The 70464-nt window shown below is 47.8% G+C and overlaps 2 protein-coding genes across 6 annotated transcripts; both read right to left on the bottom strand.

Moving 5' to 3' along the window:
• Positions 1-5363: 5363 nt before the first annotated feature.
• Cthrc1 (collagen triple helix repeat containing 1) lies at positions 5364-13986 on the bottom strand. Of its 2 annotated transcripts, none has more exons than XM_021262754.2 (4): positions 13743-13986; positions 10508-10735; positions 8186-8402; positions 5364-5951 (listed from the first exon to the last, which is right to left on the bottom strand). In XM_021262754.2, the coding sequence occupies exons 1-4, from the start codon at positions 13890-13892 to the stop codon at positions 5947-5949; spliced, it is 600 nt and encodes a 199-aa protein (XP_021118413.1). In that variant the 5' UTR covers positions 13893-13986; the 3' UTR covers positions 5364-5946. The 2 variants fall into 2 exon arrangements, with proteins under 2 accessions (XP_021118413.1, XP_004850303.1); XM_004850246.3 differs by having other exon boundaries at positions 5364-5895; positions 13743-13983.
• A 28919-nt stretch (positions 13987-42905) lies between these two features.
• Fzd6 (frizzled class receptor 6) lies at positions 42906-69715 on the bottom strand. 4 transcript variants are annotated; one of them, XM_021262752.2, is made up of 7 exons: positions 69606-69715; positions 68591-68851; positions 52447-52643; positions 48717-49731; positions 46694-46842; positions 45833-46243; positions 42906-44543 (listed from the first exon to the last, which is right to left on the bottom strand). In XM_021262752.2, exons 2-7 carry the CDS (start codon positions 68765-68767, stop codon positions 44348-44350), a joined length of 2145 nt encoding a protein of 714 aa, XP_021118411.1. In that variant the 5' UTR covers positions 68768-68851; positions 69606-69715; the 3' UTR covers positions 42906-44347. The 4 variants fall into 4 exon arrangements, with proteins under 4 accessions (XP_021118411.1, XP_087046886.1, XP_021118412.1 ...); XM_087190760.1 differs by having other exon boundaries at positions 48717-49431; XM_021262753.2 differs by having other exon boundaries at positions 68591-68876; positions 69606-69691.
• Positions 69716-70464: the final 749 nt, after the last annotated feature.

Raw genomic sequence — 70464 nt, 5'->3', positions numbered from 1 at the left:
TAACTTCTGCAATTACAGTTATAGTTAGAAGGGCTTTTCTACTCCTCCCAAGTCACTGCGATATATAGCTAAGGCTGAGAACCACTAGATTAGGAGACGCAATTATAAATGCCAGGAAGGCTAGAAGTGCCACTGCAGAATGGCAAAGAGCAGCAAGATGAAGTCAGATAAGATGGATCCATATTGAATTTGAGAGTGAGTGGTGTCTTCTCTTACAGGTTGGGGGCAGTAGTAAAGAAAGCAACTAGTAGGGGTTACTCAGGGCGGGGGTGACAGACTGACTTCATGGATAAGGTCATTCATCCAACAAATGCCAGAAGCCTGTGAATCAGCTGTTTCCAGTGGTGTATTTGGTAAACATTTTAACACTCAGGTCTTGCAGGGTGAGAGGGTAGAGAAGCCCTGCTTTTATAGTATTTGTGATTTGAGATTTCCATGGTGTAATGCCCCCCATGGTCTGTTTCAAGCCACCAGTGGGGTGCTCTAAATGTGAAGGTGGGAAGAGAGGTCCCCAACTGCCTTCCATCCATCCAGCTGCTGTGACTCACCCTGCTTGTCCGTCGTAAACCTCACAACATTGATACAGGGTTTGATATTGTTACCCACCCTCTCATGAAACTACATCACTGACTCAATGATCCTTTACTTTATCTACTACACGTCTATAATCTGAAATTTTCTTCTCTCTCGTATTTGTCTCTCTCCTTACTTTGTTTTTTGTTGGTGGTAGGGTTTTTGTTGTTGTTGTTTTGTTTTTGCAATATCATGTCTCTTCTCATGGCTTTATGACTTTTATGCTAAAAACTGCCAAAAATTCATGTTGATTCCCAGACACTCCTTTGAACTCCAGACTTTCATTTCCAGGTGTTATTGGGCAGCTCTGATAGATGTCCCATCGATAATGCACTCAACGTGCTCAAAGCCACAAAATTCCCTTCTGACTTCCCTTCTTGTTTCTCCCAGTGTCTCAAGACTGAAACCTTGACTGGAAGTCCCATTTGACCCCTCTATTCCCCTGCTGGGGATCTTCCCCAAAAGAATGAAAAGAATCATACCACAGTGATATATGTGCACCCATGTTCATAGCAGCACAGTTTGTAATAGCTAAAACTTTGAAGCAGCCCAATTGCCCATCAAATGGAGACTGGATAAAGAAAATGTGGGTTTTTAAAAAATGGAGTACTATTCAGCCATAAAATGAGAAATTAGAGACATTTATAGCTAAATGGATGCACATTGAGGCGATACTCTTAAGTGAAATAAATAGGACACATGCATAAATACCGAATAGTTTCTCCAGTGTGAGAAACTGAAAGTGTAAATAAGGACTAAAAGGTATAATAGATAATGTGAAATAGGAAGAAAAGGGGCAAAGGGGAAGGGGAAGTGGGAGGGGTCGGGGAAAGCAAAGAAGGGAATGGATTAATATGAGAAAATGAAAAGAAAAACTTTGTGAATAGGGAGGGCAGGGGAATGGGGAAAAAAATAACCAAAAGAGATTATGTAAAGGTGTAGATTTCCAATGATGAATGTAATTATATTTTATATCTAAAATGTACCAATAAAATTAATTTTAAGAAAAGAAATAATGTGGCTAAATTGACTATGGCTACAAAGTGTGTGTTTTATTTTGAATCTAAAGTTTGAGGAGTTTATGAGCTTACCAGGAGATTCTAAGGAATATGTGGGTTAATGGGTCTAGGATGGAAAAATAAAAAGATTGAAACCTTGAAGTAATATTGATTCTCTGGTAGTTCATTTCCCTGAATCCAGTTGGAAGTCCTTCCTCAAATCTCTCTCTCTCATTCCTGGGGTCATCACTTAAGCCATACCATTGCAGTAGTTGCCGTGTGTGTGTGTGTATGTGTGTGTGTGTGTGTGTGTGTGTGTGTGATACATATACCATAAATGAGCTACTTTGCCATTGAAAGTATATAATTCAGTGGCAGTGCATTTTCAGTGTTGGGCAATTATCATCTTTACATAGTTCTAAAACATTTCCATCACAACAAAAGGGAATCTTCTATATACTGAGAAATCGTTCCCCTTTCCTCTGGTCTGCTACAGCATGTAGCCTTTTGTGTTTGGCTTCTTCCACTTGGGATAATGCTTTAAGTTTATCGTATACGCATCTATCAGCTCTTCATTCTTTTTGCTACTGAATGATATTCCTTTGTTTCTATACACCATGTTTTGTTTATCCATTTTTCCAACTGATGAACATACGAATTGTTTCAACCTCCTGGCTATTGTGAATAGTGCTATGAATATTTGTGTTCAAGTTTTTTTGTTTATACCTGTTTTCAGTTCTTTTTGTCAGTTCTTATCTAGGAAGAGAAACGCTAGGCCATATGGTAATTCTACAAGCTCTATATATTTCCGTAATGGAGGTACCATTTTATATTCCCACTAGCAATTTATCAGAGTTCTAGTTTCTCCACATCCTTCCCAACACTTAGCTTCCATTTTTTCCCTATAGCCATCCTAGTGGGTATAAGAGTATTTCAGTATAGTTTTAACTTGCATTTCCCTAATGATGAACGATACTGTGCATCTTTTTAAGACACCTAGCTGTCTTTCTGTTGTCTTGCAATATATATTTTGAAGAAACTGTCTTTCCAATTTCCCAGTGTCTACATTTTGCTGATTATACATCTGTTATATCAATAAACATGTTCTTTTATCCTCTGTATTTCCTACAAACTAATAGTTATACCTGGAGGTTAAATCAGATTCAAGCTTGATTGTTTCTTGGGAAAACTACCTCTTGGGTAGTGTTGTGTAATTTTACTAAGAGGTACTTAGTCAGTTCTTTCTGTTTTGGGAATGTTATCAGTCATTGATGAACATTGCTAGATCCCTCGATTCATAAGGGGTTGAAAAGATGATGTTCTAATGTTGTCACTCTTCATTCATTAGACACAGTAAGTACCTGACTTACAGACATTCAAGCTGTGAACTTCCACAACTTTCACGAACAGACCTCGAATTACAAATGGTCGTAGATTTGAACAAATCTAGGAAATAGCTGCACATTGTCACAGTTGTGCTGCTGTGTGCACACAGAACAGTGCATTAGTGTACAGTAGGACAGTGCTCAGAGCCCAGGGTGTCTGGAGGCATGAGGAAAAACAGTGGTGATGTGGAGGGGACTGCTAGGAAGTGCAAAGCGATAACCATGGAAGCAAACATGAAAAGTTTATAGTTATTGTAGTTCTTCAATATAACTGTAAAAATATTTAAATTTACATTCTTTTTGTGTGTGTGTTTGATTTTTTATGCTTTACACTGTATATCTGAGTCAAAGGTATATAAGACTTAGGGCCTGGGATCTAGCTCAGCAGCACAGTGCCTGCCTGGTAAGTGCAAGGCCCTGAGTTTGATTCCAGGTACAAAAAAAAAAAAGTATATAAGGCTCACTTTGTCAGATTCACAAATGATTCCAACATCCAAACATTCTCCCAGAATGTAACTTGTTTGTAAGTCAGGGGCTTACGGTATTAATGATATTACTATAAGATGCATGATACTGTGTATATATCCTTTTATGAAGAGAAATTCCAAGCCAGGTGTGGTGGTGCACACCTGCAATCCCAGCACTTGGGAGACTGAAGCAGGAGGATCGCTGTGAGTTTGAGGCCAGCCTGGACTACATAGCAAGACCTTGTCTCACACAGATATAGATGGATAGATAGATTTTTCCTTTTTTATTAATAAATGTTATTTTATCCCATTCCCCCCTCAAGCCCCCACCCCCCGTGTACAAAAGCTGTTTCCAGTTTTTCCTTCTACTTTCATTTTTTTTCTTGTCCCTTCCTTCCTCTCTCCTTCCTTCCTCCCTTGTTCCCCTTCCCATCTGAACATTTTCTTCCCATTTCCCAACATCTGTTATACAGACAGACAGACAGACAGAAATTTTCTCTTCATCAACAATTTGGTTACCTAGAGATACAGTTTATATAAAGAAGGCAGAATAAATATTGGTTCTATTTACCAATTTTGAGTGTAAGTTGCTTTGCTGGCATTCTATAAGTTGACCAGTGGGCTTTATTTTGATATGTTAGGAACTCGTGGATTTGAACATATGTATATGTCTCAAGCCATCACAGTTACCTTTATTGATGTTTCAGTCATCTCATCTTTGCCAGTGGAGCCAATTCAACTGGCCCCTCAGCACCTTTTGTGTTATCTTCCATGGTCACCTCATTTTCCAGAATAACAAGGTGTGCCAGGCTCCTATTATATATTTCCTGCCCCAGAGCTAAAATCACTGTTAGAGTTTGGATCTAAATGTCCCCTAAAGGACATGTGTTTGGTCACTTGGCTTTTGGAAGGTGACCGGATCGTGGGTCCTGTGGATTAATAGATTAATTCATCAGTGGGTTAATCTGTTGATGGGTTCATAATCTGGTGGCATTACTGAGAGGTAATGGAAACTTAGGCAGGGGCCTACTTCAAGGAATTGGGTCCTGGGTGCCTGTGTGACCTTGGGGGCTGTGACTTGACACCAGCCTCTACCTCTCTGGCTCCTGTCTGCCATGAGACAGCTTTCTCTGCTCCCCACCATGCTATTCTGCTGACCACAGGCAAGCCCAAGAGCAAGAGCCAAGTGACCATGAACTGAACCCTCTGAAACAGCCCAGATAAACCTTTCCTCAGTTACCTCATTTCTCGGGTCTTTTCTCACAGCCACAAAAAGCTGACTAACACACTCACACATGTGTCAGGGGTCCTTAGCTCCTCTGGTAGGAAATGGTGTGCAGAGATCACAACCTGCGCTGCACAGGCTGGTCATTGCTCTGTAAACAAAGCCAGGCAACTTTCTCATTGTTTTCCAGCTGTGTTCAAGACAAAGCCCTTCATGAGCCCATGCTGGATCCCAGAATCCACTTACGTTCATCAGTCTACACCTGTCCAGCCTGCAGGAATTCTTTCAGATCACCGTGGTCAGAGTGACTGTACCACCTTCTTCAGCACTTTTGTTTATATGTATGTCTGATTCTTTATACTAAATAAGCAATTTGAGGTCCAACTCCACGTCTTTTGTACTCTTTGTTAAATTCTTAAAGTGCTCATGTGTTTCCTGAGACCTAAACACCTTTTTTCTTTGTATCCCTCAAGATACAGAACCACACTATACATGTACTAAAAATTCATATATCAATTGTTGAAGGAATAAACACAAAGTTAGATTTATACTCAACCTTTCAGATATCAAGTGCTAGCAACTCCAATTTTAATGGCAAGTAGGTTAAAGATATTAAAGTTGGGGTCCGGGGATTTAGCTCAGTGGTTCCAACACCTGCCTCACAAATGCAAGGTCCTGAGTTTGATCCCTGGTACCAAAAAAAAAGATTTTAAAGTTGTTTGAAATATGTTTTATTTAACAGATGCAAAATAATTCTAAACATAACTTGTACAAAGACTGGTAACTTTTAGATTTTTAAAACAGCTACACGAAGAGAACAGGAAAAACTAAGCACCACATGGAATTCCAAACTCTAGGTTCAGGGAACAAGAACATGAAGAAGGTCTGCTAGTTGACTAAAATCCTGAAGCCAGTTTTGGCTGAAGTGAAATGGATAACACCAGATTTAAAAGCAGTGTGCAATCACACTTTGGTCTGTAAACATGGCTAGCTTTGTTTTTCATTTAGATGCGTATGTAAAATAATTTTTAAAATACCATTTAGAGGAACCATTTGAAGGTATAATTAAAGCAGGAGGTAGAGAATGACGAAGACTGAAAGGGTTTATTTGGGGAGTTCTTCGATAATGATGCGAGACACTGAATTCCACCCCGTGGAAGCATCTCCTTTGGGGTAATCGGAGCAGGTCCCAACCCAGATGGCGACATCCACGAGGCCAGCGCTGATCCCTTCGCAGAGTCCTTCCACTGCAAGACACAGCACAGCCTCGTCTTTCTTCAGCAAGAGGGCAGAGCCATTCACTCTGCACTAACCAGAAAGCTAGATGACAAATCCGTTCACTGTAAAGCTAATTAAAAATTCTAATACATGATAAAGGTCCCATCATAAAGTTTTTTCTCAGTTGGTACATAAATATTTTTAAAGGTGCTGACATCTTTTCAAAGATGCTGCTCTATGATGTGAGCTGAACAGGTGGTTTTCCTACAGGTTTCAACCATAAAGCTGTAATTTGTTTAGTTACAGAGATAGCCTAAAACCAAAAGGCAGTTTATCTGACTAAACAAAAAAACCCTACACTTTAAAAAGCCAAGACTTCCCAACTTTACAAGAGGCCTGACCCAAGAGACGCAAGGCTTTTTGTGGAAGGCTCTTCCCACCACTTATCTGTATCCTTGATGCTATTCACGCAGAAGAAAGGGCCATCATAAATTACCAGAAAGAACTTCTAGCATAATCATCATACCAGCTCTTCAGTCTGGGAATCCCATTTTACATACGATTTCCTCCTAGTAAAAAAATCAAACACCCTGCTTCACTTCTGTTGTGATGCTTCCTAACTGTGCATCTTTTCACAACCCCCTCAATTTTCACGTACTAACGTGCAGCCTGCGTTCCATCTCACCAAGGGTCTTCACCCATACCTAAAACTCACGGTCACTACACCAGGCTGAAAGACGTGTCGCCTGTGGTGTCCGTGAGGGGGAAGGAACTGGGTGGAAGGCTCTTTAGGAAAATGAATCCCGGCACAGCGGCAGTGCAGTGACTGGCTTGACTTCCTGTTTCTTGGAGTTCGGGGCCTCCCAGCTGAGGTGCAGGGATGGAGTTCTGAAGCATTATGCTTCCGAAAACTGTCACATCGGTAAGTCTAGGGCTTCCCGTCAGGAGCGGGGAGCTGGCTGTGGCTCAGGCCTCTTACAGTGTTGGGAGAACTAGGCAGTGGGCATGCGACCTGGTATTCTCGGTACCCAGCCTGGTGAACGTGCCCAGCAGTGCTCATGTTTTCCCAAAGCCTTGCCATTCACAGCCTGGAAACTTGCATTCACCACCCTACAGCCTCTCGTGTCAGAAAAGCTTGGGTCCAGCATCCGCCCCCCATGTGGAGAGCAAACGGTCGCCCCATGAGCACTAACAAACCGAGTCACGTTTGTTGAAGGAGGGCGCCTTAACAGTTTGCAGTGCTAAGACAGCGCAGCAGCTTGCTAAGCATCTAAAATATGTAGGATTTAGAGTTCTCAATGCAAGTGACAGATGACATTCAACGATTTGTCAAACGTGGGCACAGCCAAGGTGCTGTCTTCCTCTGACGTGACAACTGTCGACACCCGCGTCCTCTCCCTCAAGAGTCTCAGTGTGCAAGGGAACGCGATTATGGAGCCACCAAGTCACCCGAAGTGGAAACTGTTACTAACTGCAGATCACTTGGGACATTCCAGCCACTTGATCGTATCAAATGTGTTTCTGCACTGCTTGGGGAATGCTTTGTTAGTTTATAAAAGATATGCATGTATATGCCACAGCCCTCGGACCTAAGGGCTCACGTTACCGTAAGATATTAACCACCTTTAAAGATGCTATCACAGAAAGTAGTTGTTTGAATCAACTAGTGGCTAATGGTAATGATATCTGATACACTGTATCTAGATCTTTCTTATTTTAGAGGCTGCGTCTGAGAAGACAAGCGCTTCTTCCTCTCCGGCTCATTCTCACGAAGAAGCTTTTTCATCTGATCACAAAGAGCCCTGCTTTACACTAAGGAGGGGCGGGGTGGAAAGTCCTATTGCCCGGGCTCCACCCACATTCTGGAGTCGGACTTCCAGGACACGCTGCCCATCCGCAGGCTTTCTTCCAAGCTCCCCGGGGAGCCCAGCTGAGAATGAGCATGAATAGCCACTGATTTTCAACCCTGGCCACATCAGAATCACCACAGGATCTTTTACGAAATATGTGGGCGAGATCGCTGGGCGTGGCAGCACGCGCCTGTAGTCCCAGCACTCAGAGGTTGATGCGGGAGCAGTGCGATGGGTTTGAGGCCGGCCTGGGCTAAGTCATGAGTTCAAGACCAGGCTGGACTGCACAGCAAGACCCTGCCTCCGAGGCAAACGAACAGATGCCCTTGGGGATTGGGCCAGCGGCTAGAGATGGCGCCCAGGCATCCGCACATTTCTGTTAGATCCCCAGGTAACTCTGAGGCGCAGCCCAGGTGGCGACCCCACCCGCCGGCGAGGCCCAAGCGCCTCAGCCTCACTGCGTACCTACCGGAGGAGGTGCGGTGGATGTTAATTGTCGAGTTCAGCTCCGGGCTTCCCTGATCCAGGTAAACGATGGCTTCGATGGGGAGCGGCCCCGCGCACTCGGCCCCGTTGAAGGTGAAATACCAGCGCTGGCAGCAGGCGCCCCTGCACTTGAGCCGCAGCGAGCCGCTGAACAGGACGCGCAGCGCGCTGCGGGCGCGCGTCTTGGCGAAGGTGCACTCCTGCGGACAGAGGCGCGCTGGGCGGGCGGCCGTAGCCGGCCTCCCGCGTCCTCGCTCTCCCACCAGACGGTGAGCACCAAAGCGTGGCTCTCCTAGATTTTTTTTTGCCCCATTTAGTGCTTCTCATTTTACCAAAACCACCCAGGCGCCAGGACAAAAAGCCCGGCGTCTCGCGCGTTTACCCGGTAAACGCTCCTTTCTGAGCGCGAGCGAGCAGCACCAGGAGGGGAAGGCGAGCAGGCGTTAGCCTTCGCCGCCCCCATGAGGTAATCTTTCTTTTTTTGTTGTTACCGGGGATCGAACTCCGGTCCTTGCGCTTCCGAGGCAGGCGGCGGAACCACTGAGCTAAATCCCCGGCAATCTTAAGATCTAAATAAATGTTTTCTCTCTCTCCAATTGGTCTTTGCAGCATCTGTCTTGTCTGTGGTCTTTTGTTAGACCACTTTTACTTGCAGAAGGTTCTGGTACCCCTTCTGACCACTGCTGAAAGGGGCCTGAAGACATAGTAGTGATTTATAATCCATAGGGTTGCATACAGAGAGAACTCAGCAACTTTTGATACTATGTATCAATAACTATAAATAAGCAACCAATCTATCAATGTCACGTGTTTAATAATCAGGCAATATTGCCAGGCATGGTGGTGCATGCCTGTAATCCCAGCACTTGGGAGGCTGAGGCAGCAGGGTCACCACGAGTCAAAGGCCAGCCTGGGCTACATAGTGAGTTCAGAGCTAGCCTGAACTACAAAGGGAGACCCTGCCTAAAAAAAAAAATAAATAAATAATAATAATAATAACAATAATCAGGCAATATTTTGACAAAATGCTTTCTAAGAAATCACACATGAATGGGGAAAAGGTCATTGTCACCAAAACTGTGGGAGCCAGATGGAAATTCAGTTACCCAAAGCCAAGACAGTCTCGGCTCCTTTTACAGAGAACAGAGCAGAAGAGCTGAGCTGAGGAGCAAGAATAATGCACAGACTGCATCTAAAAACCCGAGTTTCATGAAAATAAAATCCCTTCCACTTCCACTATTACAGTGGTAGTGGTCACTAAAGCAGGAAGTACTAAGCTACAGAAGCGGACCGGCCATGGAACTGGTCCCTGAAAGAAGAGACAGGCTCACAAACTGTACCAGCGGCTCAGGTCCGCCCACCCCGCTGGTCTCGCTGACTATTTTTAAAGCAAACGCCAAGGTGACTGCATCGGGAATCAATCACATCGGCAGACTCGCTGTTCTGAGTAACTCTTCCGGGCCACCAAGTGTCGCAGAGTAATTCAGTCAGCGCAAACCTCCGGCTGGGTCCCTTAGGCTCTCCTTGCTTCGGCAACTTTAAGCGGAGGGTACCGGTCAGAGGAAGGATGAGCCCTACAGACTCCCATCTGCAGGTAGCTCCTATCACGCGAGGTTCTTGGAAATTTCTTCCACCTTTAGGTCTGAAGTCACAGCAGAGCTTCCTAGACCAACCTGAGTTTAAATTCACCTTTGGACAAGATTAGCAAGTGGCTTACCATTTGACCTACGTTCTCCTCATTTTATTTTTTTGCATTAAAAAGCTATTTTAGATGTTACGGTTAAAAATCCATAGTGATTTATTTCGCTGCCTGCTGCGCAAGTGCAAGGACCCAAGTCCGATCCCTGGTACCAAAAAAGAAAAAAATCTATAGTGATTTATTTGTCTTAGAAATACATTTATAAAGTAAACTCAGAAATGCTATCATTTTTCCACTAAATTTGAGTTGAAAGTCATGTGCTGTTCCTTACCTCTTAAAAAGGTTTTTTAGGGGCAGGGATGTAGCTCAGAGGCCTGGCAAGAGCAAGGTCCTGAGTTTGCTCCCTGGTACCAAAAAAAAGTTTTTTAGTTGATTTGTTTTGTTTTGTTTCTGGGGACAGGGTCTCACTTTGTAGTTCAGGCTGGCCTTGAACTCACAGTGATTCTCCTGCCTCAGCCTCCTGAGTGCTGGGATAACAGGCATGCGCCACATGCCTGGCATGTTTTTTAGTTGAAAAAAACAGTATAATCTCACCAAAAGTTAATGCTCAGATAGGAAAACGCTTTCCCCTTATATCACCTTTAAAGGAATCAGGACTTTACTTACTGCAATCTTTCCGAGATCTATGCCGTAGTTCAGCGAACTCCAGGAGCACTGCTTGTAGTTGGGGGTCCAGGGCTCCTCCAGGCTCTCCCTCAGGCACTCCCCCTTCTCTCCTTTGAACCCGTCCCGGCCGGGGATCCCAGGGGTGCCAGGGATGCCATTGGCCCCGGGGCTGCCATCTCGACCGGGCACCCCGGCTGGACCCTGCAGGCAGTTGCCCAGCCCGTTGTACTGCGGAGGAGGAGGGAGCAGGTTACTCAGTGTGAAGGGGGGGCAGTCAGACCCACTGGGTCGCACAAGCTCCCCTGGGCGACTCTTTAGAAAGATTGTGACTTCCCGCCCATTTCTATTGCACAAACTTTACAAACAACACATCAGTCAAGGAGAACAAAATGTTTCATTTGCCTGTACCCCTCTCCTGCTCATTATAAGCATACCTGATTTTATATAACTTATTCTGGGGGAGATACGGTTTAGTCTTCTAGTTATTTTCCTCCTAACCCCATGTCTTGCAAAGGGACTTGGATTTTGTAATTCTACTTTTTTCTTTTTCTTTTTTTTGGTACCAGGGATCGAACTTGGGTCCTTGCAGTTGCACAGCAGGCGGTGAAACCACTGAGCTAAATCCCTGGCCCTAATTCTACTTTTTTCTTTTCTATCCTTCTTTTCTTTTTTGCAACAGGTTTCACTATGTAGTCCAGGCTGGCCCTGAGCTTTTGGTGATCCTCCTGCCTCAGCTTCCTGAGTGCTGAGATGGCAGGTGTGTGCCACATGCACACTTTTACAGCCTACCATTTTGCAATGCTTTGGTTTTTTCTATCATTAATATTATTGTAATAAAATCTTTATACATATAGCTTTGCTCTTCTTTTGAATTATTTTTCAAAGGTGGGTTTCTAGGAATGATTGCTGAATAAAAGCTTAGCTGTCCAGAATTATCTCTAATGGAACAAGCACCTCCTTTCGGTCTCCTCCTCGCTTTTGTGTGGAGGAAGCAGGGCTGGGGCGGCACTTCTGGCCCAACCCCAAGGAGGACAGAGGATGGTGACTGGAGGGGTTCGGGTTCCGGTGGCCACCCGTCCTCGACAGGGGACAGTAATCCCCAGAGCGCCGAAGTGCGAAGGGTCTCTGTGTCCTGCTGTGTGCCGTGGGGTGTCCTGCAGTTTGAAACGCATGGATTCTAAGCCTGTTTCTTTGGCTTTCTACCCTGGCTCCTATGGCACGGGGCAGTCACTCCTCACTTCCCAGGCTGCCTCCTTATCTCAGGATGGAGATTAATCAGGATTCTTGCTCCAGGGAGAGCAGCCCTTAGGCCCGCTGAAGGGCTCTGTTCCTGAGCTACATCCCAGCCCCAGGCCCTTCCTGGACTGAGCCTCAGCTTTAAAGTGAGGTAGGAAACGTGCTCAGGACCCTGTGGGAGCCCAATGGACACAGCCAAGCCAGGCCCCACCATCCTGCTGACCCCCGACTGGCATGTTCATGCCCTCACTGGGGCCTGATTTGAGGACAATGAGAGCGGCAGCAAGGCCATGGGCCAGCGTGCTGAGGCCACACATGCCGGCCACTGGACCAGTGGCGAAGGCCTCACTCTGGGCCCCAACTGTCCAGTGTCTGTGCCCAGCCCTGAACTGGGTTTGACAGGGGTGCCACTCATTGGTCCTCCTGAACCCCAGGACACCCACTCGCATCTTTTACTTTAACATTTCCCCTATTGTTTTGTTTTGTTTTGAGAAAGGGTCTTGCTATGTAGTTCAACCGAGCCTTGAACTCACTATGTAGCCCAGGAACTTGTGGAGATCCTCCTGGCTCAGCCTCTGAGTACTGGGATTATGCATGTGACACCACATGTAGCTAACATCACCTAATTGTGTCAACTCTCTAATCCTGTCATACAATCCATCGAGAATAAGCAGCCAGGTTTCCTTGTATATGAAGGTAACTTAAGAGCGTATCTCCTAACTTCACTGCCTGGGCGTGGACGCGGTCAGATTATGCAAGCAGTGATCCCACTGTGTAGGGAGGGTCTAACAGCTGATACAGCTGCTTCTCACACCGCCAGCTGGATCGCGATCAGGACTCCTGAGCTCTCCACGACTTGGACATAGCTATGTGGGAAAATTACTCTAAGGAAAAGGGGCACAGTTGCTTATCTGCTATGAGAGAAACAATATCAAAAGTATTTAAAGATTGCAAAAGTACCTGAAGACATGCCAAAGTACAAAATACTCTAAGTTTGATATAGTTTAGGCTTAATTTTCATTTTAGTCATTTTATTCACTTTCGCCGGCAGATATTTTCTGTGCCTGGGCATATATTCACAGTGGGAAGGAAGAAACTTTGGGTATTTTTTTCACGATGATTCCCCTCAGGGCAATGTGCTACACAAAGGGTTTTACTTTTCTGTTATCAATGGTCTCAACTGTTTGTGTCCCCCAGGGGACACTTGGTAGTGCCTCGAACATTCTGGGTTGTCACACGGGGTGGGGCGGGGATCTGCCCGCCCGCCGCCTGGCGGTGTCCGCATCAGCAGGACTGTCCGGGGGCGCAGACGTCACCCCCGGGGCTCGGCTCCCAGGCGCGCGCTGTCTCCGCTCGCGTCCGGAGCCCGCGGCCCGGTTCGCATCCCGGGCACGGGGCGCAGTCCCCTCGTTGTCCAGCAGGGGGCACCCGCGGGACCGCGAAGGAGGCTTTGCGAGCCCTCAGGGGCCGCTTCCCGGCCGCCTGGACCCTCTTAGCGGCCACGTGGCCGTTTTCTGTCCCCAGGCCACATCCAGCCCGGGGTGACGGGGCCGGGCGCACGGCGCTCTTCCAGGCTGGGCGAGAGCTGTGGGAACCACGGGCGCGGGAGAAGAAGTCCCGGGAGGGAGAAGAGAAGGCCCGCGGGGAGAGGGGTTTCGCGTGCGGAGCCCGCACACCCAGGGCCCCTCGGGCCCGAATGGAGCCGAGTCCCGCAGTCCGCTCTGAGCAGCCCCGCTGCGCACCCGTCACCCAGTGAGCGCGCGAAGGGCGGGCTTCTGCGGGCGAGCTCGGCTGCGAGTGGCGGGACAGAGGGGTAACCGCGGTGCCGCGTCCCGCAGGGGCCGGGGACACCGAGCGCCGCGCCCGCAGCCTCAGCCCCGAGTCCCGGCCGCGGCCCGAGCGGGCTCTGGTCCCCGCTGGCCGCCCCAGGACAGGCGGGGACGGCGGCGCACCCCAGCCCCTCCGCGCGCCCGGGGGCCCCGCGGTCCGGCGCACTCACCAGGTCCACCACCTCCCGCTGCCGGATCTGCGCCTTCGCCTTCGGCCGGGGGTCCTCGGCGGCATCCGACGGCGAGGGCGTGTGCAGCAGCAGCAGCAACAGCAGCAGCAGCAGCAGGGGGCGCAGGGCCGCGGGCTGTGGGGGGCGCATGGCGGGTCCTGGCGCGGAGCGGCGGTGGGGAGGCAGCGCAGGTCCTCGCGGGTCCCTCTTGGACCCCGAGTCCGGCCAGGGGCGGGGCTCCAGGCCCCGCCCATCGGGGGCCGCCCCTCCGGGACCCCGGCGGGGTGGGGCCCGGCCGTAGGAGGCGTGGCTTGCAGGGGTCGCTGTCGGGGCCCAGGGCCGCGTGCGTCACGGACGCCCGCGACGGCACAGGGCTAAGCACCCTGGCGGGGCCCCGGGTCCTGGGTCCTGGGAGGGGCCCGTGCCCACCCCGCGCTCGGAGGAGGACACAGGCTGGGGGCAGCCAGCGCACCGCGGGATGGGCGCACCCCGCTGTCCACTCCTGGCCTCGGGGGACCCGGCGTCCTCTCCCCGGGGGCGGCCACGTCGGGCGCGAGTGCGTCTACGCCCCGCCTGCCACCGGCCGCCCGGCGCCGGTTCCCGAGGGGCGAGTCCGCGCGGGCCCGAGCCGAGCCGGGCGGCCGAGATGGGAAATGCAGAGGCAGGGCCTCCGGCTGAAAAACAGAAACCTCAAGAATCTCCCACCGCGTCCACCAGCCGGAGCCCCCGTGGGTCCGGCTGCTGCCCGCCCCGAGCGGCCCTGCCCGGCCGGGCCACTCAGCCAGGCCTGGAGAAGAGCGAGGGGCCCCAGGCCGCAGCCGCTGTCACCTGGGCGAACCCCAAAGCGCTGGCCCTGCGTTGTCGTCGGCCTGGCTTTTCTTTTTCTTTTTCCTACTGAGGATTGAACCCAGGGCTTTTGCCCTGAGCTGCATTCCCCCGCCTTTTTTTTTTTTTAATTGAGACAAGGTCTTGCTAAATCATTATATTATCCAGGCTAGACTCAAACTTGTCTCGGATCCCAGGAGGCTGGGTTCACGGGTGTGCGGCTCCACGCCTAGCTATGCAGGTCTTTTAAACCACACATTCACGGAATTATTCCCATTACACTGCAAGATACGTGAGCTGGGTATCATTATCTATGTTTAAAGGTAATACGTAATAAAGTATAAGTGCTTGTCAGCACACAGGGCTCTCCCATATCCTGTCTCCAAGTCCTATAGTACCCAAAGTCCCCCACTCAGGGCTTGGACGCCTTCCCTGTCACTTCTATGGGATTTCCACGGCATCTTCCCACTCCTCACATCACCACCTTGTCCCGCTGAGCTGTTGTCCGATCCTAGGCTCACGCACCGTTACAGGTTTTTGTTCCGGTGAGATTATGGATTAATTCCGGGTCCTGAGTGCCATTTCCACAGATGAGCAAATGAGGCTTTGTAGATTGCAATTCTCAAACCCAGTTTAGGAATAAATTTTGGAACAACTCTGATGACATGTTTTAGTCAATTTTGGATGTACGACACATTAAAAAAAATATATTAGACTGGTGATATTAATTTTAAATGAATAACAACATTGAATCAAGTCTTGAAAGGTTTAATAAAACCTAGTTACCGCATTTATAACCTTGGTTTCTTAGATTTAAAGTGCTGGGTACTTTAAAAGATTCATTTTACTAGATTTTAAAATTTGCCCTGCTAGGCATTTAGTATCTGAGAAAATCAGGTATACTAAATTTGTAAATGTTGGCATGGGGATTTAGCCCAGTGGTTCCGTCGCCTGCCTCGCAAGTGCAAGGACCCAAGTTTGATCCCCGGTACCAAAAAAAAATTATAAATGTAGTTTAATATGTGTAAAATCTTTTATGTTTATGTTAAACCTAAAGCTCTATGGATAAAAACTTAAGATAAACTTGATTTTTTTAAGTGTAAATGCTTGAGTAGTTAATCACTGAAATAAAAGTAGCTGCAAATAACATTTCTCAGGTATGTACAGCAACCACTCCCAAACAAAAACAATTGAATTGAAACAAATTAGGACGAAGTTTGGAAGGGCTAACATCTTGCCTTCTGTGGTACGTTTTCTAATAATACAACACCCTTGATGTCTTTGGCAGGGGAGAACCAAGGCTCTTAGAATTGGCAAGAATTTTAGAAATCATCTGATGCAATCTGTGTATTTTATGAGTGAGGCTCATAGACGCAATCCAGAGAAGACAAGGAAATTTCCAAAGGTCGAATAGCACCTAAGAGCTGAAGTCAGAATTCTTAGCTCAGGTTTCCTTGTCAGTTAACGTTCCTAGTGGGCCGTCTAGCCTTCCACCACCTTGTGGGTGGGTGAGGGAAGAATCCAGCAGAGGTTTGGACCTAGGTGTCGTAGGGCAGAAGGGGCCAGAGTTGGCCCTGAGGGAAAGGTAAGACCAGTGGGGTACTGGGCAGGAAGCTGCACTCCAAGGGGTTCCGGTCTCCGCCTGGCATAGGGGCTCCTCCCTACCCTCCGAGACTCCTTCTGATTTGGGGCCCTGGCTTTGTTTTCCAGAGCCACCAGGGCAAGTCCACTTCCTGTCCCCTGGTGACCTTTCTTCTGCTTGAAAGCAGCACAGTACACAATGGGACAATTGTAAAGCAGGAAGTGAAGAGCTGCAAGTTTGAGTTGAAGTCCATCCCTGCTGCTGCATCCATTGATCCGCTCATCGATCAAGTATTTACTGAGCTCAACTCTGGGGTCGACTTACTGATGAACAAAAGAGATAAACATCCGGTGTCTTGGAGAGCTTAAATTTTAGTTCATTAAACAATACACATAGCCCGTGAACTATAAAGTACATTCATTAGGCGACAAAGTCTGTGGAGAATGATAGAAACGGCAAGAGGGACCGAGAGTGGCAGTGAGGGTGTAGGAGAAGCCAGGCAGAGGGAGGCCTGGCTCGGTCTCCATGTCGGTGACCTGGGAGCAGGCGCTTGGAGAAGGCCGTGCAGAGCGAGGTCCAGGCAGAGGGCCGAGGCCAGAGGGGCCTGCACCTGTCCATTGTCACCAGCTTCGGTGGCTCGGGCTAACCCTCTGGCCCTCTCTGCACAGTCCCCCGGCCTCAGACAAGGCAGTCGGGCACGGCCACGTCTGGGAAAGATGAGCTGCTGTCCCTTCCTGTCTCTGAAAGTTGTAGGGGCAAAGGACGTTCTCTAGCGCCACCCAGCGGCCCCTGGGTCTCAGTCCTGCTCGCAGCCGACCCACGTCCCCTTCCAAGTCCGTCCTCACCCAGGGAAATGGCTGTGTCGGCTTAGACCACGTCAGGGTCCATTTTCTGTTGCTTTAGCAAAATACTGAAGCAGAGCAATTTATAAGGAGCAGAAGCCTACTGGGCTCGCAGTTCTGGAGCAGAAGTCCGGAGCATCTGCCCAGCATCTGGAGCGGGGACTTCCGGGCAGCGGGATGTCACAGTCTCTGCCATCACGGGGCACTATCTTCCTGGCCTCTCCTCACCTGAATTGCACCCGAGAGCCCTCCCAGTGCCGCTTGATAGGAGTCTGGGAATTAAGTTTCCGGTACATGAACTTCTGGGGAACATTTTCAAACCACAGTGCTGATCATCTGAAGCAGAATGAATGTGGGAAATTTTACTCAGTAGTCAACTTATAAGTAGTGCTGCACTGAGTATCGTTCTGTAAACTCTTCTGAGCACATCTCATCTCTTGTGGACAGGTTGTGGTACTGGAAGTGGAGCACCACATCGAAGAGGATGAACTGTATTTTAGCTCTTCTTTGTGTTAGTCCATGTTGGCAGCCCGTACCCATCACATCAATGGTGGGAGTTGGTACCTGTGGAGAACACCTTAAAATAAGATGGAATTGTATAACCCTAAGTGTGCTGTAACCCTAAAGTGTGCTGTGACTTTAAGAGGGCTGTGAGTGATATGTAACCATAGTAACCATAAGATATAGAAGTAGAGCCTTAAGCGGTATGGAATTGATAAGGATGTACCCCGAACTGGACAGGGCGTGGCCCAAAATGGACAGTGTGATAAGTCTGAACCAATACCACAAACGCCCAGTTAGAATAGTATAAAAGGAGCTGAAGACCCCAAGCAAGTCGACGATCCGTCCCACCGACCAGTCGACCAGTCAATCTGATGATCTGACTACCGACCGAGACATCTGCACCTGATCCCGCTGGGAGGAGCATCGCCGCCGACCAGACGAGACCAGAGGACGAGGCAAGCGGAGAGGTGGACAGCCTAGCGCCGACTCGACGCCCTTCGTCTACGGATCGGATCGGACCCTCTGACCCTGCGGGAGGAAACGTCGCGCTCCCATTAAGGACTTGCGCAGTACAGGTACGGGGACGTGGTCATCGGCAGACTTAATATTGTGTGGTAATTGTATTGAAATGAATTAGGATAATATAAGATAAGTGTGTGAATTGCCATCCGAGTCCGAGTCCTCTTTAGCCACGGTACCTGCTCGCCACAGTACCTGACAGGACACGGCCCTTCCCCTCCATCTCTCGAAAAAGGCCTGCCTCGGTGTTTCCTATTATCTGTCTTTTATTCCGCTCTTTGTTTCTATTTTGTGTTTCTCGTATAAGAGAAATCTTGTGATCTTTAAGCGCGTGTGTCTGATTTCTTTCTCCTAACATGATGGTCTCCAAGTGCAGCCATTTTCCTACACATGACTCAAATTTAGAGGATGAACTTTACTAAGGCTCCCAATACATGATGTCAAGTTTCATCTTATAGAAATCAAAGTACTCCATACCCCTCTGATAATGTGTGAGCACTCATATCTGCACACACTCACCAGTCTTAACGATTACCATATAAAATACTTGCCACTTTAACACTTGCCCGTGTTTATTAAGCTTCTCTGAGGTTCCTGGCTGTTTCCAAGCCTTCCAATATTTCTACCATGGCAAATGGTATCTGGGGTTGGCTGACGACATAGGAGGAGAGAAAGCCAATCTTTGTTTTTTTTTTTTAATGCATTTCTATTGTTGTGAAAAATAAAGACTGACAATTTTAACGGGTTTTTTTGTGGGTTTTTTTTGGTACCGGGGATCGAACTCGGGTCTTTGCGCTTGCGCAGCAGGTGGCGAAACCACTGAGCTAAATCCCCGGCCAAAGACCAACAATTTTAAAACATTTAATCTTTCCTCTTTGGGATAAAACATGTCTCCTTGTTTTTCCAAATTCTCTTTTCCGAATCAGTAAAGTTTTACACTTTTTAAATTGAGGTCTTATAAATTTCTTACTGTGGCTATTACACATTTTGCTGCTATAGCAAGTGAGCCCCCTCCCGATAATTATATTATGTTTCTATTTTTTTATTATTATTTTGGTTTTTTGAGACAGGGTTTCATAGTCCAAGCTGGCCTTGAACTCAGTACCAATTCTCATGCCTCAGCCTCCGGGGTGCTGGGGTCACGCTGTGCACCACCACGCCCAGCTGTACTTTGACTATTTTCTGTAGCACATCTGTAATACAGATGTTGGTGGGTGGGAATCCAGAGCCCCGGTGTCACCCAAGGCTGTGCCGGGTCCTGGCTCCTCCTCCACAGGAAGTTCCACCAGGGAGCAGCTCCCCTTCCCAGCTTCCTGGGGTTGCTGGAAGAATCCATTTCCTGTTTCTTGCCGTCTGGGGCTAAGGAGGCTCTCAGCTCCCAGAAGTCGTCTCAGAGCCTTGCAGGTGGCCTCCAAAGGGCGTCCCTCGAGTCTGGTCTCTGATCTGGGAAGGACACAGTCCCCTTGTTGCTGTCACTGCTGGGGACCAAAAGCCAGGCCTCCCACATCCAGCCCCACATGTTGGAGCTGTCCCCAGCCCCCAAGTCCCTTTTAGGGACTCAAGTAAGTCAGACCCACCCAGGACAACTTCTGTTTGATTCAGTCAAAGCCAACTTGTTAGGGACCTTAACTGCATCTGAAATATCCCATCTGCCACTATAGTGAAGTAAGCCTAGCAGTGACATAGGTATTCATACGTACACTGATGCTCAAGGGAGGGGGCTATTCAGTTTGTATTTATGGGGGAGGCAATCTGTGGGCATCTTAGAATCCCGCCCACCAGCTAGGCACGATGGTGCCTGCCTGTTATCCCAGCACGCTGGGAGGCTGAGGCAGGAGGACTGAAAATTTGACCCCAGCCTAGGTAATTTAATAACTTAGAAAGATCCTGCCTCAAAATAAAAAATAAAGAACAGAAGGGCTAGGGTGCAACTCAGTGTGGAGGCCCTGGTTCATCCCCAAAACTGCAAAAACCAAAACAATAAAACAAAAACTTCTTACTATAATATCAATTGGCTATGTCGGAAAGCTTTTGGCTTTCATCTCTTGCCTCCTTATAAGAGAAAACATCATTAGCTTGCTCTAAAAAACTAAGTGCTCAATAAAATATTCTAATTACACTATTGGCAGGAGTCAGCCACCCAAGTTTTTAAGCCTTTTGCAGGAAAGCAAATACAAACAGTTTTCAACTTTTAAGATGCTACATTCACATATCCTCGGTCTCTCTTTGTGTGCTAAATGTGTCATTTTGTATCAGGTAACAATGATCTTTCAAAGTAGCAGGCCCTTGCCTTCGCTAGCCAAAAGCTCAGTTTCAGCAGCATTTCTGCCCTTGTAAGTGGTATTTGCATGATCATCTAACTACTTTGTATTGCTCTTGTTAAGCTATAAAAAAAAAAAAAAAAGGAAAAAGAATGGTGATGCTAATGATAGGAGCTGCTAAACGTGGTGGAGCTGAAACAGAGGCAGAAATTAATGTCTAGGAAGTGCCAGTTTTTCAGGACTCATGGACGATCACTGGGGTGAAGACAGCAGAACCCGCTCAGCCACTTAAGGCGGTTCCATTAGGGAGGGTTGAAGACCCAGGACTGGGTGGTCAGGTATTGGAAAGAGGGCTGGGGAGTAAGGCAGAGGGGGCACAAGGATGCTGTGGCTGCAGGGCTGGAGGGGCCTGGCAGGGTCTGCAGGGAGGTCCCAGAGGTGTGGCCCTGGGGAGGTCCCCCACCCAGGTGCACACGCGCCCCTAGATGTGACAGGTGCTCAGGGTCCGCACCACCAGGAGGGGCAAGGTTGGAAGTGCCAGGCAGAGCTGGAGCTGGGGTGCAGCTGTCCCTGCTGTCAGTGTGATGCTGGAGCCATCGATAGTAGGATGTGAGCCCCCTTTCCCACTCATGTCCCCGTTTCTCTGTAGCACCTCCGCTTGTCCCATCACTCGACCACAAGAGCCCCTGGGAAATGCAGTTTTCAGCCTCAGATGGCGTTGCAGCAGAGCATGGAGGGAGGGCATAGAGTTGCAAGTAGAAAATAACTCTGTGAGTGACAATAGAGAAACTAAGAACCTGAGCTGGGTGTGGTTGTGAATGCCTACAGCACTTGGGGTGACTGAGGCCAGAGGACTGCAAGTTCGAGGCCAGCCGGGGTGATTTAGCAAAACTTTATCTCAAAATAACTTCTTATGAAAGGCTGGGGATGTAGCTCAATGGTAGAGCACTTGCCTGAGCCCCTGGGTTCCATCCACAGTGTGTGGGGGTGTGTGAAAGGAGGAAATAGATTTCAAGCATCATGTAGAAGAGGAAGAAAATAACTAGGGAGTTCATTACATTTCTGAGGTCCAGAAGGGAAGGGAGCTCTCTCCCACCGAATGTCCTCTGCCTTTGCCTACCAGGGCCCCTTCTGGGATTCCCTCTGGTGGTGGAGGCCCTCAGAGTCAGGAGCCCGTTCCATGGAGACCCAGTCGGGCCCCAGCCACCAAGCTGGTCCCCCGGAGGAGCCCTTCCCTAGGCACAGGGACGGGCTGGGAGCTGAGGAGATGGAGTCTAAACCAGGGTAATGGGTTTTCCAGGGACTTCCGAGGAAAGCTGTTCTCAGCAGACGCTGCCTCCTCTGCCGGTCCTGCTGGGCTGTGGCACCTGTCTGGTCCGGGCGTACAGAGAGCTTTTTCAAGAGATGGAGAGACAGAAAGATGTGAAGATCTGAACATGGAACCCTATCTGAGGGGAGTTTGCACTTCTTAGTTATGTGATTTTTTTTTTTTTTTTTTGGCACCGGGGATCGAACTCGGGTCCCTGCGCTTGCGCAGCAGGCGGTGAAACCACTGAGCTAAATCCCTGGCCCCTCAGTTATGTGATTTAATAAATCCTTTTTTCTTACAACACACAAGTTGGATTTAAGTTTTAGACATTGGACTTTTACTTACATTTTCATAAATAAAATACCTTCAAAGGCAAGAGATTAGTAATTAAAAGCAAGAGCACTGAAATATACAGATCTGGGTTGAATTCTGATCCAGCCTCTAAGCGAGCATGACCTTGGACATGTTACATAAGATCTATTAAAGCCTCCCTCAATATACCCCAGGGAACTAAAGTCTGGATGCCTGCATTCCCATGTTTACCCTGGCGGAGTTCACCATAGTGAAGTCATGGAGTAAGCCCCAGTGAATGGATAACAAAAATGCGGCATTTACACAGAAGAAAGCATTACTCAGCCATAAAGAGTGAAATCAGGTCATTTGCAGGAAAATGAAGGGACCTGGAGATCAAAATAAACCAGACGCAGAAAGACAAGCATCGTATGTTTTCCCTAGTACATGGAATCTAGAAAGTACAAGATGGCATGAAAGTAGGAGAGAGTGTTACACGGGAGCGAGGAAGGCGGTGGGGAGGTGGGTGTGATCGAAATAGGTTATGCATGTGCAGGAAAAAGAAAAAGCCACGGTGACACCCAGTATGCTGTACTGTGAATATGCACGAACAGAAATATTTATTGGGAAAAACCTGCGTGAACCTCAGATTTCCCAAGTGAAGAGAGTGACAGCGCTTTCTTCTATGGTGGTGTGAAGACCAGCAGGGAGAGGGCTGCTGAAGCGCAGTCCTGGTTCTCAGCATGCTCGAGACAACATTAGCCACTATCATCTTTATTCCATGAGCCAGGTGCTCCCTGGAGAATGAAAAGACATCAGGAGTCATCGATCGGCTGTGTCATTCAGGGTCCAACCCAGAAATAGAGGTGACTGAGTGTTAGAAGGGGTCGTTTCATATAAGAAATTGAGAACAAGCTACAGGCAGACAGCTAGACACCCCCAAAGCAGGCCAGACTAAACTGCTGTCATCGCCAGGCTTGGGAGACTTGGGGTGTCCAGTCAAGGCTGGCCCAAGCTGGGCTTGTCCACTGGAATCCAGAATCATGAGAGGCGAAGCCTCTGGGCATGGTGCTGGTGTGGCCCTATAAACCCAGCTACTCAGGAAGATCATCAATTTGAGGCCAGTCTGAGCAACTTAGCAAGATCCTGTGTCCAAAAAAAAAAAATTAGTGAAGCATTAGGGATGCAGCTCAGTGGTACACCGCCGGTCAGGCTGCTCAGCACTCCCACTTCTGGCTCAGTGGCTGGACTCTGCAATCCTCAGAGAAGTGAGCTGGTGGGGTGTGAATCACCGCGGATGACGGCCAGAATCTCCGGCTGGCAGGAATGCCAAGAATCTTCTGCACGTTTGGGGTCCCCTTCTGCTGTTTGTGCAGCTGGAAACTGACCCCTCTGGGGCTGCGGGCTCACCCTGGTCTGTGAGGTCCGGGAGAACCATAGTTTGCTTGCTCTGAGCCGTAACTGGCTCCCCGCCTCCAACCTGGGTAGCTTTCTCCTCCTGTCACATTTTCTTCCTTCTTATGAAGTTTTCAGGAGTTCTTTGCATCCCTCCCCTCCTCATTATGCCCCATGTGTGGAGGTTTTCTAATCAGCATTCTCTGAACAGACCCTGCATTGTGCAAATTCGGCAGGAAATTGCTCACTAGCGACCAGGTAGAAAACGGTCAAGATTAAAGGCATTCCTGGGCAGTTCCGCTCTCTCTGCGGCCGGCCGGCCGGGCCATGTGTCTCTTTCCAGGTACAAAGAGCCACCTGTTTTTGTGATAAAAGGAAGCCAAAGTAAGCAGGACTTTCGGAATTGCGTCCTCAAATATTTAGGCTTACAAAATACACCTGGTTCTCGTCTCTCCCCACAAATCTCTAACCCCATCAGCTGGACCATGGCTTCTTGTTTTCCAACCTGCAGCTCCCCTGAGTGTTACAAATTCATCGATCTAAAGTAGTATTACTCTCCCTCACCTTGCAGGGATCTTAGCAAATGACAGAGCAGATGGAATACAATTTCACCTTTCCCCAAACTGTCTGATAGAATGCTGAAAAGTGACAGAATGAGAACTGACCTGAGACAAAAGGGAGGAAGACCAAAATGAGTGGATGCAGAACGCGGACATTTGGCTAGGCCTGGCAGCGCAGGCCTGCAATCCTAGCACTCCAGGGGCTGACGCAGGAGGGCTGCCGCAAGTTCAAGGCCAGCCTGGACTACATAGTGAGACCCTGGCTCAAAAAACAAACCAAACTGGGCCTGGGATTTAGCTCAGTGGTTCCGCGGCCTGCCTCGCAAGTGCAAGGTCCTGAGTTCGAGTCCCAGTACCAAAAACAAAACAAAACAAAAAAACCAAACACAACCAAGAAATGGGTAAGTGTCCAAAGGGGAAAAAAACAAGAATGAAATAATTGATTGTCTATTATTGGATAGAAGCTAGTGGCTGTAAGACTTGTGTAAAAAATTACAATGAAGTCCAAGCAAATTGCCTTCCCATGTTCCTTACCATCGCTTGAAAATAACCCCGAGGCAATATTGCCAGATACTTTGGCAGGATTATCAGATACAGATGTTCTCTTCTAGCTGATGGGTAGATTAATGGTTCTTATGTATGGATACTGTTGACCCTGACTTTTTTAATGGATTCTACAGAAAGCATGCTTTGAAATTCTCACATGACCCAGAGCTGGCAGAGAGTTAATACACTGCTTCTGTCACTTTCTGCACCAAAACCAAGCGAGGATGAGGCGAGTAGGACCAGGAAGGAGGGAGCACCGAGTTGTTCACCTGTGGAGGGAAAACCTCTGAATCATTCTCAGGAGAAAACTGCCTGATCTGGAACAAGGAGAGATGAGAGAATTCTGCTCATCCACAAGGTTGGCAGCTTCTGATCTCAAGCATATGTAGATTTCCTTGGGAGTTTAAGTGCACTGGGGTAAATGCTGCCACCAGTTGTGCATGGCTCCCCACTAGGGATGACAGGGTGGCCTGGAGCCTGACCCTTTTGTGGCTTCATTGTGAAATCTCTTCATCCAGTGACTGGAATCCTAGGCACAAGCCTTAATTTTCAAAGCAGTTGCTCCCTGGGCATCACAGGAAATGCCATGCCCAGTGCCTGCTGACATCGCTGTGGCGTCTTCAGGGAGCGCTGCTTCCAGGCTGCCCTTCATTCAGGGAAACAAACATCCCGATGTCTCCCTCGGGTTCTGCTGGCTGACACCCTCGCACCCCCCTGCATTCGGGCGCACAGACAAAGACATGGCCCCACATTTCTGCTCCGATGCTGACTGCACTGCCCAGGTTTCCCGGCGACCCAGGCTGGTGTGCTGAGCACCAGGTGACAGGGATGGCGCTGTAACCTCGACCAGGAGCGCCTCAGGGACAGGCTACAGTGCAGCAGCTCGCCCTGTGCAGGAGCCCCAAGGGCGGCCAGCAGCACAGGGCGTCATGTCCACGCAGAGGAGCTGGCTGCAGAGAACCAAACTGGAATATGGGAGAAGGGGAGTGAAGGAAAGCCCGGTCTGTCACGGAAGGGAGACGGGCACCGGCCGCTGTGCCTGAAAGGATGGCTGTGAACGTCCCGAGAGGACCTGCCACGGTCCAGGAAGTGGCAGAGGCAGCAGCATCTGGGCTGCTGTCCCGGGGCAGGCGGAGTCGGCACACGCCCGTGGCCATGTGGCGGCCCCTCGGGAGGCCTCTTGGCTGAGGCCAAGCGCACAGGGCAGATGCAGCTGGTCTTGGAAGGGAGCGCTGACTTCCTAGAAGCAGCAATGAACCGGCAGGGTCTGCAGCCCTGGAGCCGAGCGAGTGGGCAGTGCCGGCGTCGGGGGCAGCCTTGGAACAGCCGGAAGCACAGCTGGCAGGAGAGGCCAGGCCGAGGGACGCAGCTGGCTGAGAAGCATGCTGCCCGCTGCCCCCCTTTCCGGAAATACAGGGACCCTTGTATTGAGCACAGAGCAAGAGCAAGACTGTGTATCAGTTTATCTCCACTTAAGAGAATATACTTTGTTGTGAAGAAATGAACGGCTGTTGTCAGGAGTCGCTTCCGGAGAACGATCTGTTAGCGCGCTGTTGCTGGATGGATACCGACACCCGCCCATAGCCTCTCCCACATGCCAGTCCTCGAACTTCCGGCTCTTTAACCATGCTTCATCCTCTTCAGATTTAGTCTGAAGGACAGCCACTGTCCTTTTCAGCACTGTTGGAGAAGGCACGAGAGATCCATCCGGACAGGGACACCGGGACACGGCCTTCCAGGACTCCTGCGGCTCCAGCGTGCCCAGGACACAGCTCAGAGTCTCACCTGCTCTGGCCGGAACTCAGGCATCGAGAGGTAGAATCCTGCAGCGAGCTGTGCTGAGCAGGGGTGTGTAGGCAGTGGTGGCGAACCTCCGGCACGCGTGCCACGGCGGTTTGTTTGTCGCCCTGAAAACCCTGAAAGGTTCGCCACCCTTGTCTCAAGCCTTGGTTTCTCAAGCACACACCGTTTTCCTGGTCACTGCTCCCCAGATGGTGAAAGGAAAGCTCAGCAGGGTTCAGTGCTGCTCTCCTGAGCTGCACCCTGCCGTGCCCATGAGCATCCAAAGCCCTGATCTTGGGGAGATGGGAGAGAAAGGCCCTGTATCAGCATCTAAAGTAACAAGGCCGGGATGCAGCTCAGTCAAAGGCCCTGAGTTCAATCCCCAGGATCACAAAAATGCCAACAAAAAACCAACAACAAAACACACAGAGACTCGAAACAGGATGGGTCAGCGTGTACGGCTGCTCCCCTCGGAGAAGGGAGGGAGGTGGCAGAGCAGAGACCTCCCGCATCCGGGCATGAGCCCACCGGGTCACTCCAGAGCTCCAGCTCTATACTGTGGGAACCACAGGCATCCGCATTCCCAACAAACTCCGCTTCTCCTGCTCCAGTGAGATTAGACATTGAAGTAGGATTTTAAAAATTATTAGTTCATTTAAAAATAGTATTAACTAAGCCATTATATGTTAAAAATAAGAACATTAATGAAAAATGGTTATATTTTCTGAAACAAAAATTTTAGTGAAATACTGGCATTATTTTATATTTTTTGAAATCTCTTAATATTTAGATTAATAAACCAAGTGTGGTGGCACAGACCTGTGATCCCAGCACTCAGGAGGCTGAGGCAGAAGGATTGGTTTGAGTTCAAGGCCAGCCTGGGCTACATAGTGAGACCCTGTCTCGAACAAACAAACAAACAAAAAAGCTCAGTGGAAGTTGGTGGTTTGCCCTCTCTGCTTTCAGATTCAACCCTGAGCCCCCTGGAACCCCACCGCACATGTGGGAAAAAGCATGAGGACAGCAGGTGACCCTGGGGGATCGGGAAGGGCAGGGAACAGTGAAAAGAAGGAAGAGGCGTCGCGTGCATGTAACAGCTCCCCACGATGCCTGTGATCATTAGGTACTGCAAACCAGGACTAAGAAAATCCAAATACCTTGCTGTCGCACTCTCCCTGAAAGTGCCCTGGGGACCCCAAGTTCCCTGGCACGAGCTCTGAGAACAGACGCCTGTAACCCGGGCAGGAGAGGGAAGAGCCCGGGGAGGGGCGAGACCGGAAGGCTCGGCTCCACCCACCTGGGGGCAACTCAGCCCCACGCCCAGAGGGGCCCAGGGGCTGACATGTGCTAGACAAGCACTCTACCTAACACGGAGCTGCATCCCCAGCCCTTTTAAAATTTTATTTTGAGACAAGGTCTCACTAAATTGCTCAGGCTGGCCTCAAACGTCTGACGCTCCTGCCTCAGCCTCCCAAATAGCTGGGATAACAGGCATGTGCCACCACACCCAGCAAGCTGCCTTGTCTCTGTTTCTGCCCCAAAGAAAAAGCATGAGTCTTTGAGATAAATCCCCACTCACAGAAGCCTCCACCGTTTATCTACTGGAAAGCAGTATAAGGCGATTCTTGCGTTCCCTCTCCTGCTCTGCCCCTATAATTCAGCACCCCAGGAAAAATGCAAGGAATGTGCAGCTTGCAAGTTTACAGACGACAGTTCTCAGATACCTCTGGGGTTTACCTGTCCAATGTTTCATCACCTTCCATAAAAATAGCCCTTAAATGTACGTGTGCAGAATACTTGGATTTTCATTAGATTTCAGAGAATTTTGTGGTACGTACTTAGAGGGGATGCTACAAGTTGGCATTCACCTTTTATGTCCCTCAGTGCTGCATAGTTTTTCATTGCTTTGTCTGTTTCCCCAGAGATGACCGTATGGCAGCAACGGTATCTGACGTTCCTTCAGATCTCCACAGTACTTAAAACAATGTGTTGGCCACAGTGTAGGTGTTAAACAGTGCATATTGGGTTTTTTTTGTCTGTTTGGCTGGTTTTGCTTTTCTTTGTTTGAGACAGGGTCAAGCCCAGACTGGCCTTGAACTCTCAGTGATCCTTCTGCCTCAGCTTCCCAAGTGTTGGGATTACAGGTGTGCGCCACCACACCCAGAAACAATGCTGATGTTTACAGCATCTAGAACAGATGGGTAGAGTCAGGCTGGGAAGCGGGCAATCTCTTTTGAAATCCTTCACCAAAATGGAGTTAAAAGAGCGGCTCAACAGTAAGAAAATGAAAAAGCTGATTGAAAAGTGGACGAAAGACCTGAACAGTCACCTCAGCGATGAAGATATCCATATTGCAAATAAGCATATGAAAGAGATGCTGAACAGCATATGTCATGGAATTCAAGATTAACGCAGGAAGATGTCACTCCACATCCTGGGAACCGCGGAGCGCAAGGCGAGGACAGCCCCGTGCTGCGAGGAGGCGGAGCCACAGGAGCTGCACTGGCTGGGACAGAGAGGGACTTGGCCACGCCGGAAGACCGCGGGCAGCTTCTCACACAATTAAACGTGTTCTCAGCACAGCATCCAGCGATCAGACTCTTGTGCTCACCTGCTGGAGTCAAAAAGTTACATCCACGAAAAATCTGCACACGAAGGCTTCCAGAAGCTCTATTCGTATTGGACGCAGGGCCAGGGATTTAGCTAAGTGGTTCCAGCGCCTGCCTCGAAAGCGGAAGGACCCAAGTTCGATCCCCAGTACCAAAAAAAAAAAAAAACAAACCAAAAAACATATTGGATGCAGCCATGACACCCTCCAGTAGCTCGGAGAACAAATTGACTAGTCCATCTAGATCATGGACTATCGTTTGGCCCTAAAAAGATAGGAGCCGTCAAGCCTGAAAAGACAGAGGAAACAGATGCACGTTACTGAGTGAGAGAAGCCGGTCTAAACAGGCTTGCAGTCACATAGCATTCCAACCGTGTGACATTCTGAAAAAGGCAGAGCTATGGGACAGTGACGGGCCATGGGTTCCCAGGGCTTGGGAAAGCCAGGTGAGTAGGAATAGCACAGAGGATTTGTGGGGCCTCGACACTGTCACGGTGGGCAACGTTGAGATAGTTTGTCCAGAGCCTCAGGATGGGCAGCATCGGAGCGACCCGAACACAGACTGCGGTGCTCCGCGACTCTGACTGCCAGCGTAGTTCATCAGGGGCAGCAGGTGCACCACTCTGATGGGGATTTTGATGGTGTGAGGGGCCGCTTGTATTTGGGGCCTGGAGTGTATAAAAAAGCTCTGCATCCTCCATACAATTTTTCCATGAACCTGAAGTTGCTCTAAAAAAAAAGTCTATTTTAGAAATGGGTATGACTGGTAGATAGCGCTGTGTTGACAAGGGTCCCCGTGACCTCACGGCCCTGGTGCCGAGACCACGTTGGCTGCGGCCAAACGCAGAGCCACTATGCGTGTGACCTGGCGGGTGTCACAGAAGCTTCCCCGCGTTTGTTCCAGGGCTTCAGTATCCAATTGGTCTCCATGGAATCTCAGACGGGAAAAGCGTTAGCTCGTCCCTCCCCGGGAGCGGCCATCGGGCCCCGTGAGCACAGCAGACTTCCCCCGGATCTCATGCTGAATAGCACCCTGAGTGCCTAAACCCTGTCCCCCCAGCTGGACAGAGCACCAGGGACCCAGATGTCTCTGCCCACATCAGCGTCACCGTGGCCTGTTCCTCTGCTACTCATCTGCTGCACACAAGCCGGAACCCAGCTGCGTGGAAGGAGCTTATCAGAGGGCTCCATGTTTGCATTCTTAGAGGATTTCAGGACTGAGAGTTGTCTCATGTGACAGACACTCTGGATCGGAGGATATGTGTCACTTTCAAGGAGCTGGCTGTTAAATCAGTTCAGAAGCCTTCATCAGCAAATAATAGATAGCAACTCAGTATGACTTACACAATAGGAAGGTTTATTCTCCCTCTTAACGGGAAGTTCCGAAGGAAGGGCTGATTCAGGATGAGTTAATTCAGGGGCTCAACTGCATCATCAAGGACGCAGATTTTTTTATCCTCATTTTCTGTGGTTCTTCGGGTTTCTGCTTTGTTCCCAGCCACAGCCTCACCTGGTCCTAGTGCCTCCTTTGGCTGCCACAATATCTTCTAGAGGAAGATGAGGGTCATTTCCTGCATCACCTCCTTCTCAAAGGAAGAGTCTGTCTCAGAAGCTGCTATTCCCTGACTCTCATAGCCAGAAGGGGGTCACATGCTCTACTCCAACACAGTCCTGAACCCGGGGAGCAAGATAACCACGATGGCTGAGATGCATCAGAACAACTCTGGGCCCGGCTCTCCCTGTGTGACAGAATCTCTTTTCTGCTCCCATGGACGGAGGAGACCAGAGGCAAGCTGGATGGTCTGGGGGCTCCTGGGCTTCCCTAGGAAAACGTTCCCCTCCAACTCACCAGGACTGCTTTTGTTCTGAGATTCCTGGGCTTTCATCAGAAGCAGAATCCAAGTGGCACCTCGGGCTGCTGGGAAGACATTTTCCCTCCCCCTTGACAGATTCTTGGACAGTAGACGGCCAGTCAGACAGGGAGTTCCTTGGGTCTGAGCCCAGCGGGTGAGTGATCAAAGGCACTTGGCCTGGACGCTAGGAGCCAGGTCCAGCGTGTCTAATCCAGTTCCAGTTTCTGCTGGACCCACAGGAATCCTAGACCTCAGCACACCCAGGATGATGAGCTACACACTTAATTCTTCAGCCTATTTAACTCATGTGGCTGTGAGTCACTGTTAATATGTTCAACAGATATGCTGGTTTCCAACCTGCTGATTCTGAGTGAGGGTTTTAATTATTTTTCTTAGTGATTTCCTCCAGTCTGCATACCAGCAGTCAGGCTTGGCGAGCAAAGCATCTTGAAATATTTATCTTTGAGTTCGGTACAGGATGGAGACATGTCAAACATTCCTAAGATCCCCTCCAGAGACACAGGTCATTTGTCCAAGTGAAACTCTAAACCAGGAGGCAAGGCCACTGTATATGCCATACATTAATGTCATATATGGAACAAATGAAAATGCATATGCCATGTTCCAAAAACAAGCAAATTGTGTCATTTACAAAATTGAAAAATGAAAGGAAATTTTTATCTGGGGAGCAATACTTTTGAAAATTCCAGAATGATATTAAAGACAATGAAATTCATCAAAGTGATTATCTTCATTTATTTATGTATATGTAATTGAAATATACCTTGATTAGCTGAAGTGTCAAACAAGTAATAGAAGTTTGCAAAACCTCCATATCGTTTACGTATATTACATGCATGGCCCAATTGCACAGTGTAGCTCTGTGACTTTTCTTTTTGGGCATTACAGCGCTCTCAGATTTCACTGCATTCTGGTACCTGAATTCTTTAGCTCCTCTTAGGGCCTGTGCTCAGGAACTCAGCCTCCCCGCCACTCTGCACCCGAACTGAGGAGAGACGTTTCTCCACAGTGTTTGGTCTTTCCAGGATCCTGAGGACCCTCAAAGCCAGGCGTCACCCTCCTTCCAGTTTGGGGGTGTGGTGCCCCTTCTTCCCCTTTGCATTAAAGACAGACACTTTGCAGTGCAGTGAATCAGTGGTAGAGCAGCTACCCAGCATGTGTGAGGTCAGCACACACGACAAGCAGAACCCAAATGCCTTTGGCCCGCTGGGTGCCGGTGGGATAACTGGACCAGGGACCGGGAGGCAGGGGGCTTCGGCTCCGGGAAACAGCCAGGCAGCAGGGCCATCTGGAAACACAGTGAGCCGTTCTTTCTCCAGGACGCCAGCACTAACCAAATGTGCCAGCTGAGACTGCCAGCCCAGGCTTGCTGCAGTTGGCTTCTTAACAGGCCGAGAGTTTTCCTGGAGGCCACTGGCCTGCCGTGAGAGGGGCCCAGGGGAGCTCTGGGTTCGTCGTGACCTTTCTAGGTAAAGCGTGGCGTTTACTCAGGTGAATTCGATCTTGGAACAGGCAGGAAAGAAATGCAGCTACCAGCTGGACAGTTTTACAGCTGCTAGTACTTTGAGAAAATGATGGTGAAGATATTAAGGTGTTTTATTCTTTCCTGAGTTTAGGAAAAATTTTTGAAATCTCTACTGATTTCATGCTACTCAACATATTCAAAATGAAATAGTGTATTTATAAACACAAATGTTAAATGTTTGGCTTAATAGACTCTGCAGTAGGTGTGGTAAAATCCAGTGTAAGTGAAAATAAGTAGGAAATATTTAAAATGTATAAATGAAGATCAGCTATGGCATGTGTTTAGAAAATAATTTATTTGAAGAACTTTCTCTAGTTTTTACCAAGATGTCAGTAGGTTCATGTTCCCCTACCTCTTCCTTTTGTGGTGGGAAACTAGAAAACCTCTCTTCAAAATTTTTCTTTTTTTTCTTGTAGGGATGGAAGAGCAAAACAGAGCTGGCTGCAAAAGTTAGTCACGTTAACAATCATTTTCCATCTGTTTTTATTTCTATTTGATATTTGCTGTGAGGAGCCTTCCCTCCTTTCCTTGTACCTCCTCCAGTGCCTCTCCCGGAATGGTCATCTTGAGCTTTACCAGACCAACATCCACTGCCGTCCAGCAGGGCCCAGGGTGCTCGGTCACTTGGGCTTGACCTTTAACACCCCCACCCCCGGTATGGACATGTCAAGTGACCCTCTGCACAAGGCAGAGCACATGGCTGCTCAGACCCTCACCATCTGGGATCAAAGCCTGGACTTGGGTGTGGGCAGGGAGATGCTCAGCATTATGCTTTCCAAGCAGCAAAGCATGGCTGCTTGTGGTTATTACAAATTACAGCTTTCATTTCCTGAGGGTACTGGGGCCGGCCTGGGTGAGCTCAAACTTTCCAGCAGCAGACACGAGACACACCCATCGGGTGGCCCATTTTGGAGAAGATGAGGCTGCAGAAGCAGGAAACTTGATTTTGATGGTGAGTGGCAATTGGAGGCTGGTTTTGATCTCGTTTGACCAGGAAAGTTTGGGGACGAGCCCTCTCAGGGCCAGGAAAATGTAACGGTGATGAGCCCCATGGTGTTTGGACCCTCGTGAGAGGTGGCATTCTGCAAAATGCTGTCCAGGACTTAGTGCCCACTTCAGAGTGAGATGTTGTCTAACCAAATCTCCGCTGCTGTCAGCTGTGGCCACACTCATGCCAACTTGGTTACTGTAAATGTAAATCCAAAGGCACTTTGTAACTTAAGTCAACTTTCTTGATTGAAAAATGCTATGTAATTCGTACAAAAATTAATGTCACCTCTTTTTGAAGCAGCAGGCTCTTTTTGCATCAAAGACTCTGGTCCCATGAAAAAGGAAAACTGCTTTCTTTTGAATTAGACAATATTTTTGATGTTTGCTATTAAAAAGGAATGCTTTTGAAATTCAGCCTCGCTGAGTACAAGTGCTGAAGCCTGCGTTGAGAAGTCACTGAGAATGTAGGTGGAGGTAGATGCCCATTTTTATCCTAATAAACCACTAGCAACGCCAATCCAGCAGTGTATTAAATAATACATTGAAATCAAGGAAGATTGCATTATACTGGGACTGCCGAGCGCCTCACACTGGAGATCAATGGCTCCTATGGCTCCTTCTCCTGGCCCAGTGTGCTCCGGGCTACGTTTCACCGCCCCTCAGGTGTTGACTGCAGATTGGTGCTGAATCCTCGCAAATGCACCACAGCTGGGACGTGTGCTGCTGCCAGCTCTGGCCCATGAACCTGTTTCCTAAGAGATCTTCCTTTACGAGAGAGGAGGGAGTATTGGACGGAAGGGCTGAAAGTCCTCAGAAGGCGCTGTAAGCATATCTGCTGCCTCACACGGGGGCAGCAGCCGGACCACTGCCGTGGGCCTGGGGACTGCTGGCAATGGCACAGCCTACTGACTAATATCAATAGCAGAAGGGTATCTTACTAAATTCATCCCAATGTTAGATTTTTAAAATATGTAAACTGGATTTGGACTCTTTAATTCATTAAATACCTACCTTATATCAAACACCAGCATTGTTCTCGGTGATGAAGTTTTTTTTTTTGTATTAAATTCTTTTATTGGTACATTGTAGGTATACAACACAATTACATTTCTCATTGGGAATTGTACCTTTACATAATGCATCTGGGTTCTTATTTTTTGCTCATTCCTAGCCCTCCCTTCATGCCCTCCACCCTTCCCTATTTACAAAGACTTTATTTCCATTTTTTCCATTTCTCATCATTTTTCCTTTCCCTTCTTTCCTTTCCCCTGCCCCTCCCACTACCCCTACCCCTTTGGACCTTTTCTTCCTATTTTACATTATCGATTATTCATTCTAATCATTGGTACATTTTAGGTATACAATATAATGACATTCATCATTGGAAATTTGCACCTTTACATAGTCTTTCCTGGTTCTTATTTTTTCACCCTTGCCCAGCCCTCCCTTCAACCCCTCCAGTCCTCCCTATTTACAAAGATTTTGTTCCTATTTTTCCATTTTCTCATATTAATCCCATTCCCTTCTATCCTTTCCCCTGGCCCTCCCACTTCCTTCCCCTTTGCCCCTTTTCTTCCTATTTCACATTACCTATTATACATTTAGTCCTTATTTACACTTTCAGTTTCTCACACCAGAGAAACTATTCAGTATTTACACATGTGTGTCCTATTTATTTCACTTAAGAGTATCGCCTCAATGTGCATCCACTTAGCTATAAATGTCTCTAATTTCTCATTTTTTATGGCTGAGTAGTACTCCATTTTATTAAAAAACCACATTTTCTTTATCCAGTCTCCAGTTGATGGGCATTTGGGCTGTTTCCAAGTTTTAGCTATTACAAACTGTGCTGCTATGAACATGGGTGCACATATATCACTGTGGTATGATTCTTTTAATTCTTTGGGGAAGAGCCCCAGCAGTGGAATAGTGGGGTCAAATGGGACTTCCAGTCCTAGTTCTTTGAGGTATCTCCATAATGATTTCCACAGTGCTTGCACCAGTCTACACTCCCACCAGCAGTGGAGCAGGGTTCCTCTTTCCCCACAGCCCAGCCAGCATTGGTTATTGGTTGATTTCATGATAGCAGCCATTCTTTCTGGAGTGAAGTGGAATCTCAGCGTTGTTTTCATTGGCATCTCTCAAATGACCAGTGATATTGAGCATTTTTTCATGTATTTATTTGCTATTTCTACTTCTTTGTCTGAGAAATGTCTGTTCATTTCAGATGCCCATTTTTGGATTGGGTCTTTAAATTTGGGAGGTCTGATCTTTTTAAGTTCTTTATAGATTTGAGATAGTAGACCTTTGTCTGAGGAAGAGCCGATGAAGATTTTTTCCCACATTGTGGGTTGTCTCTTCACACTGCTGGTGGTTTCTCTTGCTGTGCAGAAGCTTTTTAATAAGAAGAGATCCCGTTTGTTGATTGTTTGTCCTAGTTCACGGGCAACTGAGGTTTTGTTCATAAAATCTTTTCCTACACTGTTGTCTTCAAGGGTTCTACCTAACTCTGTTCCAACTGGTTCAGAGTTTCTATTTTAATATTTAGATCTTTAATCCATTTTGATTTTAGTTTAGTGCATGGTGAGAGATATAGGTCTAGTTTTAATCTTTGGCAAGTTGAAGCCCAATTTTTCCAGCACCATTTATTAAAGAGGCTATCTTTCCTCCAGTGAGGGTGTTTGGCTCCTTTGTCGAAGATGAGATGGCTGAGTGTGTCTGGCATTGTTTCTGCATCTTCTAATCTGTTCCACTGGTCCTCAAGTCTGTTTCTTTGCCAGTACCATGCTGTTTTTATCACAGTAGCTTTGTAGTAGAGTTGCAGGTTGGGGATTGTGATACCGCCTGCCATGTCTCTGTTACCTAGAATTGCTTTTGGTATTCTGGGTCTCTTCTTGTTCCAAATGAATTTTTGGATTGTTTTCTCGAGGTCTGTGAAGTATGCTTCTGGGATCTCAATTGGAATTGCATTAAATCTATATAGCAATTTTGGAAGTATGGCCATTTTCACTATATTAATCCTTCCTACCCAGGAGCAGGGGATGTCTGTCCATTTTCTGATATCATCTTCAATCTCTCTTTTCAGAATGCCATAGTTTTCAGAGAAGAGGTCTTTGATTTCTTTCGTTAGGATGATTCCTAGGTATTTCAGTTTTTTGGATGCTATTGTGAAAGGAATTATTTGCCCTATTTCTCTCTCAGTGAGTCTGTCATTGGTGTAGAGGAAAGCTATTGATTTTTGTGTGTTAACCTTGTAACCAGCTACTTGACTGAATTTGGTTATTAAGTCTAGAAGGCTTTTGGTGGAGTTCTTGGGGTCTTCTATACAGAGTATCATGTCATCTGCAAATAATGACAATTTGACTTCTTCATTACCTATCTTTATTCCTTTTATTTCTTTCTCTTGTCTAATTGCTGTGGCTAATGTTTCCAGAACTATATTGAACAAGAGTGATGATAGTGGACATCCTTGTCTTGTTCCTGATTTTAGTGTGAAGGATTTCAGTTTTTGACCATTTAGTATGATATTGGCTGTTGGTTTTTCATAGATGGCTTCTATCAGTTTGAGGTAGAGCCCATCTATTCCAATTTTTGTAGGGTTTTTATCATAAATGCATGTTGGATTTTGTCAAATACTTTTTCTGTGTCTATGGAGATAATCATATGGTTTTTGTCCTTGGCTCTATTGATATAGTGTATTACATTAATTGATTTTCGTATATTGAACCATCCCTGCATCCCTGGGATGAATCCCACTTGATCAGGGTGTATGATCTTCTTGATGATCTTCTGCATTCTATTTGCCAGTATCTTATTAAGGATTTTTGCATCTATGTTCATTAGTGAGATTGGCCTATAGTTCTCTTTTTCAGTTGGGTCCTTCTCTGCTTTGGGGATCAAGGTGATGCTTGCTTCCAGGAATGAATTTGGGAGTATTGCTTCCCTTTCAATTTCATTGAAGAGTTTAAACAGTAGTGGCAGCAGTTCCTCTCTAAAGGTCTTGTAGAATTCAGCAGTGAAGCCATCAGGGCCCGGGCTTTTCTTAGTTGATAAGTTTTTACTTACATTTTCAACTTCATTGGTTGATATTGGGTTGTTCAGAATTTTTAGGTCTTCTTCGTTCAACTTTGGTAATTCATATGTATCTAGAAATCTGTCCATTTCTTCTGTGTTGTCCATCTTATTGGCGTATAGGTTCTGGAAGTAGGTATTGATGATCCTCTGGATTTCTGCTGGGTTTGTTGTAATTTCACCCTTTTCATTCTTAATTGCATGGATTTGGGCCTTTTCTTTCCTTTTTCTGATAAGGTTGGCTAAGGGTTTGTCAATTTTGTTGATTCTTTCGAAGAACCAACTCTTGGCTTCATTGATTTTTTGTATCATTCTCTTAGTCTCCATTGCATTGATTTCTCCTCTGATATTTATAATTTCGTCCCTTGTATGAGCTTTGGGGTTGTCCTGCTCTTCTTTTTCTAGAAGCTTGAGGTTCAGCATCAGGTTGTTTAATTGGGCTCATTCTGTTTTCCTAATATGCATATTCACTGCTATGAATTTCCCTCATAAGACTGCTTTCATTGTGTCCCATAGATTCTGATATGTTGTATTGTCATTGTCATTTAATTGAAGGAACTGTCTGATTTCTTCTGTAATTTCCTCTGTGACCCATTGGTTATTCAGAAGTGTGTTGTTCAATTTCCATGTGTTTATGAAATTTTTTGAGTTTCTTTTGCTATGGATCTCCAATTTCATCGCACTATGGTCTGACAATGTACAGGGGATAACTTCACTTCCTTTCACTTACTTAAACATGTTCTATGTGAGTATGTGGTCTGTTTTTGTGAATGACCCATGTGCAGCTGAGAAGAATGTGTATTCTGATTTTGTGGGGTGGAAGACTCTGTAAACATCTGTTAAGTTCATTTATTCAAGAGTTTGATTGAGTTCTAGTATTTCATAACTTATTTTTTGTCTAGTTGATCTATCTATTTGTGACAGTGGGGTGTTGAGGTCCCCCACTACAGTTGTATTAGTGCATATATGACTTTTCATGTCTGTTAGTATTTGTTTTATATAGTTGGGTGCACTAGTGTTTGGTGCATAGATATTTATGATTGTCATCTCTTCCTCTTGGATTGTTCCCTTTACAAGGATGTACTGTCCTTCTTCATCTCTCTTAATCAGTGTTGGTTTGAAATCTACTTGATCTGCCAAGAGGATAGCTACTCCTGCTTTTTTTTGGGTTCCTGTCTCATGGAGTATTGTTTTCCACCCTTTAACTTTCAGTCTATGAGTTTCCTTTTGAATTAAGTGTGTTTCTTGTATGCAGCATATTGTTGGATTTTGCTTCTTGACCCATTCTGCCAGTCTATTTCTTTTGATTGGTGAATTGAGACCATTAGCATTTATGGTTATAACTGAAACACATTGACTTGTCATTGCCATGACTTTTTCTTTTTGTTGGGTTCTCCCTCTTTACATTTAATTTCTTGTCATGTCAGATGGGTTCATTCTGCTTTGCTTCCTGGGGTTGTGATCCTCAATGTCTATTCCTAGGATATTGTGTAAAATTCTTTGGAGTGCTGGTTTGGTATTCACGAAGTTCCTCAGGGGCTCTTTGTCATGAAAGTATCTTATTTCTCCATCAATTTTGAAAGATAGTTTTGCAGGGTACATGATTCTGGGTTGGAGGCTATTTTCTTTTAGGGCTTGGAATCTGTCACTCCAAGCTCTTCTTGCCTTGATGGTTTGTGTTGAGAAGTCCGCTGTGATTCTGATGGGCTTTCCTTTGTATGTGATTTGTTTCTTTTCTCTGACTGCTTGTAGAACTTTGTTCTTCTGTTGTGTTTCTGGAATCTTGACAATTATATGCCTATGTGTAGAATTTTTTTGATCAAGGCTATTTGGAGTCCTATATGCCTCACTTATCTGTATGTCAAGCTCTTTTCCCCTGCTTGGGAAGTTTTCTGCCATTATTTCTGTGAAGAGGTTTTTTATGTCATCTCCACTCTCTCCTGTTTCTTCATTGAGCCCAATCAGTCTTATGTTATTCTTTTTTGCATCATCTAGCAGTTGCTGGATTGATTTCTTATGTTCCCTTATAATTTTGAAGCAATTTTTCTTTTCCTGGTCACTAATTGCAATCTTATCTTCTATATCTGAAATTCTGTCCTCACATTGGCTCATTCTGCTGTGTAGACTTTCAATAGAGTTTTTCATGTCCTGGAAATCTATTTGCATCTGTTTTATGGATTCCATTTGTTTCTTATGTTGGGATTCCATCATGTTCCTCAGCTCCTCTCTAGATTTATTAATCATGTCTTGCACTAGGGGCACAATTTCTCCTGTTATCTGAGAAATTATTTCTGATTTCATTTTCTCCAGATCCCCTTTTGTTGCCAGTTCAGTGGGTCCAGGTGGTGGAGTATCAGAGTGTTCCATGTCATTTCCCTTTGGTCTTGCTGTAGGTGATCTGGAAGTCTGGTTTTGAGACTTATTTACATGTTTTCTCATTTCAACTGGGGCAGGGGGCTGTTAGAGCCTGCAAGGATTACCTCCTCTGAGCTGGGTGACGTGGGACAGTGGCCGCGAGCAGCAGTAGGGATGGTGACCCAAAATCCCTTTCCTGTGAGCTGTGAGCACCCGGAGGGATGGTGGCCGGGAAACCCCTTCCTCTGGACCAGGAGCAGTGGGATGGTGGCTCAGAAGCCCCTTCCTCTGGGCCAGGAGCAGCGGGACAGAAGGTGGCCCAAAAGCCCTTTCCTTTGGGCTGGTAGCAGTGGGAGAGATGGTGACCAGGAAGCCCCTTCCTCTGGACCAGAAGCAGTGGGACAACGGCTCAGAAGCCCCTACCTCTGGGCTGGGAACAGTGGGACTCAGTACCTTGGTCTGGTGGTCTGGTGTCCTCTGCGTCTTTGTATTGTGGAATCAGGTGGCTGCCTGTGTGCAGCGGGGTCATTCGGTGTCATCTGCGCGACTCAGGACCTCGGTAGGGCGTGCACAGACCTGCCTGTCTGCAGTGAGGTGATTCGGCGTCTTCCGCGCAACTCAGGACCTTGGTAGGGCCTGCACAGACCTGCCTGTCTGTAGCGGGCTGATTCGGCGTGTGTTCTGCGCGACTGGGGACCTCGGTGAGGTGTGGGCAGCTGAAGTATTATAAGCATTTTTATTAAAGAAACAAGAATGTCTGCTGATAGCTATTACTGCAGCCAGCTGGAAGTTCTAGCTAAGAGATCAGAAGTGAAATCACCATTGTTTGCAGTGAAAAGATTTTCCACCGAGAAAACAGAGGAAAAATGGACTTTAAATGGTTAGAGTGATCAAGGTTCTTTCATAAAATCATCTATTAGAAAATAAAATCTAAAAACCAATGTTTTGTATATGACCTTTAAAAATAAATTAGGCATATTTAAAAAATCATAGAACAGGAAGATACTGTGAACAGAGATTTTAAAAAATACTTTGAAATTTAAAATGGTAGCCAAACAAAACTTTAATAGAAGTTTAAAAGATAGCCTTGATACATTTTCTTAGAGAAGAGAAATTCAGAGGTTGGTCAAAGGAGAAGAAAGATGAGAAAATGCAAAGGTCCACCCAGGAGCCCAGCATCGAAGATACCATCCGGGAGGCGGAGGAGGAGGGAGGCCCACGCAGGTTAAAGGATGGGTCACCGAGCTGAATGGCAAAACTAAGGGAGTAAACCAAGGCCATTTTTGTTCCGATTTCCTTCATTCTGACGTAACATTTTCTTTTCCTCCCGTTGTGTGTAGCTGTCATCAAGTTGCCCGGGCAGCTACATTTCTCAGCCTTCCCTTGTTTTCCGGGCCTGGGACCCCTTTTGAGGAGCACTGGTCGGGTGCTCAGGAGTGCGTCATTGCTGGGGCTTGTCTGATATTCTTCTCACAACCAGACTGAGGCGGTGGGTTTGGGGAGGAAGAACCCAGGGTTAAGTGGCATTCAGATCACACTTACGAAGGCTACACACGCTCCCACACCCGCTCACCTCCTATGGCAGCTTTGTGGGGTTTCTCTACTGTGAGGCCCTGTCTCCCATCCACCTCCTCCTTGGTGTGTGCAGCGGGGTCGGCCCAGGCCTCACTTGTGCCAGGCAGGCACTGGGCCGCAACTGCAGCCCCAGCCCCTGCTGTATTTGGAGGAAGTCACTGCCTGTGCCCAGACAAGGGTGGCCTCGTGCTTCCTGCTGCAGGGGGTCGGGCACAGAGCCAGGCGGCCTGACCCTCAGGAGTCGCTGCTGGGTGCTGCAAGGACGGCGGGGAGCACGGCCAGCGGATGCCACAGCTCTGCCCCCGCCGCACGCTTGCTGTCCCACCAGCCTCCAACGGGACCCTGTTGCTCTGCATCCTCACCAAAAGTTGGTCCTGCAGCTTTGTCTTTATGCTAATCACTCTAATAGGCATGTTGCATCTTACTGTTTCCAAGCTGCTATTTTTCAGTACGTGATGTATGTCTGGTAATTCAAGAGTACCGGTGAATCTTTTCATCTGATATTCATGCCGATTCTTGTTCATTCTTTTGGTGAACCAAAAAAAAAAATGCTTTTGGTATCCCTAATTGATTATAGGGTGGACACTGTGTTTCAGAAAGTGGTTGTAGGAAAAAAGAATAGCCTTTTCTTCCTCCTGAGGTTTTCTTTTGTTTCTGCCTGGTGCCTGTGGGTGACTCTAATGGCAGGGCTTGAACTTCTTGGGGTGCACCCAGATAGCCCAGATAACCAGCAGCAGGGCTGCTGTTTTAGAGGCTGTGCTTACTCCTCCACTGCAGCCCTCTGGGGTTGGCAACTCTGCAGTCTTATTAGCTTTTTCATGTTTGAGGAATGATGATGTTTTATTTCTCCCATATATTTTAGCTTCCTTTGGGGAAGAAATTACTGCAAAAAATAAAAAAGCGTTCTGACTGCTCTTTCCTTCTTCAGGTACAAAGAACCTTCTGGCTAGATGTAGTGGTGTGCATCTGTAGCCCCAGCACTTGGGAGGCTGAGGCAGGAGGAGTGCTTGAGCCCAGGAGTTCAAGGCCAGCCCGGGGAATGTCACAAGATGCTGCCTATAAAAATAAAAACTTCTGACTTATGGTGTGTCACTGATCTGAAAAATCACAGTAAAATCTTGGTTTGTGAGCACAATTTGCTCTGGAAACTTGCTTGTAATCCAAAGCATTTGTATATCAAAGTGAATTTCCCCATCAGAAATAATGAAAACTCAGATGCTTCACTCCATCTGAATGTATAGGAAAAATATTCAAGAAAAATGATTACAATACTGTAATATAAAAGAAATACAAAATATAAAGAATAAATTAAGCAGCATTTACCTTTGAAAGCCTTCGGGCTGGTGTGAGATGAAAGATGAGGGTTACTGTGTAGGACGACTTTCACTATCGCTAACGGAGCCACTGCTAGCTATTGGCTCAAGGGAATCTTTCTTTTTCTGCAACATTAACAAGGAACCTCTCCAAGGACACTTGCTTTTGCCTCCTTTGGAGGATTCTGCAGAAATGTGACAGGCACACAATTCCACAGCCAGAGAGAGAGAGAAGAGCCATTGATCATGTGACACCCCATGTCACTACTACTTGTATTGCAAGACACTGCTTGTGTATCAAGTTAAAAATCATCAGAAATGTTTGCTCATCTTGCAGAATGCTCCCAGAACAAGTTATTTGCAATACAAGGTTTTACTGAATACTCCTTCCTGGGCCAGGACAGTGCCACCTAACCACAGAATACTTCACAATCTCTTATATAAAGACAATTTTATTAATAAAAAGATCACTCAAAGTTCTTGTGTACAAAGTTATCTGTTTACAATTGTGGAAAAGTTAATATTTATAACATTTTCCATACAGTACATGATAATTTTCTATGCTTTAATAGTATGCTAAATATACCAAATGTATCAGAAAACTTTAAGAAACAAAACCATGAAAACTCTTGAGTATCTTGACGTCTGTGTACAACATGCATTTCTGTTTCTCAGGACTACATTTTCCCCCACCGGACTGGCACTAATATTACTAAGACACTTTTGTATGCTCAGCTACTTCACTGCAAAAATGAATTTTGCATAACATCTGACAACACTACGCTTTATAACATGTTTGTAGTAGTCTAAACATTAAAAAAGAAAACCAAAAATTAAGATAAAGAAAAAATCTAAGCATCTGTAAATGGCTGTAATGCAGTTGTGGGTGGTCAGGAAACATCAAGAAAAGGAAACCAATCGCACCTGGCTTAGTTTATAAAAGAACAACATTTCCTCAGCTAAGCCTTCAGGGTGTTTCATTTCAAAAGCTCCAGAGGGCAGGGAGTAACACGTACTGGCTCAGGGGCTGAGCACTCACTTCAGTGGCAGGAGAGGTCTGTGTGGAATTCACGGAACAATGAGACATAACAGAACTCCCTCACAGGCAGGGGGAAGTGGTTCTTCACAGTTGAACACCTGTTAGAAAACCTCTTGGTGTGCCAACTATTTTTTATGCTATAAAAGAATACTATGTTCTAATGGAAGCAAAGTCTTTGTAAATAGGGAAGGGTGGAGGGGGTGAAGGGAGGGCAGGGGAAGGGGGAAAAACAAGAACCAAGACACATCATGTAAAGGTACAAGATCCCATGATGAATGTGACTGTATTGTACACCTAAAATGTACCAATAAACTAAATGGAAAAAAAAAAAAAAGAAAAGAAAGAATGCTGCGTTCTAGTTGTCTTAGAAATTCAGTGTAGGGCCAGGGATTTAGCCCAGTGGTTTGGCCGCCTGCTGCGCAAGCGCAAGGAACAGAGTTTGATCCCCGGTACCAAAAAAAAGAAAAAGAAATTCAGTGTAAATGCTACCAAAGTAGTGCTAAAATATCAGAATATGACAATAAAAATATGTGAATCGATTTTCCAGGATTTCCAAAATATTCAAATACATATAAGCCTATTTTCAAATATATATAAAAAAAAGTACAAGGATGAGATTTAAATACGTCAGTAAAGAAAACTTGCACTGATGTCAAAAAAGCGAAATAGCAAAATACATCTTCTAACTCGGTAGAATCTTCATAAATACGAGAGGAAGATTCCTCCAGGTCCCTCCTTGCACACGATGTAAAAAATACTGACCCGCCCGTTTGTTTCCAGGAATACTGCTGTCCCCGGCCTCTGCGGAAGAGAACCCTGTTGTCCTGTTGTCCTCGATCTCAGTTTTTTCCGGGTAGCACAGTGGTGGATGCAGCGCCAGATGCAGAGGTCGGAGGCCCCAGTGGCTCCCCGGGCGCGGGCGCGGGCGCGGGGGAGAGCGGGGCCCGGGTGCCCTGAGGGCTGCGGGGCTCGGGGGAGCGGAGCGCCTCCCCGCTCTGGCCCGGGCTGGCGGCGCTGTCGCTCCGGGGACTCCGCCTGGGAAGAGAAGACGCAGGTGCTGAGTCCCGACCGCTTCCCGCACCTTCCCGAGTGCGGATACAGGCAGCTGTTTTCTATACCGCTTTACCTGACTGCAGACTTCGCCCGCGCGCCCATGCAGGATGGACCCACACGGGCGTCCGGCGCGAAGTCGATTCCCGCCCTCAGTGGAGCAAATCCCTTACGGATTCCCAAGACACCAAGAAAGAGGCGGCCCGACCTGTGTGAGACCGCGCCTCCGCCTGGAAATCTAGAGAAGGAGAAAGCCTGGATCTGACCACAGTCGGGCCCCACAGAGGCTGCTGTGGGGCCGGGTGGGGCGGCGCACACCTGTCGTCCCAGCGCTCTGGGAGGCTGAGGCAGGAGGACCCCAGGTGTGAGCCCAGCCTGGGCAGCGTAGTGACTTAGTGAGACCCTGTGTCAAAGTTTAAAAAGGCCAGGGGGTATGGCTTAACATAAAGATACTAGGTCCAATCTCCAATACTGGAACAAGCCCCAGAGAACAAGCAAAGCTGCCAGAGAAAGAGAAAACACGCTTTTAGCCAGCGTGGACTAGCTAGGGTAACCTGACAGCTTAAAGCACTTAGCTGTCAGCATTCTGGCCCATGTTTACCTGGGTTGTTTTTTCCTGGGTTTTGGTCATCTATATCCCCGAGGGAAAATTCGTTAACAATGTCAACGTCCTTCACGTTCAGAAAACACTTTCCAGTCATCTTTATACAACTCCTCTTAGACGGAGCTATGATGTGGCATTAGTGAAACAGCCTGTATTTCAGATGGAGTGGAAATACTGAGCTGAATGTATAAGCGACCCGTGACACCTCCACAGAGTGAACACTGCTGCTGCGGACGGGGAGCAGTGCCGGACTATTTGACTGGCGCTGAGAAGGGAACGCTCAGGCAGCTGCCTCCAGGCCCGGGCCAGCCTCCCTGCCTGAGCACAGCGTGCAGCCACCAAATGCTTGCTTTCCAGGTGTGCGAGACCACCGTGCTACGCGAGCAGATCAGACACGCAGCTCAAGTATGGCATGGTTCCTACTCCACGAGAAACCCAGGTGTAAATAATTCACAGAGCAAGCGAGAAGACACAATGGGGAACAGGGAGATGGGCTTAGGGTTAAGAAGAAGAGCAAAGACGAGTTGCAGGTCTGTGCCAGCCCGCGGTGGAGCAGGTGATCACCGGGCCCGGCATACACGGGCTGATAAAGGCAAATAAGCAACGAAAAAGATGTGATGCAGCGGTTAGAATCGGATGGGGATGGTCTTCGGTATCGAAACCGCCTCACCTTCCCTCACTCCGGGCACCGTCGGAGACGCTGCCCCGGCCCTGCACACTGGCGGCCGGGCTTCTCTCGCGAACTGCGTCCGCGCCGCCGAGTCTGGGGCTGGCTGCGGGGCACCCGGGCTCCCCGCTGTCCTGCTCCCGGGCCGCGCCCGCCTCCCTCGCTGACGACCCCTCCGGGGAGGTCTGGGTCTCCGTTGCAGTCTCCTGGCCCAGGCAGTCCTGGTCGGCCATGGCCACGGCAGAGGTGCCGTGGTTGGCTGTCGCCGCGGTGCTGGTGCCCATGGATTTGGAGATGACCTTCAGCTTATGCGACCCCGGCTTGCAGTGCTTCTTCTTGGGCTTGACCCTGGAGTTGTGCTTCAGGAAGAACTCGCAGGACTCCTGCAGCACACGGCGGCTCTCGCTGATCGGACTGCGGGGAAACCCGGGAGAAAACGTGCTCAGTGCTTCGCGGGTTAGAAGTCCCACCTGATGGATATTATCTACAAAATCCGCCACTGCGAATACTGTGAAGTAAGAGGCCTCCACCAGGCAGACCTGGGTTTGGGCTTACACCTTGCTCCTGTCAGCAGAGCTGTAAACTGGTAAGAAATTAAATGGACAAAAATCAAAGAATGGGGCAAGGGAGGACAAAGCAGCATAAAGGAAGGGCGGGCTGGACCTGTACCATATCTAAGTACATCAGGCAGGAAAGAGAGCCGGAAGACCAAGGATGTGGCATATAATTAGCGGTCTTGACTTAGGTCTAATTGTTTTCTTTCTAAAATTAAGGCTTGCAATGTTTACTGTCTTAGGCAGAAAGGTTCTGGTATTATGATCTGTTTATTTTCAAACAGTGTCAGAGAACTCATTAGGCTCTTACTCTCTCTTGCGATTTCGTTTAAAAAACCCAGCCCATTCTGTGCAGGTCTTTTTGCTTCCAACCCAGAAGACAGCAGAGATGCCGACGATCAACGTCATCAGGTATTTTATCATGAACAGCGCCAGCTCCGGTCGAGCTGCTGTTTTTACCTACAGAAAACATATGATATATTTAAAATACCAATGTAGTTGGGGATTTAGCTCAGTGGTTCTGGCGCCTGCCTGGCAATCGCAAGGTCCTGAGTTTGATCTTAGGTACAAAAAAAAAAAACCAAAACAACAACAACAACAAAAAAATGCCAATGTAAAACTTGAACGAAACTTGTAAATCTTCTGTTTCATTATAAAAGGTTTGAAATGCATAATATAATGAATAATATTTAAGTCCAATACATTTTTTAACCATGTTCTGAACAAATAACCTTTAGGGGCACATTGAAATAGATCTCCTGAAGAGGAAAAATATTTAAATATATTTAGTATTTTTTTAGGTTTTGGCAAATTTAAATTTTGGCATAATTTCGTTGCCTTTTTCCTATAGGTACAGCAGCCTCTTATAATTGTTAAATATTTACCTATTTTCTTTCACTATAATCTGCCACAAAAAATATATCTAAACTTATAACAACAACATATTTTACAGTCTTCACACATTCATGATTATGTGATAAAAACTTGTTTGGCCAAAGTAAAATAAGTCAGTAAAATGTAGAAAGTGTAGAAATTTCATAAAAATTAAAATCATACTTTTGTTTCAAGCATAAGCTTTCAAATAATATTTTAAATTATTGTATCAGTACCAAAATATCACGTGTTCTACATTCTCTTTGCTTTTGATCTTACTAACATTTCTTGGCGGCCACATCCATACAAATAAAGCCTCCCCTTCTTTGTAGAGAATTGGCCTGTTGTGTGGATGAACTAGGACTTATTCCACTACCCGTCTGGAGATATTTAGGGTACTTCCAACTTGCAAGTAATGTTGCAATGATTACTTTTATATTATGTAAGATAATCTTTAATTTGATACACATGAGGTCAGTGTTCGTGTTTTAATATCATACACCAATATGGAAGAATGATGTGTAAGATCTACTTTTAAAAAGCAAAATTTCTATTAAAAATCTCAACAAAAATACTTTAATAATTTTTTTTATTTTCAGAAACTTACTCTTTTAAATCTTAAAAACACTACCCTTATACTAACCCTAACCATTAGAAACACATAAAACATATTCTGCTTCAATTGTGCTTTTTTTTCTCACCTAAATGACAGTATAGGTTAGGGAAAAATCAAACTCTGTTTTTGTTAAGTATAGACAGACATTCCTGTGACTAGGTGCTTAAATGATTCAGGACAAGGAAATGGTCAAAGGAAACGCCAATCGATGACTTTGCTTTTATCTGCGTAACTCTTACACACAGTGTTCTGACATTTAACAACAGTACGGTGCCACAGTACCATCAGCAAAAATCACAGTGCTGTATACATAAGGTGGACTGCTCAACAAGACACCGAGGCACTATTAACAAGATGCACAGAATTGTACCAAAAAATAAAAAAATAAAAAAGATGCGCTGTGAGTCCGAGCTGCAGGTTGCAAGCCTAAACAGCGAGCCTCGGTCTTAAGTTTGGACTGCAGTTAAACAGGTAGGTCGCTGAAGGAAGAATGTCTGTACTATGCAAAAAGCTGTCAGATAACGTAATCAGACAGACCCAGGTAAGGGTTTTCCCCAGTTCAGCAGCAGTTACTTCTCTTCTTCTCCCTCCCCGAGGCCTGTTCTTCTGACTGCTCGATACTTAGCTGCCTTTTCAACCCAGCTGAAAGTTTTCAGGAATAAAGGGGGCACTGCTCACTACTGTATGAGTGCTACAGCTTCAGAAAGATCTCTCAGGACGCTTACCTGAGTTTCAGCGGATGCATGGGAATCATTCGCTGTATCTGCTGGATTTTCCCACCCGAAATCTAACTTCACACCCAGGACCCACACAGCACACTTCCAGGAACAGTTCCAGTTCGTACCTGATATGGACACGGGATGTGGTACTGGCGACAGTGATCGGAGACCCACGTGATCTCCCAGGTCACCCTGTTCACCTGCTCGTAGACGTAACACCCCAGCAGCGTCACCAAGGGCACGAGGTACAGGCCACTGAAGACCCCGATGCGGATCATGAACTTCTTCAGCTTCTCCTGGTTGCGGCCATCGTGCTGGATGACTTGTCGCACGTGGTTCAAGGAGACAATGCCAGCCAGGAGCAGTGACAGCCCCACAAACACGCACAGGCACAGTGGCAAAAGCACGAAGTAGCGGGAGGCGGCCAGGTCGTAGAGGCCGACGAAGCAGACTCCGCTAATGCTGTCTCCTTCCACCTTGTTCATGGCCAGCAGCATAACAGTCAGGAAACCTGGGATCCCCCACGCCACCGCGTGGAACCACACTGCCTTCTGCTCTATGGCCTCGCAGCTCCACTTCCTCCCCGCAGCGAGGAACCAAGTGATGGTCAGAATCACCCACCACACGGTGCCAGCCATGGTGAAAAAATACAGAAACATAAACAAAACGGAGCAGGCCTTGTTCTGGGAGCCTAGGACCACAGTGGCCCCGAGCTCCAGCTTCTCGTCTGCCTTGTTGCAGGCCGCGCTATCGCCGAGCAAAAACCCGATGAAGTACATGAGGGACACGATGCTGTAGCAGACAGAGTAGTATATGATCGGCCTCTCTGGGTACCGGAACCTTCTCACATCAATTAAAAAGGTGAGAAATGTGAACAGAGTTGCACAAAGGCAGAATATCGAAACTATTCCAATAAAGCTTTTTGCGAATTCTAACTCGTCGCTTTTGAAATACATGTTGGGGCATGGAGGTGCACACTGCTCGATCCCCAGAAACTTATAGCCCTGCCCCCCGGAAGTCTTAAGGTGCCTGGGACACCAGAATCCGATGTCTCGCTGGACCTGTTCTGTTTTCTTCTGGGGACCAAGAGCTCTTCCGTGTGGATGGAGAGCGGGAACTGTCTCGTTACAGTACTGCAGCCTGTAACCATAAAGTGAGACTGATGAAGCCCACATTGGCACTGATTTGCTGGGATATGCTTTCCAGCTATAAAACATCACCTTACACCTGCGAAACTGATGGGAAGATATACAAATCTACACGCGTCACAGGTTAGGGATGGGCAGAAGGTTTGAATTACTAAAGATTTGTGGGTCACAAGGCCTCAGCACACATACATATGAAACACAAGGCAGACACTAGCCAAATACATTTCAAATAATTCCTGCTCTTAAGACTATTTAAGAGAGAATTTACTTGAACTGCTTCTCTCCTGACGAAAAAAGAACTGGCTTGCCTACTTTGAGCACAGGAACCCTAAGTGTAGAGAAATTCACTTCCCTTCCTCTTTCGGTGCTGGAGATTGAACCCAGGGCTGTGTGCGTGCTGGGCCCCAGCCCACACCCTTATCCTGGGACAGCTAAAACGGCAGGATGAGATTCTTCCTCGGACGGAGAGGGTCGGGCTCAAGTTCCTAAGCAAGGCCAAGCAGGCCACAAAGAGTGGGACTGTGACCTCCTCCCTTCCCTGCCACCGTGCTGCTTAGGGCTGTGGGGACACGGTGACATTTCCCATGGGTACGGAATCTCAGTGGGCGAGTTTGCATGCACTGCTATTATTGTGATGACTCTGTATGGTTTAAAAAGCAGTCGGGGGTTTCACAAGAAACCATTTTAACTATATTTAGATAACAGAATAATAAAATAAATGCCCATATGAATACTTATATATTTATCAACTTGATTAAAATGTAATGTCAATTTTGCTAGAATTAGGGTTTTAATCAGAAATTCCTTTTTTTCTTCATGTTTTTAAAGTAAGATGCCACAAAAGACTGAAGGTTTAATGTATAGAACTGAAGAAAAATAAGATCTCTCTAGTACAGAACACACTAGAATTATTCCTGCGTGTACTTGACCAGCTCAACATTTTATAAAAGGCCTCGCTTTATATTAGCGGGCTGCAGTTTAACGTAAGGGGAACATAATTTCTTTAAAATAGAAATTCTACTTACTAGTTCCATGTGTCAAGCATTCGCCAACATGAAATAAATTCGATTTGGTTTAATTATTTTAAAAAGTGTCATTTTCTCAACAAAATGAAACTAAAAAGATGTATGTAGGTAGAGCATAAATTTCTGTAAGCTGCTCCTCCCCACTGTAACGTGAGGTCCACAGCAGGACCCCTGCATCCTTCGCTCAGGACGTGCTGCTGTGTAGTGAGAGCGATAAATGTTTGCTCGAGGGATCACCAGCTTTCTCAGCGCTCCCTGGGCTATCGCTGTCCTTGGTGACCCGACCGTCCTCGTGGACAGTGCACTCTGGCCACTCTGGCTTCTGCTTCCTCAATGCCCTTCTCTCAGCTGACCTCCCTAGGCCCTGGCCACCTGCAGTCACGGTGACGAGAGACCCTGCCACCCCTGCAGGTGCACCTGTCTCCAGGACGCAGCCCCAGCTCCCGCCTCATATGCAAGCGCCATCCTCCAGGCTCTCGGCTTAAAGGACGTCCGCCCTGAACCCCACCAAGCTCCTCTGGAGTCTCTGTTTCACTCCTCTGCCGGCCCTCGCCGCAGTAAGACCCTCACAGGCCTCGAACTGGCCCGTCTGCCAAAGCCACAGACAAACCCAAGCCCCACGCATCCTGCCGGAGGGACAAGGTCCCCGCCAGTCACAAGAGACCCAGGCAGGCTCCAGTGCCCTGAGCTCCTGGCACACTGGCAGCCTTCGCAGTGGTCCCTCTTGCTTTCTCCACGCTCAGGTGTGACCCTTCCCCAAGGCTGCCTGGGGTCCTGGCTCCTCTGCGAACTCCCCCACCCCGACCGGCCCCTCTCCCCAGAGCCTCCCGCTCTTCCTGGTTCTGCCAGGCGTTGGTTCTCTCCTGTTACAAGGGAGCCTCCGCCTGCTCCCCCGGCTGCCTCCCACTCCGCCTGTGTCATAGCCGAACTCCCAGGGCCCTTCATGAGTGCGCCGCACTGTGCCCACCCATGCCCACCGCAGCCCGCCTTCGACCATCCCTGAGGAGAAAGAACACGCTCTTCCGGTCTGCAGCACAGGTTGTGCTGCCTGGCCGGCCTTCCCCTCTGGGCACACATCTTCTCTCCCTGCCGTCCTCTGCCTCCTCTCTCCCTACCTGCGTGGCTGCCAGAGGTGCAGGAAGGAAGCGGCCGGGTCCCTGAGCACACAGGGAGCGAGCGCTCCTGCTGACACGGTAACATCGTGTCCTGCGAGCCTGCACTGTGGCCCAGCCTCCTCCGGGTCCTGCCTGCCTCACACAGCAGTCTTCCTGGCTCTCACCAGTGAGCTGCAAGGCTCTCCCACCCCACGCAAGCCCTGCGCCCTCCTGTCCCGAGGCCCTGAGGAGCTCCCCCGTGGCCAAGTGCTCCTCCTCCCTCCCCGGCTCTCCCTGCCGTGCCCAGCCCCCTGGCTGGCTCTGTCCCAGCCATCATTCCCCACTTGTGGCACAAAGTGACTTGATAATGCTGTCCCTCCCACCTCGACGGAAGTTTCTCGAGCGCAAGAACCACGTCTGTTTGCTGCCAGCCAATTGTCTTCGATGCACAACACCACATGCCAGGCACGTACTAGGCATGCAACAACGTCTGTGGACCACGCGAGGGCCTGTCACTGTCACCAACACCCCAGAGAGGGAGCAACAGCAGAGCACCATGGACAGCATTCAGGGAGAAACATCTCTTACCTGTCACATTCGAGTTCCTCGGGCCATCTGATCCCGAAGGTGTCAATGATGTTCTTGCAATCCAAATACACTTTCTCACAGAACTTACGGCAAGGTGGGACCACATGAATTTGCTCTGTGCAGGTTGGTATAAAAGCTTGGCAAAGGAAAGTTTCAACATTTGGTGAACAGTCCAGATTTGCGAGAGGAAGAAAGTGCTATTATGGAAAAACAGAAAGATACGTCAGACACATTCATCACCGATGAACCAAATTAATTCATTTAGGGTTTTGTACTTTCACTGCAAAAGATTCTTGAAATCTCCTCCCTGTGATCCAAGTGTGAGGAGATAACTCTCTTCACTCTGTTAGACTTACGGCCCTTCACAGCCCTCCCTGTCTCCATAAGGCCTGGGCTGTTCCCGCGAGATGCCCGCACGTCACCGTCACTGGTGCCCGGGGCACTGCCGAGCCCGCTGGGATTCTCCAACTCTTCGTTCTGTGCAATCCGCCTGCAGCGGTCCCAGCGGGTCCCATCTTTTCCATTTGTCTTCTCTGATATGGATTCTCCTGGGGCCTCTCCCCTCTCTCAGGCCTTCCTTTTCTGATTCACTTTCATTCCCCATTCCTATGGAACTTTTGCTGCAGGCGGCATTTCCTTGGACCAGAGCTCCGCCCCAGCCCTCTCCTGGGGGAACCCGCCAGCCCGCTCTCTCCTGTGAACTTCGGTCTCCAGCAACATCTGCTCTGGCACTTGGCTGTCTGTCAGCAGCATCCGAAGCCCAACACATCTAACACAACTCAGTGCGCGGTGCCCCGGGCCCCAAAGGCCGCTGGTCTCGTTTATTTGTTTTTGTTTTGGTACCAGGGATCGAACTTGGGACCTTGAGCTTGTGAGGCAGGCGGCAGCACCTGAGCTAAATCCCCGGCCCAAGGCCGCTGGTCTCGGATCTCAGCAAGTGGCCCACCGTCTGCCAAGCCGCACAGACCAAGGAAGTGCGGATCCCTTCCTCGCTTCTCTCCTCCCACAGCCACTCCGGCTGCCATCCCAATGCGTTCCACACCGTCACCGCCCTGCTGGGCCACTGCAAAGCCCCCAGGAGCCCCACTTCCCCACCCTGCCGATCCCACAGGCGAGTTCCCGCGCTTGGAATCCACTCTGAGGTCTTCCCCAGCTCCCGCCAGGCTGTGCATTTCCTAGCCCCGCCGTCTCCAATTTCACTGCCTGCCACTGTGTTCCATTCCTAACGTGGCCTTCTGCTTCTCCTCATTCCGCGTGCACTTCTGTCTTGGGATCGGGTTCCGCGCTCCTGTCACCTGCTCTGCCGGCGTCACCGTGCTGACCGAGTCCCTGCGCAGCTGTGGCGCTGGAAGGGCTTTGTCTGCCCAGTCCTTCCCACGGGCCACGTCCTGCCGACCCAGCCCGCTGCCCTGCAAGCGCTTGCCGACATCGCGGGTCCCACTGTCGCTGTCTGAGATCTCCTAACCTCGGCCCTCACCCGACACGCCCTGAAGGAAAGGCTTCCCTTCCTCTGCTGCTCCACCTCCGAGCCCCGGGAGGCGCCTGCCGCGCCAGGTTTTTCTGAACAAATGAACAACTCTGCAGAACAGGGAGTGAACAATCACACGTGGCATCAATAAAAAAGGTAAAGGAAGACGTGAGTGTTTCCGGGGGGGAAAGGATACGTGGGAGGGAATGAAAGTCTGAACATTTGATACTATCAGGTGCTGGCGGCCGATGTCGAAGGACGCTGGAATTCTGCGTCCAGCCAGACACAAAAATGGTGGCATTTTTGGCTCTGTGAGGAATAAAAATGTACTGTCATTTTCAAGGGTGGCTTTTAGGAAGCAACTAGAGGATGCGGCATTCCCGGAAGCCAGCGAGGCGCGACCTGAATACAGCAGGAGGGAAAAGCACAGGGGACTGGGGAATTACCCGCAGCAGTGCTGGGGCAGGGGAGAGGGCGCTGGGAGCCGAGCGCGTCTGAGGGGCCGGATGGCCAGGGAGGCGACAGCGCAGCACGTGTGGGCCTGGGACACCGCTGGGGCCTGGCAGGCCTGCTGGGGCAGCTGGAAAAGGTGGCCAGAAGTGCACAAAACAGCAAATACCGTACAGGAAACCGTGATGACGGCGCTAACCTCTTGAGACTGTCACGGTGCACTACCTGCCTCAGCACCGGGCGACGCTCAGGGGCCTGGCAAAGCCAGCACTGCTGCCCTTTGAGTGAAAACTCATATTGGGGAGGGGAAGAGCAGTGGAAGGGGTGGGATTGGAGAAAGGAATCATCTGCTACCACAGTAGGGAGGGCTGGTACCTGAAGCTCTAAATCCGGAATCGGAATCGGAATCGGCAAGTGCCTCGGTCAACACTGATCAGAACACTGCCACTCCCGGCCCATGGCCCACAGTGCTGCCAGAGGGCAGGGACAGGCTTGTCCAGTAGGAGCCCTTTTGTCCTGAGGGCTGTTTCCTCCAGCTTCACTCGGGTGTAACTGACTTATAATAAACTGAATAACCCAATACAAATACATTCAACACCATGAATACATCCTCTTACCTCTTACAGCCTTCTAATCCTTCCCTTCTCCTCTGCCCCACCCCTGGAAACCACTGATCTGCTTTCTCTCACTACCAAGCTATATTCCCTACAATTTTATACAAGTGGAAATGTACAATATGTTGTCTTTTTGTTATTTGGTTTCTTTCACCCAGAATCATTATTTTGAGATTCAGCTGTGTTGTTCCATGTATTAATATTTCATTTCTTAAAGCTCCTGAGCAATATTCCATTGCATCATTTGTTTATCCATTCCTTGTTGATGGACCCTCTGAAGCACCACAGAACATTCGGATGCAGATACCTCCTAGTAGGCAGTTAAATAGACCTACGCTGAGCCTCTGGTGAAGGACATGGATTCAAAAGTCATCAGTGTAAAAATGGGAACGGAAATAATTGACTGACATTATGTAGCCAGAATGTGCAGTAAGGGAAGATGAAAATTCTAATTCAAGAGGAAGGCACTGAACCTATGCCTTAGCACCTCCTCTCTCTCCAAATGAAGCAGGTAGATTGATGGAGCAGATGGAAAGGAAATGGGGTGAGGGAGAGGGAGAGGCAGAAAGAGGAAGTAAAAAAGGTCAAATGTGATACAAAATACCAGTACCCCCACGGTGAATATATCCATTATGTATCACGAACATAGGCTAATACACCATTTTAAAAATGTTTTCAGATGAAAAGAGATAAAAAATATTTAAAGATGGGGCCAGGGATTTAGCTCAGTGGTTTCGCCGCCTGTTGTGCAAGCGCAAGGACCCGAGTTCGATTCCCGGTACCAAAAAAAAATATTTAAAGATAAAAACTAAAATCCATTGCTCTATTCTGCCATAAACAAAGATAATCCCGAGTCATTTGTAGGAAAAGGGATGCACCTTGAGACCATAATGTTAAATGAAGTAAATCAGATGCACAAGCTTAAATATCACATGGTTTCTTTTATGAGAAACCCAAAATATAAATAAAGAGCAAAATAAAAGAATGATCATAGCAAGTGGGTGTAGATCTTTCTCAATGGGAAGGGGTCAAGACATGGAGGGAGGGGAGGAGAGGGGAAAACAGGAATGAAGATGTGTTGTGTACAGTGCCAACTCCTCACAGGAATGTAACTTTATGACTGTAAACACCGACCGATAGAAGTAACTAACTAACTAACCAGGGTGCCAGTCGGCCATTGACTTCCAAGTCATGCTGCAGACTAATGGATTTAAAGAATGTTAGACACAGAAGGGACCTGAGAGGTCTTTAAGTCGATTCTTCTCAAAGTGTGTGAGTATGCGTGTGTGCACATTCTGCTAGAAATGTTGTCTTTAAATGAGAGGTTACTGAGGAGGCTGGAAGACAGATCTATACGGCTCTGCAGAGAAGGAAACCAGCCTTGCCGAGAAGCCTCGGACTCTTCCCTTCCTCCCAGATTGAAATTCCCTGATCGGATCCAAACCTTCAGATACAAGTGAGAAAGAAGAGGCCAATTTCTTATCAAAAACTATTACTGGGCCAGGGATTTAGCTCAGGGGTTCTGCCACCTGCCTTGTAAGCGCAAGGTCCCAAGTTCGATCCCTGGTACCAAAACAAGCAACCCCCCTCAAAAAAACTATTATTGTTGTTGTTATTTGTGGTGCTAGGGATCAAACCCAGTGCCTCATGCATGCAAGCACTCTATTATTGAGCTATACTCTCAGCCCTTTTGATTTTGAGACCATGTCTCACCAAATTATCCAGGCTGGCCTCAAACTTGCAATCTTCCTGCTTTAATCTCCTGAATACCTGCAATTTCAGGTATGCACCCATTGTGCCTGGCTTCTTATTGGAAATTGTTATCGAAATTCCAAAATCCACCCAGAATTAGATGCTTCTTTTGGCAATCCTGCAGCTACTAATAACACATCAGAGCTCCACTTTACTCAGCACTCAAAGGAGGCACTGTGCTTCTTCACATTCCATGTGCCTTGATGAGACCCCTACAAGACAGACATTCTGGTCTCCCCCTTGCTGGTGAGGCTCTGATGGGTCAAGCAACTCCTCATGGTCACAAAAGCAGTAAGGCAGTGTTATGGTTCACACTTAGATGTTCCCCAAAGCCTCATGTACTCAGAGGCAGGGCTTTGGGGAGATGACTGGATCATGGTGTGTGATACTCATCACTGGGTTAGTCCAGTGGTGAGTTTATAGCTGAAGGTGGTCACTGGGGCGTGGCCTGGCAGGCTCTGTCTCCTTCCCTCCCTCCTCCCTTCATCTTGCTGCTTCCTGCTGCCCTGCCACAGACTGTTTCTCCTCTGCCATGCTGCCCCACCTTGGAGCCAGCCAGCTCTGGACTGAAACCTCTCTAAACTGTGAGCCAAAGTAAACCTCTCCTTCTTTAAAATGTGAGCATCAGGTAATATGTCTCAGCGACAAGAAAGTGACAAAGACAGGCAGGAAATGAACCTGGGTCCATGTGACCCCAGAAGATGTGTTCTTGAACCTTCACACTACGCTGCATCCAATTCTCCCTTAAAACTCCCTTTCCCAAAGCACAAGACAGGCAAACATGCCAACAAGGATGAAGACGAGACAAGATGTCAAAATAGGGAAGCTGCTACATGAAATTCTTTAGTGTGAAAACAGGAATGGTGGGAGATGGCCACAAGAGACACAGACACAGACAGTTGCAGAGAAGGTGTAGGCTAGACATAGACCCTCTGAGAAGTTTAAGCTCAGGCTGGGAAGGACACAGGGGTCCTGCCCTCCAAGTTGAGAAGCCAGGCCACTTGTGTGTAGCTTTCAGAGGGAGCTGGGTCCGAAAGTGCTGGCACTAAAGCTTGACCTCCACCCCACCTCACTGCCTACATCCAACATGAAACTCAGTGTTTGGTGTGCTTTCCCCATCTATCAAAGTGATCAGAGTTATGCCTCAGCTAAGATGGTTGCCACAGCCTGGGGTGTACAGACTGAGGGGCCTCTAGAGCAGAGAAGCCACCTCGCAAACCCACAGGCTATGAGGCTAGGCAGAGAAAGCTGTGACTCAGGGTGCACAGAGTGACTGGAAAACTGGGAGTGGCTGGAGTAAAAACAGCCCTAGGGCAGACACAATTGACCAACCATGTCTAACAGGAAAGGCTTGGCAGGATTCGGCATTCACACAGAAAAACATGAGAGTGGAAACAACCATTTATGAGAAACCTATTGCGAACATCAGTGGAGAAAAACTAAAAGCTTTTCCTCTAAAACCAGGAACAAGACAAAGATGCCCACCACTATCACCACTCCTGTTCAATACAATGCTTGAAACTGTAGCCAGAGTAGTCAGTCTAGAGAAGGAAAGGGATATGTATAACAAGGGAAGGAGTCAGACTATCCTTATTTGCAGATGACATAATCCTTTACGCAGAAGACACAAACAACTCCAACAAAAGATTCCTAGAGCTAATACATAAATTCAGCAAAGTAGCAAAATATAAAATCAACACACAAAAATCAATGGAATTCCTGTACATCGATAATTAACCTACTGGGAAAGAAATTAGGGGGCTGGGAATTTAGCTCAGTGGCACCGCACCTGCCTGGCAAGGGCAAGGTCCTGAGTTTGATCCCTGGTACAAAAAAAAAAGGAAGAAATTAGGAAAACAATACCATTCACAAAATCCTCAAGAAAAATTAAATACTTAGGAATTTACCTAACCAAGGAACTGAAAGATCTCTGTAACAAAACTGTAGTACTCGAAAAAGGAGATGGAAGAGGATATCAGAAAATGGAAAGATCGAACTAGTATTGTTCCTAGATAGAACTAGTATTGTCAAAATAGCTGTAGTTCCAAAACTGATATATAGATTTAATGCTACCTCAACGAAAATACCAACAGCATTCCTGCAGGACTAGAGAAAGCAATCCTAACATTCATATGGAACCAGAAGAGACACAGAATAGCAAAAGCAATCCTGGCAGTAAGAGCAAGGCTGGAGGCAGCACAATCCTGGATGTGAAGTTATATTACAAGGCCACAGTGATAAAACCAGCATTGTCCTGGCACAAAAACAGACATGTGGATCAATGGAAAAAGAGGACACAGAACAACCCCAGGCACATTCAGCCACCTGATCTTTGACAAAGAGGCTAAAAACACACTGGAGGACAGATAGCCTCCTTAACAAATGGAGCTGGGAAAACTGGCTATCCATGTGCAGGAGGTTATATCTCTCACCATGTACTAAACTAAAGTAAAAATGGATCAAAGGCCTAAATGTTAAAACAGAAACAATCTGCTGGAAGGTTCATGTGTTATGTACATGTGCTTGAAGATATAGGCATAGGCAAGGACTTTCTTTTTTTTCTTTTTTTTTTTTTTTTTTTGATACCGGGGATCGAACTTGGGTCCTTGTGCTTGCGCAGCAGGCGCTGAAACCACTGAGCTAAATCCCCGGCAGGACTTTCTGAATTGAACCCCAATTGCACAAGGTATAACATCAAAAATTTTAAAACAGGATTATATCAAATTAAAAAGATCCTGTGCAGCAAGGGAACAACCAACAGAGTGAAGAGACAACTTCTCAATTTACAGAATGGGAAAAAAATTTTGCTAGCTACTCCTCAGACTGAAGGCTAATAACTACAATACATAAGTAACTAAAAAAGTAAGACCCTTCCCAAAATAAAAGACCCAACCAATAAATGGGCAATCGAATGAATAGACATGTCTCGAAGAAGTACAGATGGCCAATAAATACATGAAAAAAATTCAATCTCTGGCCACTAGAGAAATACAAATTAAAACAACACTGACATTTTGTCTTACTCCAGGAAAAAATGGCCATCAGGGAGAAATCAAATAATAACAAATAATAACAAATGCTGGCCAGGTGTGGGGAAAAAGGAATCCTTTTATATTTTTGGTGGGAGTGTAAACTAATGCAACCACTATGGAAATCAGTGTGGAGATTCCTCATAAAACTAAACTAGAGGTTCCGTTCAACCCAATTAAGGAACCAAAATCAAGGGCTAAGGTGCTTCTTAGATGTGGTCTCTTCTGTAGCGAATCAGTACAGCCCTGGCACCTTGCATGAAACACTAATCTGGCCAGTGCTCTTTCTCTCAGAATAATCTGCTCTCACCTAGCACACACAGCGGCATAGTTTGGCCTATGTGCCTAAGAGAGTGGTGGCCGCATGGGCATCTCCATCTGAACCCAGGCCTACTGATTTAGGGATCTCCAGCAGTGGGGCCAGGGATCTGTGTTCCAGTGAGCCCTTGACTCTGATATGCTCCAAAGTCTGAGAACCACCGCCTTACAGAGAGGTCAGCTCTTCAGCTCTGCACCTCCATGGTACTGTTGCAGACCTTGAACTGTGTCACTGTTTCACAGGACATCCCATCAGTCCATCAAAGTGAGGACATAAAGCCAATGAGGCCCCAGACATGTGCCCGAGACGCCATGGTAAGACATGTGCAAAGGAGGAGGTAAATCCTACACCAGTCAAAGGGACTTCCCACCAGTTTGCCACTAGTTCCTGATAAAGACGGAACACAATGATGGAACCTAGAGATCATCCACCCAAGCTACCTCTCACGCACCAGAAGTTACCAAATGCGCCTCTCTGTGATGTCACCCAACAGCAGCTTGTCTTCAAGGGGCCAGGCAGACCCTAAAGACAGGGGACAGCAGCAGAAGCGTATCGCTTATGTTAGCATGCCTACTTCCGCTGTGTCACTACCTGTCCCCAAGACACACACACACGTGTGGCTTCATGGGGACCTCTCACCAGCCAGATGACCGAAGAGGAGACCTCACACCCAGCTTACATAGCCTAGTCCTGGCCAAGAGGGAACTGGTATGGGATGAGAGCTCCACTCAGAGGTATCTCTCTTGGGCAGGATTTCAGGGATGTCATATCCACACCATCAGAGGAAAGACAGTCTGAGATACAGAAGTTACACTGGTTCACAGCATAGCTCATGACAGAGCCACACAGGGACACCGGAGAACCAGTGATCAGGAGTCTGGAGAAGCAGCGTGTGAAGACCACTCTCCAAGATGGCCCGGAAGGTGAGGAGGTGTTTGTTGCATGTGAGTGCAAACCAGCAGGGTTCAGAGAGGAAGCACACACATGGGAGGCCACATAATGCAGTCTGTGGGTGTCGATCAGCCTTTCCTCGAGTTACTCCGAGACTGGATCGTTAGGCTCTTGAGCAAAAGGGTCACGGTGGTAGGAAGGGAGCCCTCACTTGGTATCCTGGGGCTAAGCTGGCTGTTGCTAAGGAGTCGAGTTGCTGGAAGCACAGCAGCAAGAGCCCTCACCATGGCACCATACCCAGAGGGCACACGCAAGCCTCTAACTGACAGCGAAGCCCTGGGTCCCTTCCAGCCAAGACGAGTCCTCTTGGAGACCCCTGTTCATGTGCTCCCGCGGGGACTGCTCTGTGCAGGCTCTTGCTGTCCCTTGTTTTCTCAGAGCCTTGAAGTCCAGTCTGCCCACTGAGTCTGCCAGCTGCTCTTCTGGTTTCCTTTCTGCTTGGCCAATCTGGATGCTCTATCTCAGTGAAAACACAAGGCACAGGGGCTCCTTTTCCAGAGTTAAAGGAGTTAAACAGCTGTGTAAGACAAATGAATGAGTGACCAGAGCAAAATAACATTAAAGTGGCTTTGGAAATGAGTGGACATGTGCAAAAAAAATAGCCTAAGAAAATAAACTTTTGCTAAAACTGAAACCAAAAACACTGTGACAGAAACAGACAGGTTGTCCTACATTTCCTCTACCAGGACACAAACTCCAAGAGCGCCCCAGGTCGGCTGGACATTGCTGCACACCCAGCTCCTGAAGGGTGCCTCGGCACTAACTGGTTATGTTTGCTGAATGAACAATGCCAGCTGGTCTCAGGGGGACATCCAGGGAAAAGAGCAGCCAGTGCCCCAGGCTGTACTGACAATGGCAGAAACCACACTAAGGGCCTGGCATTGGTGGCACTGGGAGGTCCTCAAGAGAAAGTCTGAGCCAGAACTTCCATTCAGGGGCTAGAAAAAGGAAAGATAAAAGAAATTCTAAAATATATGAAACCGGCCACTGTCTTTTCACTCTTGCAGTGACCTGTTCTGCACACATGAATTTTCTCTCGTTTTACCTCCACTGCTTCCTTTTTTCTCCCTTCTTTCCACTTTTAATTCTTCTTTGACCTTCAGCGAACTTTGAACTTTTCCATCCCTTGGTTGTCCCATCCAGTTCTTTGAATGGGACAGCAAGAGCCTAGAAAGAACCACTGTTCACCACACCGTCCGAGAGCAGTTTTGGTGAAGCCGGCCAGGAGGTAATGAGTGGAGTCGGGAAGTTTTCCTCAGCCCAGCTGTGATGCACATCACCGCATGGTACTTAAAGAGCACATAATCCACAGGAGGCAGGGCCTACATCCTTCTGAGCAGGAAGTAGCTATATGAAGACAGAGACCTTCACTCCTTCAGCAACCCATAAAGAATTATGAGCGTTTATGTCTCTTAGGGGGGAAGTGAGGCAGGAGATCGGGGCATGGCAAAGTGGCTGGTCAGTCGTGTGTGACTTGCCAATCAAATCACAGCCAAGGCGCATGTGCAGAACAGCTGATGGCAGAAGGAGGTTGTAAAAGACGTGCCCCTGGGCCCTGCAGCCAGTGTCTTCTTCCTCTTGCAGTTATCCACTCTGGAGCAGGGCACGCTTTCTCTCTTCTTTTCACTTCTACTTCTTTCCTCTCATCTTGTCAGCTCTTTTTTACTTCTACTTCTTTTCTTCTTTTACCTTCGATAAACTTTGAACTTTTAGGTCCAAAAAATAAATAAAAATATATGAAGCTCAGCCCGACTGAACAGCGTGGTTCTGTAGCAGGGCCAAGGTGGCGCCTTGGTTCTCTTAGTCCTGAAGCTAAGGCTGCACAAACATCAGCGGAATCCCACTGGTGCGTAGAAGCGAGCCACCTTACCACGGCCACGTGACTGCAAGGCACATGACTCTGAGTGTCTGCCCCAGTCACAGACAACCAACTTCTTTAAAAAACATAAAGTGGAGTCTGAGAAGAATAAAAAAGCAGCAATTCGCAGTATTTCCAGAACGGAAAACTTGTTATTTTAAAGATATTTCTTGGCAGGGAGCATTAGAAATTTTAAATTATTTCTCCAAAAGAGCTTTCCTTTGGGAATTGGTAATTATATGTTAATAATTTAGGGAGAGTCCGTCTAAAACTTGGCAGAGCAAGGTTTGTTAGCCCTAAATCCACCTAACCTCACGCATCAAGACTGAGGACGTCAGGAGAGAAGATTTGAGGGGACATCCCGCTGCGCCCAGAATCTCCACTGCCCTAAAGCTGTGGTCACCTGGATCCCGCCAGAGCCTCGCAGGACTGGGACGGTCCCGCAGGCCAGGACCCCACTGTCCCGGGGTCACAGGCACTCAGCCTGACCTGTGAAACTGTGGGCGCCAGCCCGGCCCCAGCACAGTGCACCCCTCTAGCTGCTCAAGCCACAGTCCTTCTTCTGTCTTTCCTGTTTTTGGGGTTTTGAGACAGGGTCTTGCTAGGTAGTTCAGGCCAGGCTTGATCTTTGTCAGTTCTCCAGCTAAAATCCCTTCACATCTGCACTTACTTTTCAATTCTAGCTTTTTTCCTGTGAATGTGGGCTTTAGTTTTAACTTCCATTATCACTAAAAGCAAGGACCCATGCTAACTGGTGACATAGCTACTGCATTCTTAAGTAGTATTCCCTAAAACTCAAAGAGGTTTATCACACTAAACATTTTCTCTCCGTATGTGCTGGGGTACAGAGGGAAAGAATAAGAGGGAGCTGGCCATGGTAGTCCACACTTGTCATCCCGGCCCTCTGGGAGACTGAGGCAGGAGGATCGCACAGGTTTGAGCCCATCCTGGGCAACTCAGCGACTTAGTGGACCTCTGTCACAAAAAAATAAACAAATAAAAAAGGTTGGAATGGAACTCAGTGTGACGTGTCGTGGGTTGCTGGGTTCAACTCTTCCCAGGGCCACCAAAAAAAAAAGGACAAGGACAAGATGACAGGTGATAGTTGGACAGAGTCCACTGGATTGTCCTAAAAGTGGACAAATGAAAATGTTTTAACACTGCATAATCTAAACAGATCTTTTTCTTAGAAGTCTGTTGACCAGGCTTTCTCTACCCCTTTATTTTTAATTGAGCAGATCCATTTTAATAGTGCACAGTAACAGGTGAAAAGGATTCTTTTGGCTTACTTCCCAGTAGACTCTTTAGAAGCAGACTGGCCACACGCAGTTCCAAGCACAATGCGGCCTTTGCTTTTGCGGCAATTCAAAAAGAAAAACTCGGTGTTCCTGCTTCCCCTTTCCTGAGGTCAGCCGGGCTCCCGCTGGATGAAGTCAGTCCCACCAGGGAAGCTGGCTGGCCTCACAGCCTGGGAAAGAGCACTCCAGATAGGAAAGCAAAGGCACACAATGGAAACCTGCAGCGTTTGTTTTTCCACTTGGGAGAGGCAGAGTAGACAACATCCTCTCAGGACAAAGCCAAGTCGAGACTCAGAATCAGAATCAGACGTTAACTCTTCCTAATCCGAAGGACTTTCACTCCCAGAATAAAATAAGGAAAAGCTGATACCTTACTGCAAGCATTCTCTGAAAACTAAACTCCGTGATATCCCAGTCAGGTGCTTCTGGTTTATGATATATTAAACTCTAAAACATTCATGTGGAAAGTAAAAAGCATACAACTCAAGTAACATTAGTAAGTGTACACAATAATATTTACCGCATGATAGACTATTGTCAAAACACTTTGTATGGGCCAGGGATTTAGCTCAGTGGTTCCAGTGCCTGCCTCACAAGCGGAGGGACCCGAGTTCAATACCCAGTACCAAAAAAAACCCCTCCAAAACAAAAAACACTTTCTAGTACTTTCAACTAAGGTTCGGCAAGGTCCCCAAAATAGGACCCCCTGAGACTTGTGTAAATACCGTTATGTTTTACTGGGACACAACCACACTCATTTGTCCTCAGACCGTCTGTGACAGCCTTTCTGCCACAATGCAGAGCTGAGTGCCTATGGCAGAGGCTGTATGATCTGCCAGGCCATATTTGGCCCTTGTCAGGAAAAGCAATCCCTATGCTTAACCCAGGGGCCTTGAACTCCATCATCCTAGCAAACACTGGATCAGCTGGTTAAAGCACCTTCCTGGGCTCTCTCTCCAGGGTCAGGATTCAGTAGGTCAAGGGAACCCAAACTTGCACTTCCAATAAGTGCACAAGCTGCTGGTCCGTGAACTAAACTTTGGGAATCACTGATCTAAAAGGTCTCATATCATCACAGATTGATAAGCTCAGTAAAGCAGGCGTGCTGTCACAAAGTGAAAATGGATGCATGTAGGAATGAGAGAACTCTCTTGACTTAGCAATACTTTGGTTCACAAACAGAAGCATTTGGGACAATTTTGCTTCCGTTTGTGAACTCTCCATCCGTTGATGAACAGGACCACAGCCGTCTTCCCCAGAACCCTGAAACAAATTAAGTTTGTGAACTTGGTGGCCAACAGAGTAGCCACTTGCCGTAACAATCAGACAATCATCAGCTGCTCACCCTAACACTCATTCACCAGAAATTCACGAGGCACCAGCAGGATCCAAGGGCAGTTTCTGGGAGGTGTAAAACCCAATCTCTAGAGAACCCATTAAATCCATTTTTATCAAAAGCCAAAGCACATGCAGCTATAGTCTAGTACCTAACTGGACTATTAAGTACTAGCATATGTGTGGGAAAAAACCTGACACCTATAGTTTATAATCCAGCGGTTAATCTAAAGTTCCTTTACATAAATTGCATTCTTTAAACAAATCCTAACACGTAGAGCTAATATGGGAAAGAAAATAAAGGATGTCAACTGAGGTATTTCTCTAGAGCTAAGTTCAGGCAGGACAAAAGAGGACGCCTAAACAGAGGTCTACAGCAGGTGGGTCTGGCGGCCACGTGGCGGGCAGGGGACAGATGGCAAGCTCCACACACGCGACCAGGATCGCTCCAGAATCAGGTCTTTATTTTTATGACTGCATGGATTTACATTTTCCTAAAATCACTTTGGCTCCACTGGAGGAGAAAGACTGAGTGGCAGGGATGTTATTTTTGATCTAATAAGACTTTGTGATCAAGACACTGGGGAAGTGGACTGAGAACGAGGAAGTGCTGAATGGGGTTTTAAAAAATCACTTCATTATTTTAACCCAAATGAAGTCTGGAAAGACATGGAAAAGACCGAAACTTGCACACTGCATTCAGCATGTTAGGAAACAGGATCGTGCTTATCTGGTGAAGCTAAGGGTCTGTTTAAAAGCAGGTAAGGTGACATTGTGGAAGCCTGGTGGATCACAGAGTGCAAACCTTGGACAAATCACACCTTCTGGGCTGCAGTTCTGTACTGTACGACGAAGGGTTCAGGGTTCTTAACGTGAGCTGTACACAGAAGTGTCTATCAATACAACTGGTTTCTTTTATAATTCTACGTGTTTTACTTAAGTTTTAAACCAGTCTCTTATTCTGAAAAGGGGTTGGTGACATAAAAAAATGGTAAGTTCTGTGTAATCTTTAGGGTCAATTACAACTGTTAAATGACAGGATTCATGTCATTTATGGCATTCGTTAGTTTTTTTTTTTTGGTACCGGGGATGGAACTCGGGTCTTTGCGCTTGCGCAGCAGGCAGCAAAACCACTGAGCTAAATCCCCGGCCCAATTTATGGCATTCATAATGGCAATTCAATACAAGGACTAAAAGAGAATGCTGCTGGCTGAGGATGAGATGCAGGAAAAGCACAACAGCACCAACCAGAAAAGTACACATGGATTAGAAGTCTGATCCAGGTTCGTCCTACTCTACCTCTTCAATTCTGGGTCTCCTTTGTACCCTCGGTTGATGCTGGTACTAACAGGGCTCGGTGGCTTCCTCTTCCCCTTAAACCTTTAGAACAACTGCATTGGTAAAGGCGATGGGAGAAAGTTGAGTACATAAAAGATCATGTAAGGAAGACCCTGGTAATGTCAACAATCAAATAAAGAAGGCAAGAACAGAAACCTTCATGATAATATTCAGACACAAAACTATCTGGGAAAGAAGCTAAGTGAACAAAGATTACTTTTTTTAAAGTCAGAAAAGAAACACCTGGCTTTAAAAAGACGTGTGGAACAAACACTAGTTGTTACCATCTTACAGTGATAAGCCTAAGACTTCTGGTGGAAGGATCGCATCTCCACCGCGTCTTTACAGCCGTCTCCTGCCTCAGGAACTCAGCCTAAAGGAAGTGATTTACAAGGTCACTGTTGGCTTTCCAACTTAATATGCAGGCATCTATGACACAGGAAGGATATCTGATTAAAATAAGACACTTTAAGAATACTACCGAAGCAGAAGTTATAGGACATCTAACCATCAGATAAAACATGCACGAGGTAATTACTGCTTACTGTATTACCACTGCATACTTATTTAGCCAGATTAAACCATCAAAATGGTTCTGATTCATCGACGAAGGTCTCACTGCATCATTGGTTCAGGACTCAAAAGCACGTCTGGCATTAGCTTGAAAAGGCACAGAACGAGTACAATGATATAATTTGCAGTATCTTCTAAAATGACATCTACTTAGTATTTTAAAACTTTCCTATTCTAGCCATGGGTCTACACCAAGGCAGTCGGACAACTATTCAACTGAACAATGGAAGATCTTCAAAGCTGCAAAATCAACTCCAAGACTGAGCCACCCAGGGAACTGAGCTACACCCCAGAATCCCCTTTTTTCTTCATTTTTTATTCTGAGACAAGGCCAAGCTCTAAACTGCCCAGGCTGGGCTAGAGCTTGCTATTCTCCTGCCTCAGCCTCCCAGGGTGCTGGGATCATGGGCATGCACCATCTCGCCTGGCTCAGGGTTTATCTCCTAGAAACAACCTGAGGGCCCTTTACCATCCTCAGACAGTTTTCCTGGATAAGGACCAAAAGCATGTTTGTCTTCTTTCCTCCCTGACTATCAGGCTCCCAGATCTGTGTGGGAGGCAGGCTCCTGTCTCTACAGGCAGCTCTTTCTTCCACAGCGCCCCACATCTGCATATCGCTGAGCCCCGGGCAAGCGACTGGGGACCTCGGGCGGGCTTTAGTGTCACCTGCACCTTGAGTTCCAGCTAGTAATTGTCTTATAAGGAGTACTTAGTGCTATCTTTAGAAAACAGTCACTTTTTAGTAAAATACTGTCTGTGGCACGAATATTTCCAATAATTTGTTTTGCTTTGGAAAAACTGAGCCAAGCGAACTACAACTGCTTATAAACACATGAGTTTCATCCCTTTAGTCCAGGCAGTACAGGTTATATGCTCTGTGAATTAGAAAAAAGTCACAGTTCCCATTTCTGGAAGAACAACCACAATATTTACCAGGCATATGACGTTTAGAAATCATTCACAACCACACTTCGTTAGAAAATGAGCCCTCACTTAAGCGAATTTACCAAAGAAGAACACCCGGGCACACAAAATGTGTCAGAAGGGGGCTTTCATTGGCAAAATCATTTTTCCAAATATAACCTGGGCAAAAGTTGAAGAAATCCTTTGAGATGCTTAAAAGTCAAAGTCGCAGTGCAGCCTGGAACAAAGTCCTCACCTCCATCTCCACAGCGGCGATGCCCTGGTCATAGTGGCCCATGAGGTTAGGGAAGAAGGTCAGGTTGTAGGCCATCCTCGTGCACCGCGGGACGCTGATGGGCTCGCAGGTGAAGAGGCTGTGCCCCCTGGCCAGGGGCAGGAACACACACAGCGACAGGAAGGCGAACTTGCCCATTTCCCTCACGCTGGTTCCCACCCGAAGGATGAAATGCTCATATTCCTCATTTCATCATTTCACCATGCTGAAGGCGCTGTTTTCCTGCAAACGAGTCCGGGGTCAGTCTCTGTAAAAAGGGCAGGAGGGGAGGAGGGGATCGGCCCCAGTGGCCCCAAGCCACACGCAGGCCAAGGCCCGGAGTCAGAAGCGCAAGGTAGAAACCGCTGGCTGCCGTGGGAAGGGGTGGGAAAGTCCGCCCGCGCCGCCCTTTCATCTGCCGGGGCAGAGGGTGTGTAATTTGCAGGGCAGCCTCCCCTCCGGGCCCTGGAGATTGAAGGTTTGTGCCTTGCGGGCCGCGGCGAAGGGGCAGGACAGGCGGGTTGCAGAAAGCAAGGACTGCGGTAAAGGCTAGGGGTACGTTCAGGGGGGATTCACAGGCACAAAATCCGGGGCCCTCTGGAAATCGTACTCCACACACGAACACTGAGGCGCGGGGGATCCCTGGGGAGCGGTTAGACTTTTAAGGACTCTGAAGAGGTCGCCTTAGCGGCAGTCTTGTGGATAAATTCTTATTCCTACTCTGGTTTCGTTTTTGCTTTTGCAAAGGCCGACCGGAGGGAGACGCGGGCTTCTTCCTGCGGGACAGGGAGACGCCCCTCACCCTCACCCTCACCCTCGCCCTCACCGGGAACTGGCTCAGGGCCAGGTCCTCTCCTCCGCCCGCGAACCTGCCCCGCGCCCGGCCCCTGACCCGGCCCAGCCTCACCGACCCGGCCCGAGCGACACCGGCCCCGTCCCCCCGCCGCCCGCGCGGCCCGCGCCCCGCACCCCCGACCCGGGCCCCGGCCGTCCTCACCCGCGGTCGCGGCCCCTGTCGCTGCCCGGTCCCCGCCACCCGACGGCCGAGCGCGATCCCGCGAGACTGAGCCGCGCCGGGCAGGTCCGGGCGGGCCGGGAGGCTGGGTCCGGGCCCGCCCCACGCTGCGCCGCCGGTTCTGCGCCCGCCGTTCCGCACCTGCCCGGCCGGGTCCTGAGCGCTTCTCACCCTGTTTTCTGCGTCCCCCGGGTCCCGCACCTGCCCGGCGCGGTTCTCTGCCGCCCCGCACGGTTCTGAGTGCGCCGGCCCGGGGAGCAGCCATTGGTCAGGGAGGACGAGGCAGGCTGCGCCCTGTCTGGCTTTCTGGGTCGGGAAAGGTTCGCCCAGGTATTGTTTTTCAGAACCCATTTCACTTCGGATTTCAGGGACCAAGAATCCTCGCCTCACGGGGCCAGTTTGCTTTGTCAAGTCAATGCCCAAGCGACCTGGGTTGGGCTAGGAAACTTCCTAACGGCTCCATCCATCCACCCATCCATCGGTCATCGATCCATCCTTTGATCAATGCAGGGCGTCTGGTCAGCAGCCCGCAGTGCAGCTGGCCGGCTGCTAGCTCTGGCAGGCCCTGAGTTTCCTGGCTGCAAACTGTGGCCGAAAGTCGGACAGCTTTAGACGTCAACCCCACTTTCAGGGCAGGTCTGCCCCGCAGCATCTCCGCTGCGTCATCAACCTTTCAGGGCCTGAGCCGCTCCCGTCTGTTTGAGCTGCAGCGATGGCCACAGGCTCTGAGGTCCAAATGAGAGCAGCACCGGGCCTTGCACAGGCACGGGCATCACCAGCAAGCACTTCCCCGGGGTTGGGCAGGTCGTGCGACACGAATGAACTCGCAGAAACTGACAAA

The sequence above is a fragment of the Heterocephalus glaber genome, unplaced genomic scaffold (assembly GCF_053883595.1).
Source record: "Heterocephalus glaber isolate CG9 unplaced genomic scaffold, H.glaber_assembly_v1.0 deba00001556, whole genome shotgun sequence".
In the NCBI taxonomy this organism is placed as follows: domain Eukaryota; kingdom Metazoa; phylum Chordata; class Mammalia; order Rodentia; family Bathyergidae; genus Heterocephalus; species Heterocephalus glaber.
Note: the sequence above shows the minus strand (reverse complement) of the source record. Positions and strands in the feature narration are given on the sequence as shown.

What these genes read in the sequence shown, in the direction of transcription:
- Cthrc1 (XM_004850246.3), bottom strand. Translation starts at nt 13,892, where the DNA reads ATGCGCCCCCCACAGCCCGCGGCCCTGCGCCCCCTGCTGCTGCTGCTG. An exon ending in AGCGGGAGGTGGTGGACCTG is followed by an intron (nt 10,736 to 13,742) that starts GTGAGTGCGCCG and finishes CCTCCTCCGCAG; the next exon opens with TACAACGGGCTGGGCAACTG. An exon ending in TAGATCTCGGAAAGATTGCA is followed by an intron (nt 8,403 to 10,507) that starts GTAAGTAAAGTC and finishes CTCTGTCCGCAG; the next exon opens with GAGTGCACCTTCGCCAAGAC.
- Fzd6 (XM_021262752.2), bottom strand. Translation starts at nt 68,767, where the DNA reads ATGGGCAAGTTCGCCTTCCTGTCGCTGTGTGTGTTCCTGCCCCTGGCC. An exon ending in AAACGAAATCGCAAGAGAGA is followed by an intron (nt 46,244 to 46,693) that starts GTAAGAGCCTAA and finishes GTTTCCCCGCAG; the next exon opens with TCCGATCAGCGAGAGCCGCC. An exon ending in GGTGCCCGGAGTGAGGGAAG is followed by an intron (nt 44,544 to 45,832) that starts GTGAGGCGGTTT and finishes TTCTCTTCCCAG; the next exon opens with GCGGAGTCCCCGGAGCGACA.